Below are 72,089 nucleotides of genomic sequence, written 5' to 3'. Positions count from 1 at the left end.
TCGTTAGGGGTGACCCCCTTTAGTCTCCAGTCCCTAGAGATCTTATAGGGCATTCCTTCTCCCACTTCCCTCTAGGCCTACGGTATCAGTGAGAGAGGAGCCGTCGGGGTCAGGCTTAGCCTGAGTACAGCCGACCCACACCCGTGAGGCAGGGATCGGGATAGCTAGTGGGAGTAGTGCAGGGCGAGATTTCCTACTGCTATTCCTTAGCCCCATTGCAGCTACCTGGACTGACATAACACTTTGTCTCTCTCAATGACTCCTTTTATTTGAGCCTTGTTCAGGGCATGTTGGGGGTTTTGGCTTGGCAGATGGCTGATGCTTGGTTGGGGGGTATCAGTTTTTCTCGGGGCTCTGTGGCTCAGCCAGGCTTGGTGGTGGACTATCTCTGTAGCACAGTCATACAGGAAAGGCTGTCAGTGACTGTGTAATACCGTCCAAATGACAACTAAGCCCTGGATGAGCAGAGGTTATATTATTAAATTGGAGCTTCACTCTCAATCTGTTCAGTTCACTCTGCTCTATAACATACTCCCTGCTGTGAGCGCTCTGCTTTAGGTTATGGTACGCGTCTGCCTCAAATTCAATTTTTAACTTTTATCTTTTAAATCTCCAGCTAAATTGCTTATAAAATAAATATGACGAATATAGTCAGACATACCTCTGTACTGTAACATTCAGTTCTCACTGTAGATAACTGCGACTAGAATATAGCTTCTCATATTATATCCATTACCTGATGTGACCCATTACAGTATCTTATAAGTGACTGTTCAGACACCACTTGCACCACATCTATTATTCAGTATGAAACCCTTGCAACAAGTTCAGTTATGCAAATCTGTACTCTGCCATACCAACATTATCTAATCTAATGGTATTACAGCAAAATGTAAAATGTTTTTGGAAAATTATCTCATTTGTAGATTTTGCAATAATTTACTGCACTTTCTGTAGCACCTTATTTCACTGAATAAAACAACTTGACTGCTAAGAAGTGAACACCTGAGGCTTTATTTGTACATCACCCTCGCAAAGTATTTTGTTTATTTGTATTCATGCTTGATAAAACGCATTTAATTCGCCTAATGTTTTCAGGTTTTCAGTACATAATTCTGTTTTTCTGTGTTTTATATTAGAAAAGTAAATATCCCCATGTGAAAGTCGGCAATAAATCCAGAAAACATCTTGGAATGTCCAAAACTTCAGCGACAAGTCATATGGAACCATTTTAAATAGAGCAGTAATCCCATAGCCAGTCCTGACATTAAAGGTTTCCTTAGGAGGAATGTAAAGGACTATGGCTTGTGACGGAGATGGTTAACCCTTGCAATACGGAATATAAAAATAAGATGTGTATATACTCTGCTCCGAATATAACATAATTCATTTATTATTGAAGGGGCTCTATCATTGGGAAAAGTCATTTTTAACTAAGCACATACAGTGTTGGCCAAAAGTATTGGCCCCCCTGCAATTCTGTCAGATAATACTCATTCTATTCCAGAAAATGATTGCAAGCACAAACTCTTTGGTATTAATATCTTCATTTATTTTGCTTGCAATGAAAAAACACAAAAGAAGAATGAAAAAAAAGTCAAATCATTGATCATTTTACACAAAACTCCAGAAATGGGCCAAAAAAAAGTATTGGTACCCTCAGCCTAATACTTGGTAGCACAACCTTTAGACAAAATAACTGCGAACAACCGCTTCCGGTAACCATCAATGAGTTTCTTACAATGCTCTGCTGGAATTTTAGACCATTCTTCTTTGGCAAACTGCTCCAGGTCCCTGAGATGTGAAGGGGGCCTTCTCCAAACTGCCATTTTGAGATGTCTCCACAGGTGTTCTATGGGATTCAGGTCTGGACTCATTGCTGGCCACTTTAGAAGTCTCCAGTGCTTTCTCTCAAACCATTTTCTAGTGCTTTTTGAAGTGTGTTTTGGGTCATTGTCCTGCTGGAAGACCCATGACCTCTGAGGGAGACCCAGTTTTCTCACACTGGGCCCTACATTATGCTGCAAAATGTGTTGGTAGTCTTCAGACTTCATAATGCCATGCACAACATCAAGCAGTCCAGTGCCAGAGGCAGCAAAGCAACCCCAAAACATCAGGGAACCTCTGCCATGTTTGACTGTAGGGACCGTGTTCTTTTCTTTGAAGGCCTCTTTTTTTTTTTCCTGTAAACTCTATGTTGATGCCTTTTCCCAAAAAGCTCTACTTTTGTCTCATCTGACCAGAGAACATTCTTCCAAAACGTTTTTGGCTTTCTCAGGTAAGTTTTGGCAAACTCCAGCCTGGCTTTTTATGTCTCTGGGTAAGAAGTGGGGTCTTCCTGGGTATACAGTCCCTTTTCATTCAGATGTCGACGGATAGTACGGGTTGACACTGTTGTACCCTTGGACTGCAGGGCAGCTTGAACTTTTTTGGATGTTAGTCGAGGTTCTTTCTCCACCATCCGCATAATCTTGCGTTGAAATCTCTCGTCAATTTTTCTTTTCCGGCCACATCTAGGGAGATTAGTCACAGTGCCATGGGCTTTAAACTTCTTGATGACACTGCGCACGGCAGACACAGGAACATTCAGGTCTTTGGAGATGGACTTGTAGCCTTGAGATTGCTCATGCTTCCTCACAATTTTGCTTCTCAAGTCCTCAGAGAGTTCTTTGGTCTTCTTTCTTTTCTCCATGCTCAATGTGGTACACACAAGGACACAGGACAGAGGTTGTCAACTTTAATCCATTTCAACTGGCTACAAGTGTGATTTAGTTATTGCCACCACCTGTTAGGTGCCTCAGGTAAGTAACAGGTGCTGTTAATTACACAAATTAGAGAAGCATCAAATGATTTTTCAAACAGTGCCAATACTTTTGTCCACCCTCTTTTTTATGTTTGGTGTGGAATTATACCCAATCTGGCTTTTTGACAATTCTTTTTGTGGTTTTCCATTGAAGACAAATTAAATGAAGATAATAATACCACAGAATTTTTTATTGCAATCATTTTCTGGAAGAATATACTTTTGGCCAACACTGTAGATGAAATTGTCATCTTCAGTCCTGATTGGGAAAGTCACTTACCAAAAGTTCAAGCTGTGCTGGATTCCCTCCGGGCAGCCGGGTTAACTGCTCACCCCAAGAAGTGCGTTTTGGGCTTTGAAGAAGTCCAGTATTTCGGGTACACAATAGGAAGGGGGATAATAAAACCCCAGGTTAACAAAGTGGAGGTCATTCAAAATTGTCCCTGACTCTTGAATAAAAAGCAAGTGGGAGATTTTCTGGGAATTGTCAGGTAGTATCACAGGTTCATTCCAAACTTTGCGACTATTGCAGCCCCACTGACATACCTGACAAAGGGAACGAGTTCTGTAATGATCAAGTGCAGTGAACAAGCTGAGGGGGTATTCCAGGAGTTGAAGTTAGTCCTCTGTAAACACCTGACTTCACAAAAGAATTTGTAGTACAGGTTGATGCCTCTGATGTAGGAATAGGTGCATTGTTGTCCCAAATGGTGGGTGGTGAAGAACACTCAGTAACCTACCAGAGTAGGAAGCAATAATTACAGCATTGTCAAGAGGGAGTGCTTAGCCATTAAGTGGTTCCTGGAATCCCTAAAGTACTACCTCAGGGCCGACACTTCTGGAAGAAAATGAGTATTATCTGACAGAATTGCAGGGGTGCCAATTCTTTTGGTCAACACTGTACATGCATAGCCTTTAGAAAGGCTATTTCACACCTACCTTTAGTATGTAAATTGCCTCTGTGGTTTTTGAATAAGTCTGTTTTTATTCATATGCTAATTATCTTCCAGCCAGCACAGGAAGTACCCAGCAACACTCGTCTCTTGTATTATCTCCTATGTGTGTGTGCAAACAGGAAGCAGGAGCCTGTGCTGTACATATGCATAGGCAACAATATCAGAGGGTGCACGATGAGACTTCCAGGGTGCACCAAGAGGCTAATTAGCATATGAATAAAAATGGGTTCATTCAAAAACCTCTGAGGCAATTTACATACGAAATGTACATGTGGAATAGCCTTTCTAAAGGCTATGGATGTATGTGCTAAGCTAAAAATGACTTTTTCCCAATGATAAGCAAAAAAGAAGAGAGGCACCGAGCCAACCTTGGTGTAGTATTTTTTGAATCAAAAAGTCAGGGTAAGCAGAAACAAATGGCCGCTCAACTGGTGGGGTTGTGTGAGACACAACCACCTCTGTAGTGTATCTTAGGAATGGATGGCACAGGTAAACGTGGGCGGCAGCTGGATATACGTCTGGGAGACGTCAAGGCAACGATATTGGGAGTGGACCTTTTCACTTGAGGGGAGAACAGAAGAACTGCGCTCGCCCGGGTAAATCAACAAACTGTATTTGCACAACGTGTTTCGAGCCTATCTTGCTCTTTCTCAAGTGCATACAAATAACCTTCCCACAGTGGATGATGGGTGATCCTCCATACACAGATGAGTTGAATACAGTATCAGAGGAAGCAGGAACTATCGGCAGATGCTGAGCTCCGCTCCGGGCACGATGTGATGACGTCATCATATCGTGCCCGAAGCTCAGCGCTGAAGCAGAACAGACTGAGACTGCAGACAGAACGGCAGGGGATCGAAGAAAGGTGAGTATCAGTGTTTTTATGTTAAACTGATGGATGGGGAACATAAAACTAGGGGCAGAGATGAAGGAGGGACATTATACTGGGGGCAGACAAAGTGGGGACTTTAAACTGAGGGCATCCATGGGGGGACATTAAACTGGGGGCAGACGAAGGGGGATATTAAGAAGGGGCAGATGAGGGGGGAAAATTAAATTGGGGAGAGATGAAGGTGGTAATTAAACTGGGGGGATTAAGAGGGACATTAAAATGGGGACAACTGGAGGGGAATATTAAACAATGGGGGTCACTGGAAGGGGACATTAAACAATGGGAGTAGCTAGAGAGGCACCTATTTGCCTCTAGTTGCCCTCATACTGTGGGGCAGTTGGAAGGGAACATTATAATGTGGGGCATATAATGTACAGGTGACTGTAGGAGGATTATACTGTGTTGGGGCACATGAAAAATGAATGAGAATGGGTGGGGTCAATGTAAAAGTGGGCAGAGCTAAATTTGCACATTTTGTCCTTCTGTTTTTCAAAAGTTGGGAGATATGCACAATGTATTGACTATGGAGCATCATGGAATTAATTGTATGCCATAAATGAACTAACCATTTAGTTACCACACCCAGTTGCCCCTCTTCCAATAGACCCTAGAGGACAAAAGGCTGTAAAAATAAAAAATAAAATCCAGAAATAAATCCTTAAGGCTTAGACCCCATGTAGCGAGCTGCAGCAAAAACGCATCGCTTTTTTTTTCTGCAACATTTTTCATAGAAAGTCCCCAGAGTTTTCCTCTTTGGACTTTCTGCCCCTATTATACCTATATTGAAAACGGCAGCATTTTCATAGGAAAAATTGACATGCTGAGATCTACAAAAAGATTTTTTTCTGCAATGTGACGATGGAATTAGCCAGAATCCCATTCACTTTTCAGGTACTCTAAAATATTGCGTTTTCTTCCATGGAGACTGCATTTTCACAATGTGGGACCCTGTCCTAAGGCTGAGGCGCTGCGGGAACTCTGGGAAAGTATCACAGTTCTTCCTGCAGTGCTTTGAACAGAAAGTTCAAGGAGTTTTCCTCCACTGACTGTCTGTTACCATTATATCTATGGGAAAGACACCAACGTTTCTGTAGATATAATTAACATGCTGTGATTTCTAAAACCGCTCCAGTTTGGAAATCGCAGTGTGTCCGTGCTGCGATTTTTTCCGCAAAGTGGGCATAGGATTCGCATGAATCCCATCCACTTTGCAAGTACTGTAAAATGCCGCGATTTTTCCTGCGGCGTTTCCGCCACGGACAAATGATGGCATTTCCTGTCCGTGGGGCCCCGGCCTAGAGAGGTTTTCCCATGAACAATATATATTTAAATTTGTAGCAATTAAATATTAAACATTTTGTAAACGAAAATAAATAACAAAATTAAAAATGTATTTATTTTTTGTTTCTTATATTTTAAGACCTTGACAAAAGTCAAAAAAAAAAAAAAAAAAAAGTCGCCATATTCTGACACCAGTAACTTTTTTATATTTCCATATACTTGGCTGAGTAAGATGTAATTTTTTGCAGAAAAAGTGGTAGAAATAAACCACTTGTTAAATAATGAACATAAGTAGATGGATAAAATCATGACATCAAAACAATCGTCATACTCATAACAATTAATGATGATTAATACTTATGATGATACTTTTACTTATAATGTAACGATTTTATCCCTTTACTTATGATCATTATTTAACAAGTGTTTTTGTATGATTAATAATATCATCTTTACTACCACATAAATATTTATTCACTTATTATTAGAGATGAGCGAGTAGTACTCGATCGAGTAGATATTCGATCGAATACTACGGTGTTCGAAATACTCATATTCGATCGAGTACCACTCGCTATTCGAATGGAAAAGTTCAATGCAGAACCAGCATTGATTTGCCGAATGCTATACAGTCGGCCAATCAACACTGGTTCTTCTCCTACCTTTAGAAGTCTTCTCCATGCAGCTTCCCCGCGGCGTCTTCCGGCTCTTCATTCACTCTGCCAGGCATCGGGCCTGGGCAGAGCCGACTGCGCATGCCCACGCTACAAGAAAATGGCTGCTTTGACTGTAAGCGGCCATTTTCTTGTAGTGCGGGCATGCGCAGTCGGCTCTGCCCAGGCCCGATGCCTGGCAGAGTGAATTCAGAGCCGGAAGATGCCGCGGGGAAGCTGCACGGAGAAGACTGCACGGAGGATCCAGCCCGACCCTCACTCGTGGACTTGGTAAGTATAATTTGATCGAATGTTGCCTACCCCTGAAACGAGCATTTTCCCCCCATAGACTATAATAGGGTTCGATATTCGATTCGAGTAGTCGAACACTGAGGGGCTACTCGAAACGAATATTGATTCTCGAACATTTTACTGTTCGCTCATCTCTAGTTACTATACTATTACACTTGGGTATCATTTTAATTGAATTTATTCAATTCAATTTACCATATATACTCGAGTATAAGCTGAGTTTTTCAGCACAGTTTTTGTGCTGAAAAAGCCCCCCTCGGCTTATACTCGAGTCAAGCAAAAACAAAACATAACATTTTTTTTTAAGGGGAGGGGGGGTGTCTATCACCAGCCACAATAGTAATGTATAGAATCTCCCATAAAATAGTGGAAAAAAAAGAAGCTTTTAAAAAATATAATAAAAAAATAAAATAAATAAAAGTTCTAAATTCCTCCTTTCCCTAGAATACATATAAAAGTAGAAAATTACTGTGACACACATACACATTAAGTATCCCTGTGTCTGAAAATGCCCGGTCTACTGAATATAGAGTATATGCAGTGCTCTTGTTCCGTTGGGAAGGGGTTAATAGGAGCATTGCAGATACCTTATATTCAGCCAGGCTGAATTCCAAGTGGGGGAAAAACAACCTCAACCTCAGTCCTCAAGCTCAGGGAAGGGGCAGACAGACAACCAAAACACCCCCTCCCCTTCCCCAGCACCTACAGCACCCCAAAACTCTGACCATTTTAATTTTTGAAATTTTCCAGTAGCTGCTGCATTTCCCTCCTAGACTTATACTCGAGTCAATAAGTTTTCCCAGTTTTTTGTGGAAAAATTAGGGGCCTCGACTTATATTCGGGTCGGCTTATACTCGAGTATATACGGTAATTTATTTAACTTACATCATTGAACTTTTTATTGATTATTGTTTTATAATATTTTTTGCAATTACTAAACCATTTGTGATTGTTTGATCTTAATAACATTTTTATGTTATATTATTAATTTTCAGTTGGCTTGACAAAGGCGCTGACACCACGCCACGCCACCAATGACAGAGGACATACTGGACAACGCTGATATGAGGAGACACTGCACCACCAATGCCAACTCCTCCTGATGTCATAAAGCGTCATCTTGCAGCTGACCCTGCATCCGCAACTATACAGCTACCTTGTGTAATACACTGTTTAAGTTCTGACTAGGGGCCATTATCCCTGCTCCTATCTAATTCTACTACCTGGTGTCCTCCCGAGAGGTGCAGTTTCAAGGGCTCATCCCTCTCATTTGGGCATCCCCTAATTTTCTACTCTTTTCATTATACCTGAAACGAGTCTGAAGAAGGCCATCCTGGCCGAAAACGTTTATATATCGTTTTCACCAAACCTTGTTCAAATCTTCAAATATTAAAGTACTCACGCAAAAGAAATTATTATTGGTGGGACTCTTTATTATAAAATCAGATATTGTAAGCCCGATGCCCACTTGATGTCACCAGTAATAGGACTTACTGTAGCCCCAGTCCGATACTCTGCCTGCATAAATATGAGAAATCACATACGTTCTGGTTTCCTCCTGTCATAGTATAGTATAAGTGCTGGATAACAGAGCGCCGCGGGAGTATGTACACGCCCACGGAAGGGGAGTTTCCCCTGTTTGGACACTCTGCAAGCTCATTGGTGGAGGTCCACATGACGCATGGTGGGCGTGCCCGTGAGAGTGCTAGGGCTCTATTTAAACCCCAGCATGAGAGCGGTCAGCGTCTGACACTAAGTACTGGCTCCCACCATCGGGGAACCGGGAAATGCGGTTATTACCGCAACATCTTCTTTATTATTTTTCCTTATCCTCTCCTGATGAGAATATGTAATCGAAACGCGTAGAGAGATTAATTATTTACAGCATATCTAGTGTGAACCCTATAGAATGGCATATTTATCAAATGGACAGGGACACTAGTTATATGTTTAGGTGTCAGGTTAACTTTGCTATTGAGTGGACGCTTTAGGGCAGTGTGAACAGCATCAAAACAGTAGGGGGGAAGAAGGTATTTACTGTATACAACATTGTTATCAGCTACAGCATCAGTGAGATTATCATCATCTAGGCACCTATTTAGTGCTAACTGTCACCTGTTAAGTTGTGATTATCACTCCCCTAAGCTGAACTACCCTGCAGTATCTAGGAACATTGCAAAAAGCTATATCTCTATAGTGTTCCCTACTTTTCTTATTGAGTTATGTATTCTAATCTTAGCCCTAGCTATACCGTTGAAAGATTTTAGCTGACCATATTTGACATTAAAAGTTATGTTTTATGCTAAGTGTTGTTTGTTATAAGAGAAAGTGTAGCAGTCAGTGCCCATTGAGATTAAGTATAAAACTTGAGCTTTATTCAGCACAGTTTATAGTCTGCAGTGATGCGAGTGGTTCACATTGTAGTTGTATACAATGTCTGCACATTTAAAGTGTACACAAAACCCTTAATGTGTTTGAAACGTGTAGGCGTTGTGCGCCACTGACAATGTATGCCACTCACATTGCTGTAGATTTTAAACTATGTTGAATAAATCTCAAAATTTTATACCTGTCTAGGTGTTGGATCCTTCATCTGACGCCGGATCCTATTGCACACTGTGGCTGAGTGCGGTTTATTTGTACTGGACAAGCGTATATCAGCCGGTTTCCTTACAAGCTCACTGCATTTTACCTATCCTGATATGTGATAAAATGTACAATTGTTTATCTGTTCTATGTTGTCTATGTGACCTATGGAATTCAGTGGCAGTATGAACTTTTGGTGAATAATTTATTTGTTTTTTTTAGAGTGCTTGTTCTCTGTTATGTTTCACTTCTTCTGGCCCCATTACTCACAATAGGAATGACGCAAAAAGGAATGCATTATGTTGTTGTCATCCATTATGTACTGCATATCCTCAATGTATAAAACAATAAGTGCTTGGCTTTTTGACAGGAAAAGAAAACAAACTTGCAGAACATATAATGCTAAATGTGTATTTTCTCAACCTCCTTCATGTTGAAAACAGGACATTGGGTTGTGTATCCGCTGTGCCATATAACCAGTTTGGTTTTGAGCCATTCCCAAGAGTGTTGTCTAAGTAACGTACCCGGCCAGCTAGAGGAATGGTCACTGGTAAAACACAAGCCAAAGGTCTGTGATAGGCAGCAAATGCGCAAAGTCGTTAGCAGGCCAAAAAGTCAGGATGGCCAGCTCGGATTCACAGATTGTGGACAGTAGAGGCGTTAGAAGATCAAGAGAACAGGATCAGAATCAGCTATAAAACAGGCCCAGGTCGATAAAGGAAGAATCAGACAGGAATAAAGTATCAGGGTATCCTTGCATGAAAACACAAACAGGACTCTGAAATTGGAATCAGTCAGTTGTACACCAATTGTGGGAAATAGACACTAACAGGGGACTAGTGTCTGACCACATCAGGAGGGTTCACCTTTCTGAAATGCAGCCATGGCCCCATAGGGTAGTGCACTTTGCATGTAGCCTCAGATCCCAACTGTCTAACTCAATATTTGATAAACTTTATTTAACCAATTTTTTTTATTGTAGGTAGGGGACTGACTAAGGGTTGGTTCACTCTAGCGCAGGGGTAGGGAACCTTCGGCTCTCCAGCTGCAGTGAAACTACAACTCCCAGCATGCTCCATTCACTTCCATGGGAGTTCCAAGAACAGCAGAGCAAGTATGCATGCTGGGAGTTGTAGTTTTGCAACAGCTAGAGTGTCGTACGTTCCCTATCCCTGCTCTAGCGCTTGTATTCCGTCCACAAGGAGTCCGCATGGAGACCCCCCCCGAACGGAATAACAATGCTAATGCAAGCGCTGTGCAGTTAAGCACAAGGAGCCCATAGACTATAATGGGCTCTGTGTGCTTGCCGCGCACTGCCCGCACAATTCATTTGTGCGGACAGTGCGCGGCAAGCACATGGAGCCCATTATAGTCTATGGGCTCCATGTGCTTTGCAAGCACATCACTTGCAATTGTGATTGCATTCTGTCCGGGGAGGGGGTGTCTCCATGTGGATTCCTTGTGGATGGAATACAAGCGCTAGTGTGAACCAAACCTCAGCCAGCGAAGAGGCATCATTAGTCTGGCTGTTTTGACTAATTGTGTGGTCAGGCCTTGTTTAGCTGGCTTCCAGCTGATGGCCCTGTGCATCAGTATCAGATGCAAATCCAAAGAGCAGCATCAAGAGTCAGACGCTACATAGTGTGAAGCAGAGGAAAGCTAGTAGTGGCTGAGGGAAATAGTATGCAGAATGTTGCCATTACAAAGACAAAGATGTTGTTCTGTTTGCATGAAATTATAGGGCTTGTCTGGAGAGATAATGGGGCAGATTTATTATGCCTTGTATGAGTTTTCTGGAGTACAAAGCATAAAAAGTCACATTTTTTAGTAAAGAACAACAATTTTTAACCCCTTCCCGATATCTGCTGTGCTAGTACGTTGAATGCCAGGTGTTTAACTATGGCGGACACTCGGGAGCCAAGCGGCCGCAATACAGCATTTTATACAGCAGACAACATGTGCTAATGCCTGCACTGATCGCAGGCATTAATACCTCGGACGCCTCGGTGAAAGCTGACCGAGGCGCCATTTTACCGGGCCTGCGTCTTGTTTCTATGGCAACTGGGAGCCTTGTGAAGGCTCTCCGGTTTGCCATTCAGTGTTTTCTATTGCAGGCTGTTCTATGTAGCCTGCAGTAGAAATGCTGGATTTTTGCAATGCATTACAATGCAATAGCATTGCAATTAGAGATGAGCGAACAGTAAGATATTCGATATTCAATATTCGTTTTGAATAGCCGCTCAATATTCGACTATTCGAACGAATATCAAACCCCATTATAGTCTATGGGGGAAAATGCTTTGTTTCAGAGGATCCCACGATTCGACTCAGGAGAGTCACCAAGTCCACTATGACACTCAAGGAAATGATGCCAACACCTCTGGAGTGCAACTGGGACAGCAGGGGAAGCATGTCTGGGGGCATGTAACATGCCCAAGTCACTGTATTACGTTGAGATCCCTGTCAGCTTGCGATATGCGCGAGGTGACTTTTTCCCATAGGAATGCATTGACCAGCGTTGTTTGGCTGAATGCCATACAGAGAACAGCATTCGGCCAATCAACGCTGGTTCTGCGGGAGGAGGCGGAGTCTTATATCGGACCAGAATGGAGACTGCTGTGGACTGATCTTCGACTCCGCCTCCACCCGCAGAACCAGCGTTGGGATTCGGCCAATCAACACTGGTCAATGCATTCCTATGCCGAGATGTAGCAGTGCTGGCGCTGAGCTAGACTACTCCGAAGATGCAGCCGAGCTCAGCGCACGGCCAGCACTGCTACATCAGAGATGAAGCAGTGCTGGCCACGCGCTCAGCTCGGCTACTCCGAAGATGCTACATCGGAGATCTACATCTGTGTCGGAAATCTGTTCGGGGGAGTCTCCATGCTCCCCCCCAAAAAAACATTCTACCGAACGCATTGGCAAGCAGTGTGCAGTGAAAGCACGTGGACCCCATAGACTATAATGGGGTCCGTGTGCTTTTTGCACGGTCTCCGCACGGAACATGCAGATAGAAAAGTAGTTTATGATCTAAATTCCTGTCCGCATGACTCGTATGGAGACCGTGCGGAAAGCAAATGGACCCTATTATAGTCTTTGGGGTCTGAGTGCTTTCACTGCACATCGCTTGCCAGTGCATTTGGCGGTCTGTTTGGGGGGGGGGTCTCCACGTGGACTCCTCCGAATGGATTACCATGACAGATATATATATATATATATATATATATATATATATTTTTTTTTATTTTTTTTTTCATTGTGATATATAATGCTAGTACTGTCAGCTCATATTTAGGCATGTCATAGTGGCTTCATTTACTTTTTAAATATGTATAAATATAATTTTCAACCTTAATTTTATATTTCTTACTGTAACCCTGGATTGAGGAATGACAGAGAAATAATTGCTACGGAGTTGAAAAAAAGTTTTAGAAAAAACCCACAAGAAGGAAGACAACATCTGCTTCAGTGATTTAGCAAAGCCAGCAATAACATTAACAATCTACAATTTTGGAATGTTCTCAAGAAAATGGGTGTACCTGAACATCACATTGTTCCTTTGAGGAACCTCTGTACCGATTAACAGAGCATGGATGTGAAGAAAAACAGGCTGCTTTCAGATTGGCGCTGGAGCTATAGAAAGCTGCAAACATATTTATGCCGTACGCTGAGCTTTTCAGAAAAGCAGGACTATTAAAATGATTGAATTGTTAAGAACCTTTCATAAGTTCATGACACTACACGCATATGATAGACCAATACACCCCGGTTAAGAGACTGAAGGAACAGAGTGAAAAGCTGGAATAGAATTAAATCATAAGACATATAATGCAGACTGGCATTTGGAAGAGCAAGGATCACAGACACAGAAAAGGTCTGTACTTGCAATGTTTTTCTCTGAGAATAGGAATTAAAGAGCACAAGCGATGGTATGTAACCCATCTCCACATGTCCAGGGCTTGTACAGGTTTAAAAAAAAAATTACCTTTTTTTTTCCCCAAAAGAAAGCACAGCTCCGTGCTATTGATTTCAATAGGCTAATCTGCAACCATTGGAGATGTGTGACACTGTCGCTTACACCAATGTTATTCTAATTCTGTACAATACCTTTAAGGATGTCATAAGAGATGCCATTTGCTCAGGAATTTTTTCTATGAATCAGTACAGAGAGGAGCTGAATAAGACTCAGTGTTAAAAGCCTCTGCAGAGGGTTCTATCATTTATGTTGCCAAGAATAACACAGTATGCAGCTAATAAGGAACACTTATTAGAACCTTGACAGACTCTATAAGGGTAAGTTCACACAGAGGTTTTTGGTCAGAATTTTGAGGCTGTATTCACCTCAAATTCCTGACCAAAAAGAAGTCTGCCATTGAAATCGACGGGAGCCCATCAAGGTGTTTTTTCAGGGAGCCGGAACAAGCTGGAGCAAGATGCTCATTCTTCAGGCCATTTTGCCTCGTGATTCATTCACCTCATGACATCTGCCTAAAGACACTCCCTCCCAACTAAGCCCATTAATTTTTTTATTTTTTATTTTTTTATTTATTTATTTATTTTTTATGTAGAGCCTCACAATGTACATTTTCTTTTCCTTTCAGTATGTCTTTGTAGAATGGAAGGAAATCCACGCAAACACAGGGAGAACATACAAACTCCTTGCACATGTTGTTCCTGGCAGGATTTAAACCCAGGACTCCAGTGCTGCAAGGCTTTAGTGCTAACCACTGAGCCACCATGTTGCCCCATGGCCCATTCATTTGGGCTTAATCCGGGGCAGAGCATGCAACTGGATGCCGGTGCACACAGCAGTTTGTCTCTTTTGATTTTTATCGAGAATGGGTTACCATATATACTCGAGTATAAGGCGACCTGAATATAAGCCGAGACCCCTAATTTTACCACAAAAACTGGGAAAACTTATTGACTTGAGTATAAGCCGAGGGGGGGGGGGGGGGGTTAAATGCAGCAGCTACTGGAAAATTTAAAAAATTAAAATGGCCGGAGTTTTGGGGTATAGTAGATACTGGGGAAGGGGAGGGGGTGTTTTGGTTGTCTGTCTGCCCCTTCCCTGAGCTTGAGGACTGTTTTTTTTTCCCCACTTAGAATTCAGTCTGGCTGAATATAGGGTATCTGCAGTGCTCCTATTAACCCCTCCCCAACAGAACAGGAGCACTGCAGATCCCCTATATTCATCCTGGCTGTAGTCAGGCTGAATTACAAGTGGGGAAAAAAAAAACTCAGTCTCAGGGAAGGGGCAGTTACACAACTTTTTTTCCCGCTACAGTGTTTACCGTAAAAATATTTTATAGGTATGTAGAGCTGACGTTTTCAGACACCTAGGGATACCTAATGTGTATGTGTTTCACTGTAGTGACAGTATTAGTTTTATACGTGTTCTGGGGAAAGGAGGGTGATTTGAATTTTTAATACTTTATTTTTTTTTTTTTACTTTTTTTATTTATTTTTATTATTTTTTTTTTTTGCATTTATTAGACCCCCTAGGGGTCTTGAACCCCATGGGGTCTGATCACTAATGCTAATGCATTGCAATACATTGCAAAAATCATCATTTCTTTTGCATAGAGCAGCCTGCAAAAGAAAAGCAATGCTGGCCGGGGAGCCTTTACAGAAGCGCTGAGAGGAATTCCCGGAAGGATCGCTGGGGGAATCCCCGGCAAGAGCACTGAGGGGCAGACCTGAAGGAGATCCTCAGCCGGCTGGACCTGAAGGGGAACTGTGTCCGGCCACTGGCAGAAACGATGAGAGGAATCCCCAGCTGCCAGGGACTCCCCTCAGCGCTCCTGCCGTTGGCTGGCTGCAGGTCCCCTTCAGGTCCGGTGGCCAAGGTCTTCCTTCAGGTCCATCCTCAGCACTCCTGCCGGCGGAATGTGATCTCCCTCAGAGCTTCAGGTTAGCACTTCAGAGAGCGGTCGCTCCTGCTCCCTCCTCTCTCCAGGGGCATGGTGGTGCATGCTGCTTCCCCGCAGAGGTTCCCCTCGGAGTTTGAGTTCCACCCGCGGAGGGTACCTTCACTGTAACGCAGACACAAGCCAGATGCAGGCCTGAGGTTATGTCATGTCTCCCTGAGTGTGATAAAGCAGTTGAGGGGGGGCGGGGTCTGTGTTCCGGGCCAGCTAGCAGAAGTACCGTAAGTACTTCTGCAGTTTGAAATAAATAGCATCGCCACTCTCCTTCCAGGAACGTGGAGATGCTGCGTCCCAGCACCCGCCCTGGTGTCTGTATGCCGGTCCGGATGCCGGGTCTGTAGCTATAATTTGCTCAAATGACTCGAGTATAAGCCGAGGCAGACTTTTTCAGCACAAAAACTGTGCTGAAAAACACGGCTTAAACTCGAGTATATATATATATATATATATATATATATATATATATATATATATATACAGTCCTATGAAAAAGTTTGGGCACCCCTATTAATCTTAATCATTTTTTGTTCTAAATATTTTGGTGTTTGCAACAGCCATTTCAGTTTGATATATCTAATAACTGATGGACACAGTAATATTTCAGGATTGAAATGAGGTTTATTGTACTAACAGAAAATGTGCAATATGCATTAAACCAAAATTTGACCGGTGCAAAAGTATGGGCACCCTTATCATTTTATTGATTTGAATTCCCCTAACTACTTTTTACTGACTTACTGAAGCACAAAATTGGTTTTGTAACCTCAGTGAGCTTTGAACTTCATAGCCAGATGTATCCAATCATAAGAAAAGGTATTTAAGGTGGCCAATTGCAAGTTGATCTCCTATTTGAATCTCCTCTGAAGAGTGGCATCATGGGCTACTCAAAACAACTCTCAAATGATCTGAAAACAAAGATTGTTCAACATAGTTGTTCAGGGGAAGGATACAAAAAGTTGTCTCAGAGATTTAACCTGTCAGTTTCCACTGTGAGGAACATAGTAAGGAAATGGAAGACCACAGGGACAGTTCTTGTTAAGCCCAGAAGTGGCAGGCCAAGAAAAATATCAGAAAGGCAGAGAAGAAGAATGGTGAGAACAGTCAAGGACAATCCACAGACCACCTCCAAAGAGCTGCAGCATCATCTTGCTGCAGATGGTGTCACTGTGCATCGGTCAACTATACAGCGCACTTTGCACAAATAGAAGCTGTATGGGAGAGTGATGAGAAAGAAGCCGTTTCTGCACGTACGTCACAAATAGAGTTGCCTGAGGTATGAAAAAGCACATTTGGACAAGGCAGCTTCATTTTGGAAACAAAAATTGAGTTGTTTGGTTATAAAAAAAGGCGTTATGCATGGCGTCCAAAAAGAAACAGCATTCCAAGAAAAACACATGCTACCCACTGTAAAATTTGGTGGAGGTTCCATCATGCTTTGGGGCTGTGTGGCCAATGCCGGCATCAGGAATCTTGTTAAAGTTGAGAGTCGCATGGATTCCACTCAGTATCAGCAGATTCTTGAGAATAATGTTCAAGAATCAGTGACGAAGTTGAAGTTACGCCGGGGATGGATATTTCAGCAAGACAATGATCCAAAACACCGCTCCAAATCCTCAGGCATTCATGCAGAGGAACAATTACAATGTTCTGGAATGGCCATCCCAGTCCCCAGACCTGAATATCATTGAACATCTGTGGGATGATTTGAAGCGGGCTGTCCATGCTCGGCGACCATCTAACTTAACTGAACTTGAATTGTTTGTCCAAAATACCTTTATCCAGGATCCAGGAACTGATTAAAAGCTACAGGAAGCGACTAGAGGCTGTTATCTTTGCAAAAGGAGGATCTACTAAATATTAATGTCACTTTTCTGTTGAGGTGCCCATACTTTTGCACCGGTCAAATTTTGGTTTAATGCATATTGCACATTTTCTGTTAGTACAATAAACCTCATTTCAATCCTGAAATATTACTGTGTCCATCAGTTATTAGATATATCAAACTGAAATGGCTGTTATAAACACCAAAATATTTAGAACTAAAAATGATTAAGATTAATAGGGGTGCCCAAACTTTTTCATAGGACTGTATATATATATATATATATATATATATATATATATATATATATATATATATATATAGTAAGTATAATTGAGACTAAGCTTCCACTCTGTGGAAAAATAGCTTTTTTTTGTGCCAAATTTTGCTGTATTTTATGAGCCAAACCTAAGAGTGGCTGTAACGTCTCTGCCTATTCGGGTCTCTGTGCCACCCTCCTCTCACACACTGCAGCGCAAGAGGCGTGTTCAGTTTGAATCCTTGCTTAGTGTTTTTTGTTGCTCTGTGTGAACACTGCTCTATCTCAGTAATTGAATTTCCACCACACCCATCTCCTGCACCTTGTTTCCCTCTGTTCAAGAAATTGTTAATTCTAGTCTTGCCCGTGTGATTCAGACTGTCTTCCAATCCAACCTAGTGTGGGTCTTTGGCTTACTATATACAGGCCATTGGCCTACACAACCTTGATGGCTATTGAGACTCCGTCCTGTGACTTTTTCCCTGCTAAGCTCCTCTTCTGCTTCTATTATTGCTTTCTTCTTACCTCTGGCTTACCCTTGTGACTATTCTTTTGGATTTTGATTCTGTACTGTGCTGCTCGACTGTTACCGGACCCTTGGCTAGTTGACCTCTCTTTGTTCTTGTTTGTCTTGTCTTTGTTCTGTGTTGCCACATATATAGGAAGGACCTGTTGACTAGCTGCCTCCTATTGCTTAGGATAGGACCAGCATGCAGGAAGGGACAGCAGGGAGGTTGAGCTTAGGGCTCACTTTATACTGTGTCCTCCCCTTGGGGTTCATCAGCAGCTACTGGGAAGTTGCTGCTCTAGCAATTCCCTTACAGTGGCTGCAAAAGGAATGGGAAATATAAAAGAAGCATGTATGCTTGTGCCTTTGCACATCTTCTGCTTGTTTGTCCTCTTTTTCAAAATGCAGCATACATTAATTTCATTTTGGAAAATAAAATGCCAAAAAAAAAAAAAGTACAACTGCTGTGTGAAAAAAAAAAAAAGGTGGAAAAATTCTCAAAATTTCCATTAAAAATGCATGTAATGCTGGTGTTTTTAGACCAATTCATGGGACTAGGTGATGTAACTTAGACTTAGAACTTGATGTAATTTAGACTTTGGTCACATAACATTTATCCACTTTATTCTACATATAATCTAGGATATGTATGCACAGAATGTAGCAATAGGGCCCCCTAGATGTATGGCAAAAGAATATGAGCATAGTGTAGCCCTAAAGTAATAAATTAATAATAATAAATAATAATTAATAATAAATATGAATACACTAAATAATATAAAAAACAAATATACAAAATATAATTTGCATGAGCCTGCAGATGCCATGTAGTTGAATAAATTATTAGATTTTTTTGCCGTTGGCATTCTACAAATTTAACGTTGTGACCTGGAAATTTTTTTTTTTTTTAATTTTGATTTCATTTTACATTTAAAGGAAACTAAAGTGAAGAGTAAAATGGAAGATATTACTTCTGGCTACTGCCAAATGCATTTTATCATAACAGCTATTTTCTGGTGTCGCAGCAAGTCTTATTCTACAAATGTATTAATATTTATAATCAATGAGAATTAACAGGGAGATAAAGCCTTTATTAGTGCTTAATTTTAGTGTAATTGCCAGAGCAATCTTCTTGATAACACATAATGAAATTATATACCAGACTGTAGTCATTTCAATAGGCAATCATTTCCTCTTACATAGTACAATATTTGCTATTATCTCTATAAATACTGGTGTGTAATCATTCTATTCTCTGTTAGCATTTTCATTTAATCAATTAATCATTAAGACACGCATATATGTCACATGCTCAGGAAAGACAAGATTGAAGACATTGGCATGACAGGTAATAACAAACCTTTACATTTTAAGTGGAACTGACAGCCACATATATATGATCTAGATCTCTGGGGTCTTCTTACTATGTGCCAGAAAAAATAAGCAGTTATTATATATGTTAGAATGATAAATGCAACTATATTCAGAGCTACAGGATTTTGAAGAATTTATTCATAAAACATACCTGTGGAACATGTTGCTGTGAATGAATTGTGACTCCAAGCTGCTCTGTAAGTGGGTGAATATCGCTAAGTAAGCCATGAGATCAGGTATACTTATACAGTGATATCTTAATAACATCCTGATGGTCTAGGGTAAAAAAAAACAATTTACTGTCCCCTACGTTGCTTACCTTCTTTTGCTTAAAGGGATCCAATAATTGGAATCCCGTTTTTTCTCAATAACATGTAGCAATAGCCTTAAGACAGGCTATTTTTCCCTTACCTTTAGATGTCTTCTCCGCGCTGCCATTTTAGAAATCCCAGTTTTCTTCTGTACACAAATGAGTTTTCTCGCAGCACTGTGGGCGGTCTCCAGCGATCAAACAGCACTGGGGGCATCCCCAATTCTGCGAGAGAACTCTCCAGTGATGCCTCCATCTTTATCTGGAACGTCTTTCTCTCCATCTTCTTCCGCCCTGGCTTTCAAACTTCTAAGCATGCTCATTCAGCTTTTCCATTGGGCCTCGGGCAGAGCTGACTTTCTTGTGGCCGCTTACACAGTAAGCTGGTTGTAAGTGACCACAAGAAAATGGCCATACAATGGCCATTTGATCTGCCATATACCATATAGGAACTAGTGATGGGGGCCATTATATCACGTAAGGGAAGTGATGGGGCGAATATCTTTGTGGGTGAGGACATTAGAGTGCGGAGCATTGGAGGGAATAGTAAAGCGATTGTACAAGCTTAATTTTTTTATGGCCTAAATATAATACAGACATGTTGTTACCTGTAGCCATGTTGTCTTGGTACAGCTGATCTGCAGAAGTCCTGGCTGTGAGCAGTGGGCAACTAAAATCTATTCCACTGGTGGGCCCTAGACATCAAAGTCCCAACACCATACACAATCCACTGCTTAGGCTGCTTAGGCCAGCAATTGGCTTCAGCAATCACATGATCATAAATAGGATATCATCATTAATATTATTGTTTATTATTGTTATTGGTGCTTTACATCATCACTTCTTGTTCTGGAAGGAATTATTGACTGTACTGGCAACTGTGTTGCCAGTACTGGAACATGGGAACATGTGAGTAATGCAATTTTTATTGTATTACACCAGTATAAGCATTCTTTCACATGTGCACAGTTCATAGGTCACAAGTAGGTCAGTGCTTGTTTATAGGGTGTTTCATGCAGTCCTATTCAAATAGAATGGAGATGAAGGATAGTTAAAACAGTCAGTCCCCATACAGTTTTCATATTGTTGGCAGCCATTCCCCTTTGCTCATGCTGATGTACTGACAAAAACAATAATTTTTTTGGCCTGCATACAAGCAATCAGCTCCAAAATGAATGTTTGCTAATCGCAGTGTTATCACCTGATTGCAGAGGCATTTACATAGATCGGTGATCAGAAACAAGACAACAGACTCTGTTTTATAAATATATGTCTGTAATCATCTTAACATAGTCTTGGGTTACAATACCAGGGTCACATCTGCCCTGAGGTGAGATGAGCAGCTTGTCTCCTCTTGGCCCCCGACACCACCACAGTTTTAGACACCTTTGAGGGCTCCCCCCAATCAGAATTCTAATTATATTGCATTTACAGTTCTATTATGCAGCACCCAAGATCTTTTATCGCACACACAACGTCCGCATCTTATATTCTTCTCCTTGATCCCAACGGTATCATAGAGCTGGAGTTGTGGCTGTGAACAGAAGATGCACACATCCTGTGTGCCAGAACAGGTCCTAAGCGCATAATAATAATAATAATAATAATAATAATAATAATAATAATAATAATAATCGATTCACACAATGGGACTGAGGGCCCTGTTCCCAAGAACTTACAATCTATGAGGTAGAGGGCATAATAGGTAGCAGGGGCAGCATCGGAGGTGGCATTACTTATACAGTAGTCAGTACATTTTTTGTGATAGAGGTTACTTTCACTATATATATAAATCTGTATGAGCCATCACCAGTCGTGTCCTTTAATGTGCAGATGATGCCTGGACATATAAAGTTATTCTGAAAGGACATCATATTGTGTGGGGTAATGTGGGAGCCTGAAGAGAGGAGTATTCATTTTAGGCATTCTAACTGTGAAAGGCTTTACATTAGGAATTGTGATAGGACTGTCTAAAAAGATGTCTTTAGTTTACACTTCAACTTGTAGAAATTGGAAGTTAATTGATTGTTCAGGATAGAGCATTCCATAAAAACGGAGCAACTAGGGAAAAGTCTTGGATACGCGAGCGTGAGGTTCTGATAGTAGGGGATGTAAGTCTTAGATCACTGAGTGAACGGAGAGCACGGGTTGGGCGATAGACAGAGATGAGGAAGGAAATGTAGGGAGGTGAAGTATTACGGAGAGCCTAGTAGATGAGGGTGATAAGTTTATATTGTATTCTGTAATGAATAGGCAGCCAATGTATTGACTGACACTGACCAGAGGCATCGCTGTAGCGTCTAGCCTGATAGATGAGCCTGGCCGCTGCATTCAGAATAGATTGTAGAGGGGAGAGTTTAGTAATGGGAAGACCGTGTAGAAGGGAGTTACAGTAGTCAAGGCGAGAGTGGATCGGGGCAACAATAAATGTCTTTAATGAATTACCCTCATCCACAAGGCTCTCTATAATACTGCACCTCCCTACATTTCCTCCCTCATCTCTTTCTACCGCCCAACCCGTGTTCTCCGCTCACTCAATGACCTAACACTTACATCCTCTATTAACAGAACCTCCCACGCTCATATACAAGACTTCTCCCAAGCTGCACCACTTCTCTGGAATGCTCTATCTCGGACAATCAGATTAACTTCCAATTTCTACAGCTTCAAGCACAAACTAAAGACGCATCTTTTCAGACAGGCCTATGACAATTCCTAATGTAAACTCTTCTGTACTGTAATTAGAAACCCTAAAATGTAGCCCTCCTCTGTTCCAGCTCCCACATTACCCCAAATGATATGATGCTATTTCAGTCTAACTTTATATCTCCAAGCACCCTCCACATGTGTAAGGACACGAATGGTGACGGCTCATAAAGTTTTATGTTTGTGTAATGACAGTAACCTCTATTACAAAATTGTCTGACCACTGTATAAGCAATGTTATCTCTAATGCCGCCCCTGCTACCTCTTGTGTCACCCCCTCTACCTCATAGATTGTAATATTTTGCGAGCAGGGCCCTCAGTCCCATTGTGTGAAATGACTATTTCTTTGTAATGTATCTTTTTGCCTGTATTTGAACCCTACAAATTGTACAGCGCTGCGGAATATGTTGGCGCTATATAAATAAAATGTATTATTATTATTATTATTATTATTATTAATCTGTGGTAAGGAATGGATGGAAATTACATGAGCATGTGAGTGATTGAATATGGGGGATGAAGGAAAGTTCTGAATTAAACACAACCCCGAGGCAGCAGGCCTACTGCCTAAGAGTTATAGTAAGGCCAGAGACTGCAATGGATATTTCAGGGACAGATCTATTAGTTGGTGGAAAGAGCAGTAGTTCAGAGAGATTCAGTTTCAGAGCGAAGAAATGATATTTGAGATAGCATAGAGATGGTCACTGGTGTTCTGTGGTGGTGGAGGGGTGATATTACTGGATGACATATATAATTGGGTGTCATCAGCATAAAGATGTACCAGAAACCAAATCTGCTAATGGTAAGTGACGATAAATGAACATTAAGTATGTAATTGTATGTGAGGAAGGGGGACATTATTACCTGTTGGGGCAATATTACTGTATTAGCGCCCGCCAGTTAATACCATTTCTTACCTGTGGAGGGTGCTATTAGGGTACTATTACAGTAATATTGCCCCCACAGGTAATAGCATTACTTATATAGGAGCTTTGTTACTGTAGTATTGCCACCACAGATAGAATTATTTATGAAAGGTTGGGACTGTTACCTGTGGGGGGTAATATTACATATAGGGTTGCTACTAAAGCGCTATAACAATAATAGTGTCCCCGACAGGTAATAGTCTTACCACATAATGCTATTTGTCCTTGAGTCAAATCCTATACCTAATACTGCCCCCTTTTTGACAAAAGCAACCTCCAACTGGCATAGCTTTTAACTTTTAACTTTCTGCCAGGCCGGACATTAGTGGAGAGAATTTTTCCCACCATGGAAAATCTTTTTCAGCTGTACAATGTTTGTAAAGTTAGAGGGGGGATAAGTCCACAAGTGTGAAATAATGTACATTGTTATATATATATATATATATATATATATATATATATATATATATATATATATATATTCTTTATTGCAGAGCCGATATGTTTTACTTCTTGCAGCTATAAAATAGCATATACAGTACTGAAGCAGAAGCCCATTTACGGGTTGTCTGACATGAAAATCTATAAATGCAAAACTAATTTAGCTTTAGCTAGGCTGCGAACTCTAGACTATACACCTTACATATATAAATTCTAGCTCACATGACCCACAACCAATCCTGAACTGTAAGCTAAAAGAATTACTCCAGCTCCAGTATTTCATGTTAAGTGTTAATTTTATAGCACTTTAAAAGATAAATCTGTCACTTTTCTTTTTGGTTTTTCATTGTTATTTTTACACTTTGACTATATTTGGATCTTGGCTGTCTGTGATCAGACATACATCTGGTTTAGATTTTCTATTGTTACTGCTCGGCCAGTTTTCTGATTAAATTAATTCAAAATGAACATATGTTTTCTTGGATAAAATTCAGGAGACTGGTGTGGTCTTGAAACTTAAAACTACTGCCATTTCTTCACTTTTCATATGACATTAATTACTACTTAAAATTATTTCAATATTAATACTGTAAAAATAGTCAAATACGATTGTTAGTTATTTAGCATTTAAATAATTAGAGAAAATAATTCCACAGGTTTTATTTATATTAAAATTACACGTGACCTTTATTCTGGGGGTCAGCATGATGTAATGCCAAATTAGTAGCAATTTTTGATAGGGTTTAATAGATTTAAAAATACAAATCTTTGGATTGTTGGTATATTTCCATATTCTGACCTATCGTAACTTTTTCATATTTCCATGTGTAGAGGTGTAGAAGGAGTCTTTTCTAGTAGGGTGATAATAGAATAATGTTTCATTTTACCAATTTGGAGAATCAAATCAAATTTATTTTTATTCAAATTTTTTTTTAACACACTGAATAACAGCGCTGTTTTTGGGTGGGGGGTTACTGGCAGAAGCTTCTGTTCTGTAATGGTGTATTTTAAAAAACAGAATCAGATGATTTTGTGGTTATTAGTCTTCATTCCCCTAGGTGAATAACTGCTACTGTATCTATCTCCAGGGCAGGGACGCATCTGCTGCTGACTACAAGTAATCCTTATACTAAAACTATAAAATGCTCCAATGCCTCCTCAAGTATAATATCCCCCAAATATCTATATTGTACTTCCCTCAAGCCCCCTAAAGTATAAAGCCCCCTTCTATACCCTGGGATCAAACATTGTGCATGTATTCTTTATTACTCACTTCCTGTGCCTCCTGCAATTAATACTTCCATAAAACCACCTGCTGAAACTGCTTTTTTTAAAAAAAAATAATAAATGCAACTAGCGGCATCTGTATTTTATAGGATAGAATAATTATTTTTTCTGACTTTCCCCTTACCACTGACCTTGGTCCTTTTTAGATTGTTCCTCTCTTCCTTAAAGGGATTGTCCCATCTGAAGGATCCTATCTATACTGCTAGCTTATGTGGATTTAAAACTTTTCCTAAATGCATTGCTTTAGGAAAAATGGTTTGTTTGGGTACTATCTGAGATCATTCATTTCATTGTTTACACTACTGTTTCCATAACCACGGACCTGGGGATGACCATATCTCTCCTCCAAGGACAAGCTCCCTGCTCTCAGGAGGGAGGGGGAGATGAGTGCTTGGGACAGCTTGTATTTCTGAGTTGTTTATCTCCCAGTTATCAGTCTGCTAAATGAATTTTGCTGATAAGGGCTGAGACAGGGATTCTGTTACCTATGTATGTAAACACAGACATAAAAGTGAGTTTATTGCAAGCTGACTCTTGGTCCTGTAGCATGTAAGTTTGGGATTCTCATCACCTATCAAATCAAGCTCTGCTACATCAGCTTCATATTGTGCATTTTCCAGTGATACTGTGCTAATTTATTTACAACCATCCCTCATTACTGGCTGCAAACATGTACTGCTATGAAGAGAGATAGCAGAGCTGGCTTTGCCTGTGAGACATCAAGTAAAACCCCACCCACCAATGTACCAATAAAACCAGGAAGTGAACAGAGCATACAGCCTGCAAGTTGGTGGACAGGCGAGTTGGGAATACTCCTTTAAGGAGTCTCTGGCTCCTCACAAATTAAACCGTCTCTCCCTACATAGTTCCTGAATCTCAAGCTGGAGAGAGCTTGGCTCCTGATAGGCCCCTTTACTCCACAGAAACCAACATAAGGACATTCTGTCTTGAGCCTGATGTTCTGTGGTGTGTCTGGTTAGCAGTGAGGCTGGAGCCTCCGCAATGGTTTGCAGAGGTTTCCAGCCCTCTCCTCTTTACTGCTCCCGGCCCTCTTATTCCAGGCCTCAGGAGGCAGAACAGAACCTCTAACTTGGTGTGTGGTGGTTGCTGGTCCCCTCCCGAGCTGGACCATGAACTTACAGGGTTGGGGGTCAGACAGCGGGCCAAAGCCTATTTAAGACAGGCTCTCGCTCCGGCTCACTTCTGGCTGTACAGTTTACTGTGGAAGTTAGCTATATCTCTCTCTGTGTCCTGAGTGCCCTGCTGTGATCTCCTGGTTTCCCTTCTAAATCTGTCTCTTGCTCCTGATTTTGTACTGTGCCTTGTCCTGTTGATGATCCTGGCTTGCCTTTAGACCTCTGCTTCTTGAACCTGTTATTGTACCACTCTGCTCTCCTGTTACCGACTCGGCCTGTTTGATCTTTCCTCTGGATTAACCTCTGTACTGCGCTGACCTTATATTGATGACACAGATTGGATGACTACTCTTTGGTACTCTTCTGCCATCTACTGACTACTGCCCGCTGCTGTCTTCTGGTTCTTCAGACTGTCAACTCTATACTGGAAACCTGCTGGTAAGAGATTCCAGTTTCTGGTTCTGCTATGATTTGTGGAGCACTGTGTCCAGCCTTCCCTGACCTGTACCACTCTGTCCGACAGTAGCCTCCAAGTCCATCTTCACCATCAGGGGCTTTGGTGAACACCTCTGTGGTGGTGGGGTTGGTGCCGCCCGGGGACACTCAACGCCGTGTTTGCCATTTTGATCACTATGTCTGGTACTGGTTCTCGCTATTTGTTCACTGCTGCATCTTCAGTCCTAACAGACGTGGACACTGGGCTGGTCCAGGCACAGGCTGATTATCCCCTTAAATTCAGCAGTCAATAGTAACAGCGTCTTCTATGTGGCTATACTAAAGGAGGGCAAACTCTTTACTAGATATTCTCACGTTCCTCTAGATACATAATAGTTTTCTAATTTTCAAAAATTGCCTGGTGGAGACATGTTTTCAGAATTTTTTAAACTAATTTTTCTGACTGCTCATTATTTAAGGAACACAGATTGAAAAATTATAAAGTCAAATATTTATGTGACTGCCTTTACCGCATTAACACTAAAAATTCAATGAGAAAGTTAAATAACATAAATATTCAGCAGTGTTTACACAGGCTCTGAGCACTATTTAAGCTGTACTCCCTCTTCCATACTTTACTAGTTATGTTGATTTAACTGGGAGACAATAATGAAATTCCATATTTCACCTATTGAACTTTGTTAAGGGATGGATAAACAACCTGATACCACATAATCCGAGGTCTTGGAAAATAAACAGCTAATTTTGGAAATTGCAGATTGTATGTTCCATAGTGGTGAAATAAAAATGAACTTTATTCAGAGGTCTAAATACATGGGTTAATAACTGTAGAGCTTTCCATAATACACAATACAATATTTTAACAATTTAGGCTCCATATTTACAGTATGTTTTACTGGTTTATATCAATTGAAAGACAAAGCAATTAGGGAAATGGCAAGACTATACTGTGCAATGTCAAGTGGTTTGATATACTTTTGAATGCACAGTTCTGTCAATGATGGCAAGACATTTATGCTTTAAGGCAGCAATGATCCATCCATCATGCTTCATTGTTAGGATGAGGTTTTTGTGTTGGTGCACAGATTTATTTTTCCTCCAAAATGAACATTGTGCATTAGAGCTAAAAAGGTCAACTTGGTTCCAACAAATAATTCCATGTTGGAAGGAATCCCCATGCTTAAACTAACAGAGGGACTGTGTACTACTCTAAATGCCCCAATAACAGATGAGGAATTGCAGGAGACTGGTGCTGTTCTTCGGCAATCCAAACTTCAACATTTATCAGTAGTTGGGAAATATGTGAATTACATGGACATCAGGAAAGGTGGTAATTCTTAATCTGTATACCATCTCAACAACCCTCACTCTTCTCAAACCATACTCAAGGGTTATGACAATGGCTTAACATCCCTCTCTCTTTGCTGGGCAGGATTCACTTATTTAGAATAATGAATTTCCTGTAACTTTTATAATGCATGCACACTATCCTATTCGTATAAAATACTAGCAGGAGGACCCGGCTTTGCATGGGTATATTTAATTTTTTGTTTGCGTAGTGGCCCCATAACAATTGTCCAGTTTTGCAATTGTGTGTATTTGTATATCATTTGTGTGTGTGTCCATAAGCATCTCATTTCGGATATCAGTGAAAAACCTGCAATCGGTTGTTATGGAGACCTCGAGTAAAGCTGTGTGTATGTGACCTTGTGTAACAGTGTCATCCACAGCGCCCTGCCCCTTTAAAGCTGACATAAAGCAGTGAAGAAAAATGGCTGGATTGCTATGGAAACCTGGAGTAAAACTGTAATATGTGGTACTCTGTGCAGAGCCGTGTATCCAATTCTCCGGCGTGTGGATTTCTGTGCAGTGGTGCGTATCTATTCCTCTGGCGTGTGGTACTTTGTGTAGATGCACGTATCTAATCCTCTGGCATGTGTAACTGTGTGCAGACACACGTATCTAATCCATTGGCATGTGGAACAGTGTGCAGATGCGCGTATCTAATCCATTGGCATGTGGAACTGTATGCAGATGCGTGTATCTAATCTCTGGCATGTGGTGTGTGCTGACTTGTGTATTTAATCCACCAGCGTGTGGTATTGTGTGTAGATGTGTGTATCTAATCCTCTAGCGTGTGGAACTGTGTTTAGATGCACATATCTAATCTTCCGACATGCGGTACTGTGTGCTGACTTGTGTATCTAATCCTCCAGCATGTATTACTGTGTGCAGATGCGCGTATTTAATCATCCTACATGTGTACTGTGTGCTGACATGCATATCTAATCCTCTGGCATGTGGTACTGTGTGCAAACACATGCATGTAACCCTCCCCATGTGGTATTGTGTGCAGATGTGCATATCTAATCCTCCATCGGGTGGTATTGTGTGCAGACACGCGTGTCTAATCTTCTGGCATGTGGAACTGTGCGCAGATGCACGGATCTAATTTTGCGGCATGTGGAACTGTGTGCAGACGTGCGCGTATCTAATCCTCCAGTATGTAGTATTGTGTAAAGATGTGCGTATCTATTTCTGCAGCGTGGGTAACTGTATATAGATGCACGTATCTAATCTTCCGAAGTCTGGAACTGTGTGAATACGCGCGTATCTAATCCTTTGGTGTGTGGTACTATGTGTTGAGGTGCGTATCTAATCCTCCGGTGTGTGGAACTGTGTGCAGACTCACATATCTAATCCTCTGGCATGTGGAATTGTGTGTAGATGCACGTATCTAATCCAGTGGCATGTATAACTTTGTGCATTGGCGTGTATCCAATCCTCCAGTCTGTGGTATTGTGTGGAGTGGCGCATGTCTAATCCTGCTGTGCGTGGAAATGTGTGCAGATGTGCATATCTAATCCTCCTGCATGTGGTATTGTGTGAAGTGGCACATATCTAATCCTCTGGCGTGTGGTATTGTGTTCAGTGGCGCATATCTAATCCTCCCGCATCCTCTGATGCATGTATCTCAGTTTGGATATCAGTGTTGGATTGTGTATATGGAGTGACTGTGTGTATTACAGTTGGAATATGAGTGAAAGACTTGAAGGTTTGTTTTGGCTAATGGGGGGTCAGGGTTTTGGGAAAGCTGTATCTCCAGAACGGTACTTCTGAGTGAGTTGGGTTCTCATCTTAAACCTTCCCGGACACTTGAAGTATCCGTGTGCCAAATTTGGTGAAGATCGGTCCAGTCGTTTGGTCGCGCATAAAGGACAGACAGACAGGAATTCATTTTTATAATATAGATAGATGAAGATGTCTAGAGAAAAATATAGAATATCAGGGTACACAACTATAGCTCTATAGCTATGATTGGTTAAAGGGAACAAGCACTTACTCAGATTGTCTTTTGGAGAGGGAATTTGATTGTCCTTGAAGTTTGGGGGCATTGTTCAGTACATGCTCAGGGACACTATAATGTGAAGACTCAGGGATGTTCCCTCAAAGATGGTACTGAATCTGATTGCCAAAATCTTGTCCAGTCAACCAGTATGGCCAAACTTCTCAATGTTTAATTGGTGGCTAAGAAAATCTTGGCTCAGGGTCACAGAGGAGCATTTCATTAAGTCTTGGACAAAATAAATGCAGGAGTCCAATGTGGGAGACAAAACACTAAAAGGGTTGCATTCCTTATGTAGGGCAGTTCTAAATGAGGTGTGGCAGGACATGAATTTTCATAACATGTATAAAGCTATTCTTCAACTACCCCCCCCCCCCCTCCCCAACACTGTCAAACCAGAAAGGCTTATACATTGTCCAAAATGCCAGGGACACAAAACTAATCTACTCCACGGCCTGTGGATGTGTGACTAGGTCTAACAACTTTGGAGACATGTAAAACAAATAGTATTTTCCATATGAAGAATGAAAAATAAAGGGAAAATCAGCTACTGTAAATGGAAGTCTACACTATAGGCATTGACAAGCACTCAGGCAGGGCATATTAGGGAACATTTAATGATAACAGTGATAAGTGATGTGTAAAGGAATTTACACATGTCTATCTGACTGATTATGCTTATTGCATGACTGGGGAAACAAAGTTTTAATTCCCCCAGTAACTTCTATCCAGCCCATCTCTGATTTGAGTGACGAATTTACTGGTCTCCTGAAGTATGCTGTAGCAGTCATTCAAGAGAAGAGTAGAGAGATAGGTAGACAAACTGGGCAGCTGAGATGACATCTAGGTGCAGAGTTATGCCCACCTGTATACTGGGTCCCATCTTTTCCATCACACGGCAGGAGTCCAAGTCACCAGCCATCTTGCAGTATCTTTCTACTTCCTGAGGACTGATGCTGTGCAAATATATATTCCTGGCTCACAGAGCTAAAAGAGCCCTAGTCAAGGTAACATCCAGACAACAGCCTACTGAGAAAACCTCAGGGCAGAAACAATCAAAGGTAAAGGACAGACAGAAAATTCCTAGTAGAAAATCCATTTACGTTTGCCGCATAGGAATTTGTGAATGTGTGTTAGGTAACCCTTCCATGTAGCTGTATAGTGGACATCCAGAATGAATTTTACTAGTGGGCCCTCCAATTTGACATTGATAAGAAGTAAAAAGTGGCCAAAAATCCCTGGCAAAATAATGGTTAAAGAGGACCTTTCACCACTTTTGGGCACATGCAGTGTTATATACTGCCAGAAAGCTGACAGTGCGCTGAATTCAGCGCACTGTCGGCTTTCCCGATCTGTGCCCGGTGTGAAGAGCTTACGGTGCCGGTACCGTAGCTCTTCTATGGTCAGAAGGGCGTTTCTGACCATTAGCCAGGAAAGGAACGTCCTTCTGCCTCGCGGCGCCTATCGCGCTGTGCTGTGGAGCGGGGAGGAACGCCCCCTCCCTCTGCTCACACAGCTTGTCCGTAGACTGGCATTATCGGGAGAGGGAGGGGGCGTTCCTCCCGGCTCCACAGTACAGCGCGATTGGCGCCGTGAGGCAGAAGGACGTTCCTGGCTAATGGTCAGAAATGCCCTACTGACTGTAAAGCGCTACGGTACCGGGACCGTAAGCTCTTTACACCGGGCACGGATCGGGAAAGCCGACAGTGCGCTGAATTCAGCGCACTGTCAGCTTTCTGGCAGTATATAACACTGCCTGTGCCCAGATATGGTGAAAGGTCCTCTTTAAACTGTGTTCAGTGATGGCTATTCTTCCTTCCTTCATTGAGCTGTTTTCAACAGAGACCAACCTCCCTCCTATATAACACTCACCACACAAAGAAATGCTTGAGCGACAATGGAAAAATAATAAAATGTGCGCTACTGTTATTAGCATAACCCTTTGATGTGTATATTGTATTGTGCTTTGTTATTGTACATATGGAGACACATACCATCTACATTCTTTGTTTAGATCTCAGAGAATAAACTTTAAGTGTAACACAGGGAAACTTAGCTTTCTTGACATATGCAAGATATTATTTACTTTCTAGATTCATTACGGATACTATAAAAAGAGAGTACAGAACAGACCAATTAAGTGGCAACATTTGGAGTTTTCTTTCTTTGCAGCTTTTCATGTGTCACCGCATACCATATGTATTAGTTTGAATGGGGAATTCTAATATAATAACGTATAGAAATTGAGTATGCAGTAAATGTAGTGTTTTTAAAGATCAAAAACACGGCATGTGAAAATAGCCCTGCCTGCCCACATTAAAACTTACAACTATTCTTCAGTTTGCGTAAGAGTCCATTACAGGTAAAAACTAGATTAGTGCTAGGATTACAGGTTAACTGTGGTCATTGGACATGGAGTCATGGCACAAGAACTGGCTGTAATTTACTCTGTTGGAGCATAATTCCACGGTAATTGCTAGGTTGCAAAAACTGAAAAGGAACTCTTACCGAAGCTGCTTGTTTAGTGAGCCTACAGCTAAAGTGGAGTAAATATCCTGCCGATTGATCGCCATCATTATTTAGTCCCCATTATTATATATTAGCTTTAGTGGAAATGTAAAATAGAAATTATATTAGTCAAGAGAACTGACATTGACAGACTATGTAGGAGGAACAGCTATTGCAAGTCTCTTTCCTTTATGATGATTTTTATTTGGACAGACTTCTTAAAGTCTGGGAGAGTTGGGGGAAATACCATAAAAATTCATAAGACTAATTTGAGAGAACCCAAGAATTTAAAGGGGTTGCCCCATCACAAGGATCCTATCTATACTGCTAGATAATGTGAATGTAAGACTTTTCCTAAATACATTGCTTCAGCAAAACTGCTTTGTTTGTCCACTATCTTACTTTATTCATTTCTCTGTTGACACATCCCTTGACTTATCTAGTCAAAAGTCAATTGATGTATCTGCCTGCTCTCAGGGGGGGAGGGAGGAGGGGCTAAGTGCACGGGAGCGAGCCTGGAGGGGGGGGGGGGGGAGTTTACACTTTGGGGTGGGAAGGGGCCACCAATACAGACCCGGCATCTGCTGTAATACAGAGGCGGATGCCGGGGAGTGTTGGACGCCGGCACAGGTGCCTGCAACATTGCTACGCTCCTGCCCTGCATGAAGCCAGCAGCGGCAGGAGCGATGCTGCTATTCCGGAGGGGAGGAGGCGGCGGAGGAGCAGAATAGCAGCATCGCTCCTGCCGCTGCTGGCTTCATGCAGGGCAGGAGCGTAGCAATGTTGCAGGCACCTGTGTCGGCGTCTAACACTCCCCGGCATCCGCCTCTGTATTACAGCAGATGCCGGGTCTGTATTGCATTGTGAAGGCTGTACGTCTGATGCCTAACTGCATCGAGAGCGCACACGCAGGGCCATCGTCATAGAAGCGACAACCTCTCGCCGATGACTTTGCATATGTAACCCCGCCCACAAATGACGCAACAAAGCCGGAAGAAAGAAGAATTTACAGCAGCGAAGACTGGTGAGTATGCGACATGGGAATACCCCTTTAATAACTTGCAGAGACACCTTTAAAAGCAATTTCCCCACCATCACCACCATCAAATGTTTCCTGTAGCTGAAAATAATATATTTAAAAACATCAAGAATCAAGAGAATCAATTAAAGTAAGGTTGAAAAAGGCAGACATTTGTGTTTTGGAAAAAATAGGATAGAGACTTCACCTCAACCCCATTGAGATTCCAATGAATTACCTGAAACGGACTGTGCATACAAAACATCCCGGAAAAATAATTTATACATTATCAAAACTTCAAACAGTGCGCCTCCTCGCTCACTCAACCCGAATTCTCAGACAAACCTTTGACTAATTTCGAGAGGATGGTTACCCTGACCTCACCAAGACATAGGAGGCTAGCTAATTGTAAATCAGCTCTACTTGATACGCTCCCCAACTTTACACCAGCATACCTTACAGCTTGGGAAGAGGACCTTGAAATGGAATTCACCGCTGATGAGATCTCATCGATTTTACAAACATCACAGGAATTCTCTAATTGTGTAAGACTCCAAGAGTCGCATTTCAAACTACTGGCGAGATGGCACTGCATGCCGGTTTGGCTTCATGCGCACAACCTGGCAGAGGATGATTTGTGTTGGTGCTGTTACGACGACAAAGGAACCGCATTACATATATGGTGGTCATGCCCCAGAATAAAGCACTACTAGTCTCAAATAATGCAACAGATACAGAGAGTTACCTCAACTACCATAATCCTTCTACCTATCCCACATCCTACTATACTCCCAGTAAATCCAGCCTGATAACCCATCTACTAGAAGCTGCAAAAACCCTCATTCCTAAATACTGGTCATACAGCCAGATGTTCCTTCAATTCCTGAATGGAAAGAAAGAAGTCACACAGATCTTCAAATTTGAGGAGATGCTCAGTTGGTCAATTGGGGCACATGCCCGTTTTCTGAAGGTTTGTTCCCCTTGGTCAAGACACTGTCAAATTGACATCTATGTGGACTCTCCCTAAACCCCTAGCCCTGTTGCTGGGCCCCTACTCAGCACCCCCTCAAACCCTTGATTTCACTCTACTCCTACTCAGTCTTTTCTCTCTATTTCTCCTCTGTTCTTAGCCAGTGCTAACCTTTCCACATATAGGACAAGATTCTCAATGGACTTATTGGACTTGCTTAAACAGTTCCATGTATTGTTGAGCTATCAGCTCTCTTTACTTTTTGATATCATTCAAAAATACTAGTAATGTTAGGGAATAGCCAGATGATAATTCCCCAGAAGCCGCTGGTGAACCCTGGAGGAGGGGCACAAGGGACAGTGAGCCCTAAACTGAAGCCCCCCGCTTTCCCTTCCTATTGCCAGACCCTATCCTAGGTGATAGGCGACAACCACGAGGACAATCCCTCCCTGAATACGTGAAACACAAAACGCAGACAAGACGTACAACAACAAAGGGAGGTCAGCTAGCCAGGGTTCGGTAACAAGAGAGCGATGCAGTGCCAAATCGGAGTCAAGAGAATAGTCAGTAGGAAAGCCAGAGGTCAAGGATAAGCATACAAGTAAATAACAGCAAGCGATACCAGAAAGCAAGGGCAATAACCGGCACCAGTGTGACTGTGAGCCAAGACTAAATAGGGAAGGAGAACCCGCCCAGAACCTGACAGGAAGAAAAACTGTCAATCACAGGCAATACAGATTAACCACTTAATGAACAGAGGCAACCTTGGCAGAAGACGGGTGTGGTGCAAATCCAATTAAGGACTAGAGCCGTGTTCACACAGTGCAACTAAAAACCTTAAGCAGATTGTCAAACTGACACAGACTGTAAGGAGTGAACCGTTTGCAGAAAATAAGAAATATTACCTGTCCATTGAAGGAGAAAATTTCCAGCAGAGAAAGAGTTTAATATTCAGAAATAAAATATGAAGTCACTGAATGGCCTTGTAGTCTTCTTTGGAAAGTAGAAGTATTATAAGCAGTGTTTGGATACTTTTACCTGTTACTGACACTCAGCAATTTAATAAAAATGCTAATTACTAATATGTTCTGACAAGATGTGTGAAATGACACAAAAAAGATCTTTCAAATGTTAAATGTCATTTAATTACTTAGTTTTTAATGAATTAGTGTAAGAAAGTCCACTGTGCATGAAGTAAAGGTTATTTATACTCATCAGATAATATCAAACCTATAATATTCTGCAAGTGATAGAACGGAATTGTATATGGTTAAAGATTTTTTTATGATATTTTCTAAATATCAGTAAAAACGACTTTACAATTTTACCAGTCACAAGTAACAAATAGAGGTAGAAATGTAGAGGATTCAGCTGTGGATTCTGGATCGGGTGAGCGTAGGGCCCCAACCCAATATCAATAACGTAATGATGGACTTCACACCAGAACCCAGAACGTGCAAATTGTTCTGTGAACTGTTTATTCATCACAAGTGTAAACATAGTAGAGCAAAAAGTTTTTTGATCTATAGTCAAGACCTTCTTCAGACTCTCTGTGGATGTCCCAAAATGGGCCCGCAAATTGTGACAATTGTAATAGTAAATCCAAAAACAGGTAGCTTGCCAGGATTGTTTCCACCGCGCTAACAGAAACAGCTGATGCTGACAGGAAGAGTGTGTAGACCCCACAAGGATGGTTATTGCATGAAGTAAATCTAGGATGTCCAATACAAAAAAAGGAAATGATTTTACAAATGGTTGAAGCCACAAATCATTATATTTTTCAAGTCTATCCATTGGTCCACCTTTTCCTCAAGGATAGCTGAACCTAATTACAGGTTACCTAAGTCTATGTATAAAACCTAATGGACTTCACCCTATGAAAATAATAAAATAATAAAATGAATATACTTTATTAATGTTGCAAGTAATACATTAAATATACTGTGATATAAGGGTTGGTTCATGCTACCATTCAGGGAGTCCGTTTCCCATTCCACTTAAAATCGCTGGAAAGAAAAGTCCTTCAATCTCCACTGATTTCTGCCACAAACCTGGCAGAAACATGATGGACCCCACAGTCTATGGGGTCTGTGGGTTTCTGCAGGTAACCACTTTTTAAGTGGATAGGGTTTTCATTTGCTTCACCTTTTTTGCCTGATATGAAAAAGATACATTACCCTATTGACTTTCTTCTTTCTCTGACTACTCCTTGTAAATTGGGAAGAGGGCTCTGACTTGTTCAGCACTCTACTGCTGTGGTGCCACCACGGTTCACTTGTCCTGTAGTTATTACACAACATATATGGAGATGACTATTGCAGAAATTCACTAGCCTCAGTGGTCACAATGTACAAACTAGTGATGATTAGTGATGAGCGAACAGTAAAATGTTCGAGTTTCGATATTCGTTTCGAGTAGCCCCTCAATATTCGACTACTCGAATCGAATATCGAATCCTATTATAGTCTATGGGGGGAAAATGCTCGTTTCAGGGGTAGGCAACGTTTGATCAAATTATACTTACCAAGTCCACGAGTGAGGGTCGGGCTGGATCCTCCAAGAAGTCTTCTCCGTGCAGCGTCCCCACGGCGTCTTCCGGCTCTGAATTCACTCTGCCAAGCATCGGGCCTGGGCAGAACCGACTGCGCATGCCCGCACTACAAGCGGGCATGCGCAGTCGGCTCTGTCCAGGCCCGATGCCTGGCAGAGTGAATGAAGAGCTGGAAGACGCCGCGGGGAAGCTGCACGGAGAAGACTTCTAAAGGTAGGAGAAGAACCAGCGTTGATTGGCCGACTGTATAGCATTCAGCCAATCAATGCTGGTTCTGCATCGAACTTTTCCATTCGAATAGCGAGTGGTACTCGATCGAATACGAGTATTTTGAATACCGTAGTATTCAATCGAATACCTACTCGATCGAGTACTACTCGCTCATCTCTAGTGATGATGTCATACATGCATGTGACCAGCTGAGGTCAGTGACTTTATTTTAAATACAAAATAGCATTTTCAACATCATATAGATTTTGGCAAAAGTAATATTATTATTAACATTATTTATTTATAATGTATTTAATAATATTGATTTTAATTATAAAATTAGTAGTAGTTTTAGCAAATTAAACCATATTGACCTATATAAATGTCAATGTGTATTATTATGGATGGAGGGAACCAAAGCAAAGTAAAAATGAGTGGCCCTTATATCTTTGTACTGTGACCCCTAGCTACCATTTGCATAAACCACAAACACAATAGGACAGAATTACTATAAAACATACTAATCTGAATATGCCAGAATTATGGTCTAAGTTGTGCTAAAAACTTGCCTACATGTTATACACCACATTTACTATGGATTGTAGACATTTTTTTCAGCCTATCTAATGAAGGTGGGGCTTGCCAGAAAGAGGAATGGCTTTCCAGGAAAGGGGCAATACTCATGACGCGACAATATACACAATATGCAAAATTGTATCAAATTTCTGCTGCGAAATAAGTCAACTAATACTGTATGTAGTATAAATTTAGGGGGATGTAACACGATTGTTGTTTTGAGAGACCATTTTACTAGTACTACATTGGTATAATTTGCACTAAATTTAGGAAACATACATTTGGAGCATTTTAAGTCTAGTATTTATGTCCTGGAAGTTATTCCACTTTCTACTCCACGCTATGCCGCTACGTTTTTCCCACAGTGATTTTTTGCTGCGACCTGCTACGTGGGACCTTAGCCTAAAAAGGAAAATGTTGCGACATTTTTGCACAAATAAGTTCCAAACATAACAAATTCCTTCATTTGTGGCTTTTTAACTCCAGAATTCTCAAGTGCGGGTCTTGATATACTCCCCTATTAGGCTAGACGGTCTAAAGATGCTCCAGATTTATCAACAAGCATCGACCACTATGATAAATCTAGAGCACTTTAAGACCGTCTAGTCAAGTTTGTACTGTCTAGAAGTGACACAAATTTACTAAATCTACCTCGCTCTGTCTTCTTACATCAGTTTTCTGCTTTGTCACTTTCCTTGTTTGTTTCCTTAGTTTTCCTTTTCTAATTAAACAAGGGTAATATCTTATATTGACAATACAATGAATTGTATATTGAAACTGCTCGGAACATTTTCAATTTGTTCTGTCCTTCTCATTGGTATTCAGAACTGTATACCCTTGCACATGATATTATATGAACTAGATTTTGTAGGATTAACTCTAACAGTTCCTATTTAAAGCTGGCTTTCATGACAGCCTACAAGATTAACTGACTTTTGCCCCGATAGAATGGCGATGAGATCCCTCTGTGAAATATTTCTGAATGACTTGTGGGTATTTTCAATGACATTTTTTTATTTCTTCTTAATTATAGCACTGGCTTTTAGTACAGAGTGACTTTGAGGCAATTGTATTGTAAAGATCCAAGGATTAGATAATGCTAGGCCTTACAAAATTCAATCCACTGGAAATTGGAGTTTTATCTGTCACTTGCCATTGAGAATTTAAGTGTTACAATGATGTTAGCTAAAATGAAACACTGGATTTATCAGCGTTAGCATGGTTTATTGTACTTGCTGAATTTCATTGATTTGTATGGGTTACTAATTTAGATAGCTTTGCTGCTTTATTTTACTTATTCTGCTGCCATCATAAGATGGATTTAAGCATTTGTGGACTTGTGACAACATCCCGATAATATACTATCTACCAGCCAAACAAAGGGAAATTTGTACAAGCGAGATTTAAAACACAAGATAAATTTGGCAATTTACAAGACGAAAGGGAAATGTTTAAACAATGTGTTACCTAAAAAAGTGTTTAGAATGCTGCAGTACATACACCGCATGCTGTAGGTCGAAGCTAGAACATTAAAAAAGTACTATCAAATCACAACAGTGTGACAGGAAAGAGAAGGAGCATCCTGAAATCTTATTATATAATAATATTTTACAAATAAATTCTTTCCAAATTAGACAATGTGATTTTCTGGATTTGTTTTCTCATTTTCTATCTTATAGTTAAAGTCTACTTATGATGTCAATTACAGGCTGACCTCATCTTTGTAAGTAGCAGAACTTGCACAATTGGTGGCTGACTAAATGCCTTTTCCCTATCTATCTATCTATCTATCTATCTATCTATCTATCTATCTATCTATCTATCTACAGTCCTATGAAAAAGTTTGGGCACCCCTATTAATCTTAATCATTTTTTGTTCTAAATATTTTGGTGTTTGCAACAGCCATTTCAGTTTGATATATCTAATAACTGATGGACACAGTAATATTTCAGGATTGAAATGACTTTTATTGTACTAACAGAAAATGTGCAATATGCATTAAACCAAAATTTGACCGGTGCAAAAGTATGGGCACCCTTATAATTTTATTGATTTGAATTCCCCTAACTACTTTTTACTGACTTACTGAAGCACAAAATTGGTTTTGTAACCTCAGTGAGCTTTGAACTTCATAGCCAGATGTATCCAATCATAAGAAAAGGTATTTAAGGTGGCCAATTGCAAGTTGATCTCCTATTTGAATCTCCTCTGAAGAGTGGCATCATGGGCTACTCAAAACAACTCTCAAATGATCTGAAAACAAAGATTGTTCAACATAGTTGTTCAGGGGAAAGATACAAAAAGTTGTCTCAGAGATTTAACCTGTCAGTTTCCACTGTGAGGAACATAGTAAGGAAATGGAAGACCACAGGGACAGTTCTTGTTAAGCCCAGAAGTGGCAGGCCAAGAAAAATATCAGAAAGGCAGAGAAGAAGAATGGTGAGAACAGTCAAGGACAACCCACAGACCACCTCCAAAGAGCTGCAGCATCATCTTGCTGCAGATGGTGTCACTGTGCATCGGTCAACTATACAGCGCACTTTGCACAAATAGAAGCTGTATGGGAGAGTGATGAGAAAGAAGCCGTTTCTGCACGTACGCCACAAATAGAGTTGCCTGAGGTATGAAAAAGCACATTTGGACAAGGCAGCTTCATTTTGGAAACAAAAATTGAGTTGTTTGGTTATAAAAAAAGGCGTTATGCATGGCGTCCAAAAAGAAACAGCATTCCAAGAAAAACACATGCTACCCACTGTAAAATTTGGTGGAGGTTCCATCATGCTTTGGGGCTGTGTGGCCAATGCCGGCATCGGGAATCTTGTTAAAGTTGAGAGTCGCATGGATTCCACTCAGTATCAGCAGATTCTTGAGAATAATGTTCAAGAATCAGTGACGAAGTTGAAGTTACGCCGGGGATGGATATTTCAGCAAGACAATGATCCAAAACACCGCTCCAAATCCTCAGGCATTCATGCAGAGGAACAATTACAATGTTCTGGAATGGCCATCCCAGTCCCCAGACCTGAATATCATTGAACATCTGTGGGATGATTTGAAGTGGGCTGTCCATGCTCGGCGACCATCTAACTTAACTGAACTTGAATTGTTTGTCCAAAATACCTTTATCCAGGATCCAGGAACTGATTAAAAGCTACAGGAAGCGACTAGAGGCTGTTATCTTTGCAAAAGGAGGATCTACTAAATATTAATGTCACTTTTCTGTTGAGGTGCCCATACTTTTGCACCGGTCAAATTTTGGTTTAATGCATATTGCACATTTTCTGTTAGTACAATAAACCTCATTTCAATCCTGAAATATTACTGTGTCCATCAGTTATTAGATATATCAAACTGAAATGGCTGTTATAAACACCAAAATATTTAGAACTAAAAATGATTAAGATTAATAGGGGTGCCCAAACTTTTTCATAGGACTGTATCTATCTATCTATCTATCTATCTATCTATCTATCTATCTATCTATCTATCTATCGTTATTTATATATATCACAGTACCCCCAACTTGTTGTTTTCTCCGATAGTGCATCCTACCTGTTCATTCACCTTTCTCTACTAGGGTTGAGACAATCTTGAGATTTCAGGATTGGTTTTAAAATCTGATTTCCGATCATTTTCCAGCCAATACCTATCGCGAACGTGAAATTTGCTCGATCGCCGATCGGGATCTGAACCAGATTCCTCAACCCTAGTCAATGCTTCTCTATGGGAAAAGTCACTTTTCACTTTGAGCCAATCTTGAGATTTCAAAATCCGATTTCTGATAATTTTCCAGTCGATCCCGAGTGCAGTCGTGAAATTTGCATGATTGACGATCGGGATACAATCTTTTCCAAACCTGATCTCTCAACTCTATTCTCTACTGCTCCAATGTCCATTTATGAGGTTCATGAACCTATTGTAGATGATTAGTGTTGAGCGAATAGTATTCATCGAATACCTCGCTCCCATAGGAATGCGTGTTAGCAGCCGGCAAATATTCACTGTGCTGATCCCCTTGGTGTTCGGCCGCTTACACGCATTCCTATGGGAGCGAGGTATTTGACGAATAGTTTCGAATTCTATTCGCTCAACTCTATAGATGATATAATTGGAGGACAGGAGACAGAATGCAGAATGATCTGTGGCTATACATCCTTATATGCCAAAAGTTGTGATGCACTGTTCATTCTGAAACTTTTGTCTGGTAGCCAGCCTTAACATTTTGATCAATGTATGCTATAGTATGCTATAGTAGCTTTTGAGAGGGATTGGATCATATAATAATAATAATAATAATAATAATAATAATAATAATAATAATAATAATAATAATAATAATAATTATTATTATTATTATTATTATTATTATTATTATTACTTTATTTATATAGCACCAACATATTCTGCAGAACTTTACAAATCACAGGGTACATGAACAGATAATGTTTGACATTACAATGTGACAAAGAAATTAACATATCAAATAATAGAATTGAAGTCCCTGCTTGAGAGAGCTTACAATCTATGAGGAAATAGGGAGACAGAAGAGGTAAGAGGGCTTGTTTGGTGCAATGGACCAGACATCTTTTAATAAATAAAGTTCTTTTAATAAATAAAGTCATATAACTGAAGCTGTATGAGCCTGCCACCAGTAGGTATCTGTGAATATACAGATACTAAGTGCAGGGAACACAGGGTAACTTTTAGATGAAGGGTCGGTTTCTGAGGAATAGAAAAGAAAGTCTAGCATAGAATAAGAAATGTTAGTGTAGTGAGCGGAGGTGTAGAACAATGTGAGCAGGTCATGTGATAAGTTTGACTAATCAGATGTGACTTTAGGGCATGTTTGAAGTTGCTGTAGTTGGGGATTAATCAGATTCAGATTGTCCAGGTTAAAGCATTCCAGAGCATTGGTGCAGTTCAAGAAAAGTCCAGAAGATGGTAGTGGGATATTACAGGATGCAAGTCTTAGGTCATTGGCAGCACAGAGGGGCATTTAGGACAGTAGACATTGAAGAGGGATTAGATGTAAGAGGAATCTCAAATTAGAAGAGAATTGCAATAGTCAGAATGAGAAAGAATCTAAGCAACAATGAAGTTTTGTTCAGGTTTCCACAGTGAGAAAGGAGCAAATTCTTGAGATGTTTGAATGATGAGGTGCAGAAGACAACAGCATGCAAGTTTCTGAATATGTGTGGTGAACATGAGATCTGAGTCAAATACGACCCCAAGACCACAGACAGAAATAGAGAAATCAAGGCTTGGTCATTTAGTAGATGGAGAGAACCCAAAAAGTTCAGTTTTTAAATGATTCAGTGTCAAGACATGATGTTAGAGACAGCAGAGAGACAACCATTGGTGTTCTGTATTAGTTCAGGGATGATGTCATGAGATGAGGTATATAGCTGGGTGTCATCAGCATAAAGATGGAACTGAAAACCAAATCTGCTGATGGTTTGTTCAATAGGGGCATACCCTCAATCCTCATACGTATCAATGAGCCTTGAGCTCTCATAAAACTATAGCCAGATTACTGGTTGTCTTCCATTGGTTAACTTTAGGGAGGTATTAACAACTGCTTCCTTGGAACACCTATGAAGATCTGCCATTTTGGACACTCTCTGATCTAGTTTTATGGTAATCACAAGTTGGCAAATGTTATAATGGTCAGATCTTTACTCTTGTCCACTATTTCTGCTTTAAAAGGATTCTGCTTCTTAATCTAGCCATTACTTAAAAAGGGTAATAAGATAATGCTATTCACTTTATCTGCCAGTGCTTTAAATGTTATGATTGATCATATAAAATATCACGGTGTATATATGTTCAGGATAGCTCCTCTATGAGCGAGAGAATAGAGAGAACTGGCTGTCCATCTATTACATCCGTGTTTGACAACTGGTTATTCTCCGGTCCCCTAAATTCTGCACCCCGGCATCAGCAGATAGATATTACTGTGCATTAGTGGTTCCAAGGGGCACTTTATAGTAGCATAAAGGTCATATCACAGTCAGTTACCATTAAGCTAAGGGCATACAGTATAACCTGAGTTAGCAAAGTTAATAATCAAAAAGTTACTGTATGTACCCCAACACAGTGCCATTAAACATCACAACAGTTGTATAGGTGATAAAATAGGAAATGTTATGGTTCTTGCTGTATGATGACTGGAAAATGCAAACACCGATTTGGTCATTGAGGCCCACACAGGCCAGTCACTAAAGTGTTAACCTGTTGGTGAGCTCAGTTTTTATCATAGTTAATTTAAGGTATTATTGCTAGAAATGAGCGAACAGTAAAATGTTCGAGATTCGATATTCGTTTCGAGTAGCCCCTCAATATTTGACTACTCGAATCGAATATCGAACCCTATTATAGTCTATGGGGGGAAAATGCTCATTTCAGGGGTAGGCAACATTCGATCAAATTATACTTACCAAGTCCACGAGTGAGGGTTGGGCTGGATCCTATATGCTATACAGTCGGCCAATCAACGCTGGTTCTTCTCCTACCTTTAGAAGTCTTCTCCGTGCAGTGTCCCCGCGGCGTCTTCCGGCTCTGAATTCACTCTGCCAGGCATCGGGCCTGGGCATAGCCGACTGCGCATGTCCGCACTACAAGCGGGCATGCGCAGTCGGCTCTGCCCAGGCCCAATGCCTGGCAGAGTGAATTCAGAGCCTGAAGATGCCGCAGGGAAGCTGCACAGAGAAGACTTCTAAAGGTAGGAGAAGAACCAGCGTTGATTGGCCGACTGTATAGCATTCGGCCAATCAATGCTGGTTCTGCATCGAACTTTTCCATTCGAATAGCGAGTGGTACTCGATCGAGTACGAGTATTTCGAATACCGTAGTATTCGATCGAATACCTACTCGATCGAGTACTACTCGCTCATCTCTAATTATTGCAGCTTTGTCCCATTGAAAACTCCCTTAACAACACTAAAGTAGCCACCTTCTTAATATATTTGTACAGTACAGTGTATATATTTAGAGCATATCTGTATCTATATAGAGGTAAGTGAGTTAATAAATAGCGATCCCAAGGAGATAGCGGTGAAGACAAATGGGGGTATATTATAAATAAGAATGCTAGAGATTGATGGAAAAGAAGTAACAAGAGGCAATTAAATGAATGATTGTCTATCTGACAGCTATCACGCTGAAGTTCAGTAGGGCACAATCTCAAATCCTTATTTTCACATAAAAAAACCCTGGCTTGTTTAAAAGAAATCCTATTTTTATTTGTAGAACTGTAACTGTCTAATTTCCGTAAATACACTAAAATATGGAGAAAGCAATTTTGGCAATGCAAATTGCAAATGACTTAATTTAAATAACGCAATTAAGTAAAATTATTTAAAGTAGCTTATTCAAATTTGGCAAAATTAAACTCTTATCGAGTATCTCAGCTGTAATAGCAGAGCCTCACAACTACCATTTTAGCATTTGATGAAGAAAATACATGGAAATGTTCCAAACAGAATCCAATACAGAATCAACAATATATTGTTCATTTGGGTTTTATGATATTTCTCTTTTGTTTCAGGTTATTTCAGCCAATGCAAACATTACCTAATTATAAGAAACAACTAGTACAAGAATAAATCACCATGACAAGTGCTACAATGTGCAGAAAGAAAGTTCTACAAAACTAGCAGGAACTTTGTAAGTGAAATAAAAATATATCAGCTAATGCGATAGTATATAGAGATACAGTCTACAAGCTATATATAGCAACTGCACACAGACAGTAATATTTATTTTTTTGTTTGGCATCCATTGTCATGGGGTCAGTAAATAATGTCATTGACTTTTAGCTTGATGTGTTCTATTCCTCCTGAAAAAATAATTCTTTAAAATGATATTCTTGGTGGACATTACGCTCTTTGAATCCATAATAAGTCGTAATAATAGTATCTGTACTTTATTTGAATGTCAAAATCCGTATCTTGCTACCATTTCCTGACAGCTGATTTATTAAATGCAAAGTGGTGAAATTGATACCTTGAGTAAGTGGCTATTTCCTATGTTCTAGTGGCTAGTTGCTTTAGATAAACATGGGATGGGTGATGTCTGTGTTCAGACTGTCTTGTAATTGTGCTGTTGTATTATGCATTGTGAGTTATGTACATCGAACTATGTGTTGTATTGCAAGAGAGGTGTCATTTTGCATAGGGGCAGGTCATCACATGCTCTATTGTTCTGGTGTTTTCTGGAAACTGCATTTGCCAAGCAAACAACATGGTAGTTTCTACTATGATGGACAATGCATTCCCCATATCTGTAGAAGTTTGCTGTTGACTGCCAAAGCCTGGAATCTGGAGAAGGTAAGCCTAACATTCAACTGTTATCTGTCACCAGTCAACTGTAACTACACTGAAGAGTTCCATATCTTCAACATCTACTGCAGTAAAAAGAACCTTATTGCATAAACAAATGTCCCATTTGTACTTCATCACTGATAGATGGCTTTAGGTTATACAGATGAACGTCATCTGCTCAGCTCCGAGAGGGCAGTTGTGCCTATGAGGAATGTGGTGGGGTCAGAGTGGTGTTCTGAAAAAGTAGCCATATTACCACCCAGCCAGTATTGGCAGCTTCGAGACAAATTGGATTCCTTAAAGGGGCATTATCAACTGGCTTGTTCAGCTCTGTTCACTTCCTGTTTTTCTCGGTACATTGGTGGGCGGGGTTTCACTTGCTCTGTTAGGTCCCTCCATAGCAGTATGTTTGCAGTCCGTAATGAGTGATTGGTTGTAAATGCATTACCACAGTATGAAGCTGATGTAGAAGTTGATATAGTAGAGCTGGATTTGAGTCACTTTGCAATACATACAAACGTAACGCACTCCCTATCTCAGCCCTTATCAGCCAAATTCAATTAAACTGACTGATAACTGGAAGAGCAGGAAATAAAACAGCTCAGAAATATCAGAGTTCTTACCTCCCCCCTCCCCTATCTGAGGAGCTCCATTACTTGTTTGTGGCAGAGACACAAACAGCTCAGAAATACAGGCTCAGATCCCCCCTACCCCCTCAGCACCAGGCCTGTGGTCACGGAAACAGAGTGTAAACAATGAAGTGAATATATTAAGATAGCGGGCAAAGAAAGCAGTTTTGATGAAGCAATGTATTTAGGAAAAGTCTTAAATCCACATAAACTAGCAGTCTAGATAGGATTCTTGAGATGGGACAACCCGTTTAACCAATTGGAGATCAGTTAGGTGTGGACAAATCCTTGACTCTGTAATAGCTACAGACTCTTAGGTTGCAGGACACTGTGGAACATGTATTAAATCATATGGATACCTATTTATATTACAATTTATTAGCTAACACTTTGTTTTTGCTTTATCAGTTTGGAGCATATGGTAGATATGGTTTAATATACCAATGATAAAAAAAAAGTCTAATTTCTGTCCTATATAACAAAGTGTACCAATTAAAATTTCTAGAATTTTGCAACTCTATAAATATAACAGATGTTTTTGCATCTGAAATTAAGAAATTAAAACAAAGGGAAAAGTGGTGAAGTCATAAACAATGTATAATAACTTGTCATAGTAGTTACACTAATGGTTTAATTCACGTATTGCCTTCTGCCCATGTCTTAAGAAGAGAGTTTTACATTAGGTTCACACTAGTACTTCCCGATTGTTGTTCTGGTTCATCGGAGGACCAGAACGTCAAATGGGCGGACCGCAAAAAAAGCTTCTACTGTACATACAGAGTCTGACAGACCCCTTTGATTATAAGGGAGCTTGTTTTAAAACTGAAAGAGGAAAAAGTGAGTGGATATAGTCTGTGCCCAGCCTAAATTGTATCACTGCTTCTTTCACTAAGGATACAGCAGAAGCTGTACTGTACTTTACTGAGCATGTGATTGAGACGTTCTAAACTTGGGCAGTAAACAGCTTCCATATGTATTGCAAGCCATTAGTTGTCTATTGTAATTAATTAATATCCGGCAAAAAGATGTTCAAATATCGCAGTGGCATATCAAACATATTAGAGTGTATGGAGGTTTTAATGGAGGATTAGAGATGAGCAAGTTTCTCAAAAATTCAATTTAGCAGCTTTGCTGAATTTTCCAAAACAATTAATCCGAATTAATTTGCAGAGAATCACGTTAAAAAAAACAGTTATTTCCTGGCTTCAGAGAGCCTGTATAGTGGTGTAGAACACTGTACCTTGCAGTGGTTTTTAGTGATGTTCCACTAGGGAACCTGAACCAGCGATAAGTGCAATATAGACTATAGACTGCAATATATCTGTATTGCAATGCAGAGGCGTAGGCTGACTTCCTCACTTCTGCACAGAATCAACAAGGTACTGGGGGCTACTAGCAGCCAAGGGTCACTGGCCAGACCCCGGGCTGCAAAAGATGCATATCAGCACCGCCCAATCTCACTATGGGGGTGCCGAGGGGGACATGTAGCACAGCGGAACTCTTGTGCTCCGACCGGGGCTAACACCCGCTCCCAAAGCTGTGAGCAGTCGTGAAGGGGGTTAAAGGGCTGTGACATCAAAGGGCTGGCTGTTGATTAATTATACCTAGTATTGGGATGAATCATGCTAATTAGTGGAACACCAATAGCTGTCTCCTCAACCTCTCCCTCCACAAAACCAGGGTTCATGGTGTTCAACCGAACTTTCAATATCTTTCCCATTCAGCTAAAATCAGAAATTAATTAGCAAGATAGGCACGTTTTATTTCTTTCATCAGTTTATTAAAACCTAAAATTTCTACTGACAGGTAGAATATAGGTAATGTGTCATTTTTAATTAATAATGAAAACCATACAAATAATATCCAAAAGAAAGTAGCATGGTTGTGTTTTTTTTTTTTTTTCTTACTTCACTTCTGAATTTTTTCTCTTGCAACATACAGTACATTGAATTTAATATTAACCACTTCCGGACCACCCATAGAATTTATATGTCTGGACAGTGGTTGCCTTGTTCTGACAGGACGTGCCGGTATGTCCTGTCAGAACAAAGCAGCTGCACAAGATCGTGCAGCTGCTGATCCTGAGAGCTGGCTGTAACTTCAGCCAGAGCTCCCAGAGAGAAGACAGGGGGGGTTTATTACCTTCCCTGCCTTTTTGATCGCTGTGTATATAGTGTCAATGAGCGCTATATACACAGCTATGGGTGCCGCCATGATGGGGCCGCCCTCTGACTCGGCGGTCACATGATCCACCGGTGTCCTACAGGACCCAGATCAGCTCAGTATAATGTGTATACAGCGTGCAGGAGTCTGTATTCCTCCTGCAACTGGGGTTAATGTACCAGCCCTAGTTATAGGGGAAATCAGCCTACAATACAAAAAAAAAAAAGTGATCAGATGTCCCCAAAGGTCTCTTATGACCTTATGGGGACACCACCTGAAAAAAACAAAAAAAAAACAAAAAAAAACCACATTAATAAAAAAGTTCAATTTTTTTTAAAAAAATAATTAAAAAAATAAGTATAACAATACGCCAATAAAATGCCGTTATTAAAGGTTATAGCCCCACCCCTGACAACACCATACAAAATAAAAATTACCATAATGGAGAAGAAAAACTATTTTATAAAGGTTTTCAGTAGCACTTTGTGTTATTACATTAAAAAAAAAAAAGAAGTGAAAAACAGACACAATTTCCCTCCTATTTTGTTTATATTTTCCCAGATATAAAAAAAAATTAAAACACATTAGAAAATAAAAACAACATAAAAATAAAGCCCTATGTGTCCCTGAAAAAGATGCAAAAATTAGTTGAGACATATGAGAAAAATGTTTCAGCCCTCAAAACTGCACATACAAAATAAACCTAAAATGTGTCTGGTCCTGGACCACAAATTGGCCCGGTATTGAAGTGGTTAATTGGTTTAATTAGAAAGTACAAATCATCCTGCATAAAATAAGCCTTTATTTGACCTTGTGACTGCAAAGCTAAAAAACAACAAAGCTATGGTTTTTGGAAGGAAGTAAAAAACAAAAATACAAAAATTTCTTGGTCACTTCAATAATTCTACTATACGTGTCCAAAAAATGTGAATGGAAAATTGGTCCCAGTAGCATAAGAAAAATCCTGGAACTCAACTACTGCTTATTGAATGCTGCATTTTTATGGCTCATCACATTAACGAAACATTTTAATCCATGTACATACCTTTTTAAAACCAATCTGTTGGCCACATACATAAACATAAGCACAATCAATTTCACAATCTTTCGATTTTTCTAATTAATAATATATTTAAAAAATATTTATATTCATTAAAAAACATTGCAAAGCTACGTTAATAGCTCAAACAATATGGTTAGTTAAACTGTAATTTTCAATTACTGAATTTACTATTCCTATTAATCATGCAGAGAGTTCGATTTGGAAACCTGGTGCACTTGCCGTTACTAAGTCAAAGAAGCTTCATAATCCAATTTTAAGTTTAGTTTTAATTTACAACAAATCAGATTAACTCAAATACAGTATTTACAGGTTATAAATCTGCATATGTATGAGAAATGCAAAACTGAGCAAAGCCACGTATTGTCTTTTTTTAGGTATATGCTTATTGTTGCAGTTCAAATTAATGCATGTGGAATAGAATACTTATTACAAAATACAATCATTAATCCTATAATGCTAAGATCCTGAACTTTTTCTAGGTATTGAACAGCTGGTAAATTCAACAGCAGAAAATCTCTGCTCAATAAATGTTTATACTAATGAACAAATGCACATAAAATACTTAAAAAGGGATTAATACATGTTTTATCTAAAACTTCATTGTACTGTAAGCTGTGATAAATGTAAATTGGCACAGTCCAATGGCATGTGCAAGGCCTAGACTTTTTATTTTGCATGGTGGGTATGGCTGATATGGATATTTGGCAGAATTTTTTGAGTTTTGCTACATTTCAGACAGTCAAGCAAATTATGCAAAGCGCTATTCAAAGTTAGATACCATGTTGAGGTATAATTCTGTTGATCGATATTACTTAATCTATCTAGAATATTAAAAATTAGCTTTGTTCTATAGTTAGTGTCAGAAGTAGAGGAGGAATTCTTGCAATATGAGTAACCAGACACAAGGTGAGAGCAGGTAGCACAGACATAATGTAGTCTGTAGTCAAGTAGAGTTAATGGAATGAATGAATTAATTAATTAATTAACCAATTAGTAACTTTTCATGTTACAGGAACTAAATAAAGGTATGGTTCAGGCATGGAAGTGGAAATGACCATAGCTTAAAGGTTTTGCCCCAAGATAGACAACTTATTACTAGGGTTGAGCCGATCTTGAGATTTCAGGATCTTTTTTAAAATCTGATTTCCGATCATTTTCCATCCGAACCCAATCCCTATCCCAATTCCCGATCCTAATGCAAGTCAATGGAATTTTTTAATGATCGAAAATCGGATTTTAAAAACTATCCTATTTACTACACAGCGTGGAGTGCAAAAATTGAATGCTTCAATTTTTGGACTCCGCTCTGTGTAGTGATTAAAAAATTCGCCAGCTACATAGTCCCCCCGGCTGTCACCTTACCATCACAGAACCTCTGCCGCTCCTCATTCTTCTCGGTCTTCTCCTCTCTCATTCACACGCCTGCAGAGAGCCATGTGCCCCCCGCCTCCCTAGGCTAGTGTTACTGATGCTGGGAGTAGACGGAGCTTGTTGTGGCTTTGGAGAGTGTGGGCGGGTACAGGGCGGGGAGACATGAGTGCATCACTCACGTCTCCCCTCCCAGTACCAACCCACACTCTCCTAAGCCACAAGCCCGCCTTCCCACAGCATCTGTAACTAGCCTAGGGAGGCGGGGGTGCATTCGGCGCTCTGAAGGCGTGTGAATGAGAGAGGAGAGGACCGAGAACAATGGGGAGCGGCAGCAGTTCTGTGCAGGTAAGTTGAGCGATCGGGATCGGAATTCTGTTCCGAATCTTTTTTAGGCGGGATCGGAACCCAATTGCGATCGTGAAATTTACTCAATCAACAATTGGAATCTGATCTTTTCCAATCCCGGTCGCTCAACCCCACTTATTACTTAACCACAGTAAGTGGTAGATGATGTCTCTGATCAGTATGGAGTCTAACCACTGGGACCCCCACCAACCAAGATAACAGAGTTTTCTAGGTCCCCTTCTTTAAATGGAGCATCAGTCAAAAATATATGCTAGAGATGAACAGAATGACAGCGTACCATTCAGACCCAATGACATGCGATCATAGGAGCTCTACCGAAACATTCCCCATTAGGAACTTATCACCTATGGATATCCTTTTGTGGGTGAAGTTAATTAGAAGAAAATTTATTGATTAAAAAAAATCTTGGAGAAACCACTTTAAAGTAAATAGAGAATAATACTGCCCCTGCAATACTAGGATGGAATATTGAGCATACCATTGGGCATGTTAGGTATTAAATTTACTGGTACAAGCCAGGTTCACACATGTAGGCTCCATGCTGTTTTTTTGCAAACATTCAGATTTTAAGCTTTGCTTTCAGAGTATCATTGCTGATTCCTTTTATGAAATCTAGACATGGATAAAAACTGTCAGGACTTGTGCAGATGTAGAAAATTTTAACATGACTTAAACATTTTAAACAATTTCTAATCACTTTAACTTGACTTTTCTCACAGCAAGTTATCAAGTTGACTTTGACTACATCAGGCCATATAGAGCATACATATTTATATATCTACCACCAAATACTAAAATGTGCTTAGCAGAGTCACAATCATTGTCTGGAATGGCTTACATAAACTCACCTCAGTCATTTGCTCCCGTCCACGTCCATGCCCTTATTGCTTGTTCACAGTAGAAATCCGTGTCTGGAGGGTCACCAAGTCCACTATGACACCACAGGAAATGATGCCAACACCTCTGGAATGACACTGGGATAGCAGGGGAAGCATGTCTGGGGGCATCTAACACACCAAAGACCCTCTATTACCCCAACATCACAGCCTAACAACTACACACTTTACACACTCAATACCACCTCTCTGACAGTAGGAAAACACCTTGAAACATGTGTATTTGGCACTTGCAGTGAGGAGAGCTTGTCACCAGCAGTGAATTTGGTCCTTTTAGTAAGTTGAGGTTGGCACCAACATTTGTTTTGAAAATCAGGGTGGATTGAGCCTCTAACCAGCAGAGTTGGGGCAAATTCATGGTGGAGGGAGCCTCTAAAAACCCCAGTTTGGACCAATTCATGGTGGAGGGAGCCTCTAAAAACCCCAGTTTGGACCAATTCATGGTGGAGGGAGCCTCTAAAAAACCCAGTTTGGGCAAATTCATGGTGGAGGGAGCCTCTAAAAACCCCAGTTTGGACCAATTCATGGTGGAGGGAGCCTCTAAAAACCCCAGTTTGGACCAATTCATGGTGGAGGGAGCCTCTAACCAGCCCAGTTTGGGCAAATTCATGGTGGAGGGAGCCTCTAAAAACCCCAGTTTGGACCAATTCATGGTGGAGGGAGCCTCTAAAAACCCCAGTTTGGACCAATTCATGGTGGAGGGAGCCTCTAAAAACCCCAGTTTGGACCAATTCATGGTGGAGGGAGCCTCTAAACAGCCCAGTTTGGGCAAATTCATGGTGGAGGGAGCCTCTAAAAACCCCAGTTTGGACCAATTCATGGTGGAGGGAGCCTCTAACCAGCCCAGTTTGGGCAAATTCATGGTGGAGGGAGCCACTAACCAGCCCAGTTTGGGCAAATTCATGGTGGAGGGAGCCTCTAAAAACCCCAGTTTGGACCAATTCATGGTGGAGGGAGCCTCTAAAAACCCCAGTTTGGACCAATTCATGGTGGAGGGAGCCTCTAAAAACCCCAGTTTGGACCAATTCATGGTGGAGGGAGCCTCTAACCAGCCCAGTTTGGGCAAATTCATGGTGGAGGGAGCCTCTAAAAACCCCAGTTTGGACCAATTCATGGTGGAGGGAGCCTCTAAAAACCCCAGTTTGGACCAATTCATGGTGGAGGGAGCCTCAAAAAACCCCAGTTTGGACCAATTCATGGTGGAGGGAGCCTCTAACCAGCCCAGTTTGGGCAAATTCATGGTGGAGGGAGCCTCTAAAAACCCCAGTTTGGACCAATTCATGGTGGAGGGAGCCTCTAAAAACCCCAGTTTGGACCAATTCATGGTGGAGGGAGCCTCTAAAAAACCCAGTTTGGACCAATTCATGGTGGAGGGAGCCTCTAAAAACCCCAGTTTGGACCAATTCATGGTGGAGGGAGCCTCTAACCAGCCCAGTTTGGGCAAATTCATGGTGGAGGGAGCCTCTAAAAACCCCAGTTTGGACCAATTCATGGTGGAGGGAGCCTCTAAAAACCCCAGTTTGGACCAATTCATGGTGGAGGGAGCCTCTAAAAACCCCAGTTTGGACCAATTCATGGTGGAGGGAGCCTCTAAAAACCCCAGTTTGGACCAATTCATGGTGGAGGGAGCCTCTAAAAACCCCAGTTTGGACCAATTCATGGTGGAGGGAGCCTCTAAACAGCCCAGTTTGGGCAAATTCATGGTGGAGGGAGCCTCTAAAAACCCCAGTTTGGACCAATTCATGGTGGAGGGAGCCTCTAAAAAACCCAGTTTGGACCAATTCATGGTGGAGGGAGCCTCTAAACAGCCCAGTTTTGGCAAATTCATGGTGGAGGGAGCCTCTAAAAACCCCAGTTTGGACCAATTCATGGTGGAGGGAGCCTCTAAAAACCCCAGTTTGGACCAATTCATGGTGGAGGGAGCCTCTAAAAACCCCAGTTTGGACCAATTCATGGTGGAGGGAGCCTCTAAACAGCCCAGTTTGGGCAAATTCATGGTGGAGGGAGCCTCTAAAAACCCCAGTTTGGACCAATTAATGGTGGAGGGAGCCTCTAACCAGCCCAGTTTGGGCAAATTCATGGTGGAGGGAGCCTCTAAAAACCCCAGTTTGGACCAATTCATGGTGGAGGGAGCCTCTAACCAGCAGAGTTGGGGGAAATCAGGGTGGAGGGAGCCTCTAACCAGCAGAGTTGTGGGAAATCAGGGTGGAGGGAGCCTCTAATCAGCAGAGTTGTGGGAAATCAGGGTGGAGGGAGACTCTAACCAGCAGAGTTGTGGGAAAGCAGGGTGGAGGGAGCCTCCAACCAGCAGAGTTGGGGAAAATCAGGGTGGAGAGAGCCTCTAACCAGCAGAGTTGGGGGAAATCAGGGTGGAGGGAGCCTAGTATTAGCAGAATTGTGCAACGCTTATGGTGGATGAGTATGAGGATGCGGAGGAATTGGAGAGGTTGAGCACAGACATGGAGTTTCATGTTGGGGTGCTTTACACAGGTGGGCACAAAAATGAAGGCTCTATCCAGTGGTGGTTCATTTTTATCAAAGTGAGCCGGTCGGCATTCTCAGCTGACAGACGGGTGCGCTTGTCAGTGATGATGCCACCGGCTGCACTGAACACCCTCTCAGATAGGACGCTGGCGGCAGGACAGGACAGCACCTCCAAGGCATATAGGGCAAGTTCAAGCCACAGGTCCAACTTCGACACCCAATACGTGTAGGGCGCAGAGGGGTCGGAGAGGACAGGGCTGTGGTTGGAAAGGTATTCCCGCAACATGCGCCTATACTTCTCACGCCTGGTGACACTAGGACCCTCCGTGGCGGCACTTTGGCGAGGGGGTGCCATCAAGGTGTCCCAGACCTTAGACAGTGTGCCCCTTGTTTGTGTGGACCGGTGAGAACTTGGTCGCCTACTGGAGGAACTGCCCTCCCTGCCGCCAACGTCACATGCTGGAAACATCTCCATCATATTCTGCACCAATTGCTTAAGGCAAGCATTGATGCGATTGGCCCTCCCCTCTACCAGAATAAAAGAGGAGATGTTGTTTTTATACCGGGGGTCAAGGATAGCAAAGATCCAGTACTGGTTGTCCTCCATGATTTTGACAATACGCTTGTCGGTTGTAAAGCACCCCAACATGAACTCAGCCATGTCTGCCACAGTGTTAGTTGGCATGACTCCTCTGGCCCCACCGGAAAGTTCAATCTCCATTTCCTCCTCATCGTCCATGTCTACCCATCTGCGCTGCAACAATGGGACGATTCAAAGTTGCCCGGAAGCCTCCTGTATCACCATCACATCATTGGACAACTCTTCTTCCTCCTCCTCCTCCATTAAACGCGATGAAATGGACAGATGTGTGGATCTACTCTCCAGCTGTGACGGATCGGATGCTATCCCTGACTCCTCTGTGTGATCTGAGTTATCCCTGATGTCAATCAGGGATTCTCTCAGAACACACAAGAGCGGGATTGTAAGGCTCACCATCGCATCCTCAGAGCTCACCCTCCTTGTGGACTCCTCAAACACCCGTAGGATGTCACAAAGGTCTCTCATCCATGGCCACTCATGGATGAGAAACTGAGGCAGCTGACTTTGTGGCACCCTAGGGTTTTGTAGCTGGTATTCCATCAAAGATCTCTGCTGCTCAACCACTCTATTCAACATCTGAAACGTTGAGTTCCAGCGTGTGGGGACGTCGCACAAAAGCCGGTGTTGTGGCACATGCAGGTGTTGCTGGAGAGATTTTAAGCTAGCAGCGGCTACTGTCGACTTGTGAAAGTGGGCGCACATGCGCCGCACTTTCACCAGTAGCTCTGGAACATTGGGGTAGCTCTTTAGGAAACGTTGCACCACTAGGTTGAAGACGTGGGCCAGGCATGGAACATGTTGGAGTCCGGCAAGCTCCAGAGCTGCTACCAGGTTCCGGCCATTATCACAAACGACCATGCCTGGGCCCAGGTGCAGCGACTCAAACCATATTGCCGTCTCATCGAGGAGGGCATCCCTCACCTCGGAGGCAGTGTGCTGTCTGTCCCCCAAGCTGATCAGCTTCAGCACAGCCTGCTGACGTCTACCAACGCCAGTGCTGCAACGTTTCCAACTCGTAGCTGGGGTCAATCTAACAGTGGAGGAGGAGGCGGAGGAGGAGGCGGTGGAGGAGGAGGAGGAGGAGGGGGGTGTTCTTCTCGTGTCCCTGCCAGGAATGTTAGGCGGGGAGACGAGGTACACCGGGCCAGTTTGGGAAGCAGTCCCAGCCTCAACTACATTCACCCAGTGTGCCGTCAGTGAAATGTAGCGTCCCTGTTCGCATGCACTTGTCCACGCGTCGGTGGTCAAGTGGACCTTTGTGCAAAGCGCGGAACTAAGGGCCCGCCTGATGTTGAGTGACACGTGCTGGTGCAAGGCGGGGACGGCACACCGGGCGAAGTAGTGATGGCTAGGGATGGCATAGCGAGGTGCCGCAGTTGCCATCAGGTCCAGGAAGGCGGGAGTTTCAACAAGCCGGAACGCCAACATCTCCTGGTCCAGCAGTTTAGCGATGTTGGCGTTCAAGGCTTGTGCGTGTGGGTGGTTAGCAGTGTATTTCTGCTGCCGCTCCAATGTCTGAGAGATGGTGGGTTGTTGTAAAGAAGCGCCTGATGGTGCCTTTGATGGTGCAGGAGAAGGAGATAAGACAGGAACAGGGGAGGATGAGGAAGAAGTCAACAAAGTGGCGGAGGCAGATGAAGTGGTGTCCTGGCTCGTCCTCTGGAGTGCATCGCCAGCACAGTCAGCAGAGGCAGAGGCAGAGGCAGAGGCAGTGGCAGTGGCGTGAACGGCAGGCGGCCTTTGTCCTGCCGTTGCTGCCTGCCACTGATTCCAGTGCTTGGATTCCAAATGACGGCGCATTGAAGTGGTGGACAGGTTGCTCTTCTCAGAGCCCCTAATCAATTTCGAGAGGCAAATTGTGCAGACAACACTATATCTGTCCTCGGTGCATTCCTTGAAAAAACTCCACACCTTCGAGAAACGTGCCCTCGAGGTGGGAGTTTTTCGGGGCTGGGTACGAACTGGAACATCTTGGGAGATTCCGGGTGTGGCCTGGCTTCGCCTAAGCTGCTGACCTCTGCCTCTGCCTCTAGCTACCCTTTTTGGTGCTGCACCTGCCTCAACATCCACACTACTTTCCCCGCTTGACATCCCCCCTGTCCAGGTCGGGTCAGTGTCCTCATCATCCACCACTTCCTCTTCCAACTCCTGTCTCATCTCCTCCTCCCGCACAATGCGCAGGTTAACTGGATGCCCTGACGGCAACTGCGTCACATCATCGTCGATGAGGGTGGGTTGCTGGTCATCCACCACCAAATCGAACGGAGATGGAGGAGACTCTAGTGTTTGAGCATCTGGACACAGATGCTCCTCTGTTAGGTTCGTGGAATCGCGACGTGGAGGGGCAGGTTGAGGGACAATGAAAGGAGCGGAGAACAGCTCTGGGGAGCAGGGACAGTTGGGGTTATTGTTCTGTGAAGCTTGGGAATTTTGGGAGGAAGGAGGACAAGACTGTTGGGTAATAGGAGGAGAGGAGGCAGAGTCTGACTGGCTGCTGGACAATGTGCTGTAAGCGTTATCCGACAGCCATTGCAAGACCTGTTCCTGGTTCTCGGGCCTACTAAGGTTTGTACCCTGCAGTTTAGTTAATGTGGCAAGCAACCCTGGCACTGTGGAGTGGCGCAATGCTTGCTGCCCCACAGGAGTAGGCACGGGACGCCCTGTGGCTTCACTGCTACCTTGCTCCACAGAATTCCCCCGACCACGCCCACGGCCTCGTCCACGTCCCTTTCCGGGAGCCTTGCGCATTTTGAATTCCCAGTCAGAAACTGGCACTATATAGCAGTAGCAAGAAATGAGGGTATTTGTAAACCCAATATATTCTTTGAATTCCCAGTCAGACAATGGCACTATATACCAGTAGCAAAAATTGTGGGTGCACGTAACCCCAATATATTCTTTGAATTCCCAGTCAGAAACTAGCACTATATGGCAGTAGCAAGAAATGAGGGTATTTGTAACCCCAATATATTCTTTGAATTCCCAGTCAGACAATGGCACTATATGGCAGTAGCAAAAATTGTGGGTGCACGTAACCCCAATATATTCTTTGAATTCCCAGTCAGAAACTGGCACTATATGGCAGTAGCAAGAAATGAGGGTATTTGTAACCCCAATATATTCTTTGAATTCCCAGTCAGAAACTGGCACTATATACCAATAGCAAAAATTGTGGGTGCACGTAACCCCAATATATTCTTTGAATTCCCAGTCAGAAACTGGCACTATATGGCAGTAGCAAGAAATGAGGGTATTTGTAACCCCAATATATTCTTTGAATTCCCAGTCAGACAATGGCACTATATGGCAGTAGCAAAAATTGTGGGTGCACGTAACCCCAATATATTCTTTGAATTCCCAGTCAGAAACTGGCACTATATGGCAGTAGCAAGAAATGAGGGTATTTGTAAACCCAATATATTCTTTGAATTCCCAGTCAGACAATGGCACTATATACCAGTAGCAAAAATTGTGGGTGCACGTAACCCCAATATATTCTTTGAATTCCCAGTCAGACAATGGCACTATATAGCAGTAGCAAAAATTGTGGGTGCACGTAACCCCAATATATTCTTTGAATTCCCAGTCAGAAACTGGCACTATATGGCAGTAGCAAGAAATGAGGGTATTTGTAACCCCAATATATTCTTTGAATTCCCAGACAGACAATGGCACTATATACCAGTAGCAAAAATAGTGGGTGTACCGTATTTTTCGGACTATAAGACGCACTTTTTTTCCCAAAATTTTTTGGGGAAAAGAAGGGTGCGTCTTATAGTCTGAAGGCACCTCCGCTGTAATAGAGATGCGGAAGCCGGTAAGTGATAGACGCCATTACAGGTGCCGGGGCCTGCGACATCGCTGCGCTCCTCTGCCCCGCATGAAGCCAGCAGCGGCAGGGGCCCCCGCCGCTGGCTTCATGCAGGGGAGAGGGTCGTAGCGATGTCTCAGGCCCCGGCGTCTATCCTTCCCCGGCATCCGCCTCTCTAGTACAGCGGATGCCGGGTCAGTATCAGCGGCCCCTTCTCCCCTGGGGCCGGTCCCCACCGGCCCCGTACCTGTAAAGTTGCAGGCCGGCTCCTGCGCGGCGATATCGCAGGAGCCGACCTGTTCGGGTGACAGCCGGGAGCCTAATGAAGCTACCGGGCCTGTCACTGCTATATATTAGTATTGCGGCTGGGTCTATGACCAGCCGTAATACTAATACACAGACTGTCCCATAGACGGCAATACAGTTGTATTGCCGTCTATGGGACTTGCGATCAAGTGACCGCAGGTTCAAGCCCCCGGGGGGGAATAAAATAGTAAAAAAAAAAAAAAAAAAAAAGCTTTAAAAATATGAAATAAATAAAAGTTCTAAATCACCTCCTCTTTTTTTCAATACAAGGTGATCTAAGCAATAGATATCCCCCCAAAATGGTATAACTAAAAAGTACAGCTGTCCCCGCAAAAAAATACGCTCTATGCATCCCCGTACAGCTGCAGGGTCACCTGTCAATGTGGCCTTGCAGCTGTTGCAAAACTACAACTCCCATATATTAAATATTTTACCAGTTTTTGCTTCAAAATTTTTTTTCCCTATTTTCCTCCTCTAAAACCTAGGTGCGTCTTATAGTCCGAAAAATACAGTATATAGCCCCAATCCTATTGCTAGGGGACTTGCAGGGTATTTCTGAGGTGAAGGTGGGGGGGGGGCACACCGTTGGAACGGGGATTTGGGGTGTATATATGGGGTATACGGGAATACACTGTCAGTGTATTCCATTCAGGATCCTGGGAAAGCTGGGTTGCGGCGATTGAGCCTGTCAGTGCCACGTTACACTGACAAGCTTCTCCCTGGAATTTAGCTCTTATAAGAGCTGTTGTGGTTGTCTTCTCCTTCCTATCCTAGCCTGTCCCTGCCTACCCAGAATCTAAGCCCTAGCTAGCTGGACGGAAACCTCCGTCCCCGGTGAATTGCAAGCTCAGAATGACGCGAACCTGGGCGTCGCTGTTCTTTTAAATTAGAGGTCACATGTTTTCGGCAGCCAATGGGTTTTGCCTACTTTTTTCAACGTCACCGGTGTCGTAGTTCCTGTCCCACCTACCCTGCGCTGTTATTGGAGCAAAAAAGGCGCCAGGGAAGGTGGGAGGGGAATCGAGTAATGGCGCACTTTACCACGCGGTGTTCGATTCGATTCGAACATGCCGAACAGCCTAATATCCGATCGAACATGAGTTCGATAGAACACTGTTCGCTCATCTCTAGTTCACAGTTTTATACAAAATAATTCACTTCGCCAGTCAACTGACTGCTACCATACCATTCAACTCTTGCTTATTTATCCATCACAAAACAGATTAATTATCTCCAAAGTTTACGCAAAAGATTACATTTTTTAAATGCGTAACATATAGATATATTCAGCTCACCGATTGCTTTTCCAAACCTCATCTGGGAGTCTAGATACCGGAATGGACTTCCGACCATATAGTAGAAATAAAGTGTAAAAATCCGCTCCAACCAGAAGGAAGAAAATTCAAACGTCCAAGGTTGTTGAGTAAAAAAAATTCCAGCTTTATTAAATATCCATTTAAAAACTGGGTTTCGGTCACAAGAAGGCTACGCGTTTCAGTGCAGTTGCACCTTCATTACGGCATAAACAATTCAGTAACTTCCATCACTTTTAAAAGAAACACCCGACCTATAATCCCACCCCCTTAATTACATTTCCCGTTTTTTTAATATAAATCAACAACTTTATAGACAACCTCGGATAATATAAACATCAGACATACAAATTGACCACAATGCCATCATCAACATCAATATCGGAATTCATTTAAAACGAAATATAAATCCCTTACCTACAGCATTGTTTTCCCCCAAACTCCAACACATCGTTACATTGTAACTCCATCTGTTCCTCCATCTATATTCCTCGTGTCAAAACAAGTTTCCTTAGCCTACGGATCGCTATGTGGACCAAAAAAGAGGAATCAAGTCTACTACTACCATCCTACCCATCTCATTAGAAAGAGACCTTCTGAAACTACCCGTCCCATAGTACTAAGTTGTTAAGACTACAACTACGGATCGCTATAAGGACCAAAAAGGAATATTTATCGATCCCAAAGGATCGTAGCGGTACAATACCGTTTTTTTGCTTTTGTAACTCATCTTTATTTACCTTTGTTATAAAATTACAATAAATCTAGTGAAAGAGAAGCTAATTGTATAAGATGGTACTTTCATTTTCAAAAATAAATAAACGAGAGATCAGATCTAATGTTTAGACCTCCCGGACTACGTGTGCCTAGTCTCATGATCCAATAAGCTTCTCTTAGGAGAAGTTTTTTCCTCCAATCTCCCCCCCTTACTGGCTCCTTTACATGTTCTATGGTGTAAAAACATAAATTAGAAGTATCTCCACCATGTACCTGCCCAAAATGTCTAGATGCATTTGAGGTATTTTCAACTGATTTACAACAGTCTGAAATATGCTCAGAAATTCTATTCTTTAGTGGCCTGATGGAACAACCCACATATAATTTATTACATGCACTGCACTCAATTATATAGACTGTATGATCACTATTACAGTTCATGAATGACAATGTCAAAAACCTCCGAATTCTCTGCATCACTAAAAGTTTTTTTCTTCTTGGCATATTTGCACATTGTGCACCAATTTTGGCCACATTTAAAAAAACCTTTCAAGTCCAACCAATTCCTATTATTTGCATACTTCCTGTTTTTAAACATACTTGGAGACAATTGATCTCCCACAGTTTGACCTCGTTTTGCCACAAATCTAATGCCATTTTTCAAAATATCCCTTGTAGTGGCATCCTGACATAAAATAGTCATATTCCGTTTAAACGCTGATATAATGGCATTATATTGGCGACTAAAAGGAGTTGAAAAAACTAATTTATTGTTGTCTAACCTTTGATCTTGAGAGTGATCCTTTACATTTTCCAAAAGCGATTTTTGTGATTTAGTACCCACAATATTGATTGCTCTTTTAAGAGACCAATCTGGGTAACCCCGACATCGTAGTCTATCCACTGTTATTTTTTGTTGTTTTAAATATTCTACATTGGATGTACACGATCTCCGTGTTCTATGTAATTCTCCCACCGGGATTGCCTTTAGAATATGCTGTGTGTGATGACTTGAAGCTAGTAAAACCGAGTTTCCAGCTGTAGGCTTTCTATATAAACTTGTCTCTACTTTATTCGTCATCAGATTACCTCTGAGCAAAATGTCCAAAAAAGAGATCTCATCCTGTGTCTGAACAAACGTAAACTTCAAACCCAAACCATTTGAATTGAGATATTGGACAAACTCTGGTACGGCCGCTACTTTCCCCTGCCAAACGACAAGGATATCATCAATGTAGCGGCCGTACCAGAGTAAATTGTCACAGAAAGGGTTATCAGTTGAAAAAATAGTAAATTCCTCCCACCACGAAAGAAATATATTTGCGAGGGAGGGGGAAAAGGAAGCCCCCATAGGGGCTCCCTTTATCTGCAAATAGAAATCCCCTCCGAATTCAAAGAAGTTATGCTTCAGAAGAAACTCCGTGACTTCCAAAAGGTAATCACTCAAGATCTCTGAAAAGGAACCATAATGCAATAAATGATGTGCCAAAGCCCTTAATGCACCCTCATGTGGAATACTCGGATAAAGTTGTTCTATGTCACAGGATACCCATGAGAAATTGGACTTCCAGGTGAAATTTTTAAACACATTCAAAACCGCTTTCGAATCCTTCAAAAAACCTGGTGTTCTTTTGACAAAAGGCTGTAGTAAGCCATCCACCCATCCAGATAATTTCTCGTTAATTGAACCTATTCCCGCTACAATTGGCCTTAACGGTGGGGGGATAACACCTTTGTGGGTTTTTGGCAACCCGTGGAAGATCGCAAGGACCGGGTGCTCCGGTATTAAAAACTTTGATTGCGTTTCCGAAAAATTTCCTAAATTCACTCCCATTCCAACTAGTTGTTTTAATTTACTCAAAAAATCATTGGTAGGATTGGTATTTAATCCGTAGTTGTAGTCTTAACAACTTAGTACTATGGGACGGGTAGTTTCAGAAGGTCTCTTTCTAATGAGATGGGTAGGATGGTAGTAGTAGACTTGATTCCTCCTTTTTGGTCCACATAGCGATCCGTAGGCTAAGGAAACTTGTTTTGACATGAGGAATATAGATGGAGAAACAGATGGAGTTACAATGTAACGATGTGTTGGAGTTTTGGGGAAAACAATGCTGTAGCTAAGGGATTTATATTTCGTTTTAAATGAATTCCGATATTGATGTTGATGATGGCATTGTGGTCAATTTGTATGTCTGATGTTTATATTATCCGAGGTTGTCTATAAAGTTGTTGATTTATATAAAAAAAACGGGAAATGTAATTAAGGGGGTGGGATTATAGGTCTGGTGTTTCTTTTAAAAGTGATGGAAGTTACTGAATTGTTTATGCCGTGACGAAGGTGCAACTGCACCTAAACGCGTAGCCTTCTTGTGACCGAAACCCACAGTTTTTAAATGGATATTTAATAAAGCTGGAAATTTTTTTACTCAACAACCTTGGACGTTTGAATTTTCTTCCTTCTGGTTGGAGCGGATTTTTACACTTTATTTTTTAAATGCCTTCATACTGACTTGTACTCGTTTTCAAGAACTCTACAAATCACAATCCAAGACCACCATTTGGTTGGAACATACGCTCCTCAAATCCCAAGTTTGCTAACAGCCTATCCCTCATGTATAGTAAAGCAATATGTATCATCTGTTCTGAGAAACCTATCTTATAACTTACCATTCCTGAACCAGCGCAATAATTCATCCAGGTTTCACCCGCTGTTCCAGGGTACAAGAAAACTCTATTAAACTTTTTTTTTCTAGATGGGGCATATCAATTTCTATGCTACACCACATGGAGAACTCAATCCCCAACCATTTCTGTAGATTTCTTTTTTTTTTTTTCTTTTTTTAAATGTAGATTGTGAGCCCTATATAGGGATCACAATGTATTTTTTTTTCTTAATTTCAGTATGTTTTTTGTACAATGGGGTAGCTAGACTTTTCACAAAATCACAATTTTTAATAATATGGACCCCTTGTCATGAGGTTTTTTTTTTAACACAATTCCCCTTGAAGAAACTATCTATTCTCCATTTGACACAATGTATTTATGTATCACTCCTGGACCTCTCACCGTACCCCCTCCATCCTACCCCCTGGGTTCCCCTACTTTCCCTTTCTTTCCCCTCCTCCAACATTTTGCTCACATCTTGTAAACCTTGCAAATTGCTTTTCCTCTCATTTGTACTTTACTGAATAAAACCAGATTTAACAGTGTATGGCTACATCTGTATATTCTCATCACTTCATGTATATTTAATCTTTTCAATTGGAATAACTGTGTTTCCTGTTAAAAATCAGCATCAGCAATGAGTGAAATTGTGAATTTCCTGTTATGTAACTTTGTTCCCCTTATGGAGGACAAAACAGTTGTAAATGTGTATAGATGTGTACAGTCCATATTTACCTTCTCTTGGCTAGGCATGATTGAAATGAAATTGTTATCTTTTTCAATATAGTAACATTCTGCAATATTGTATCACAATACTTTCTAGGGTTTTGTTACCTTGTTTGTTCTCTCCATCTATGTTGTCATACGTTCATGCATACTGTACAACTATATAGCTATACTGGACATACAAATGGGACAAGGAATTAGTACTGATATTAGGTTTGTACAGTAATTTTACATTTGTTCAATTTATTACATTTGTTTGAGACTTATATAATATATGATTTTCTTGTTGTAAAATTTATCAAGCAAGTAACTAGATCTCTTTGTTGTCGTAAAAACAATTTCAGAGTCAGGTACAGTATCATTGGATCTTACAGCTGATTTTTCTGCTGACAAGGAAACATTATTATCCCTTGAGCTTTTCTTTGATTTCCAAAAGAGCTTTTAAAATCTGTTCTGAAAATTCTGAATGGAAAGTCAAATGCGTCCTTTGCTTAACATGATGGATGAACTTAGAGCTAGCACAGTCTATTAAACATATATTTTTTCCCTTCTTCCCTGGGTCTTACTGCAACAGAAACTCTCAGTTCAAGTATATTTTTTAAAGTTGGTCTCTTCTTGACCTGTTTCTTATGCACCCTTTTATAATTTATTAAATATTGTCTTTATGAGTTTCTTTATTACATTACCATTAAAACATAACAAGATTGTAAGGGAGTTGCTAGGACAGCAATTCCCCAGTAGCTGCTGGTAAACCCTGGGGGGAGGGGCACAAGAGACAGTGAGTCCTTAGCTGAAACCCCACCGCTGTCCCTTCCTGCTTGCTGGTCCTATCCTAAGCAATGGGTGGCAACTGGCCGATGGGTCCTTCCTATATAAGTGACAACACAGAGTGAAGATAAGACAAGCTACAACAAAAGGAGGTCAGCTAGCCAAGGATCTGGTAACAGTCAAGCAACGCAGTACAAAATCAAAATCCAAGAGAATAGTCATAAGGATAAGCCAAAGTCAGAGGTAAGCAATACAATAGAAGCAGAAGAGGCGCTTAGCAGGGACAAATTCACAGGACAGAGTCTCAATAGCTAGTGAGTCTGTGTGGGTGGATGGCATGTATATAGAAAGCCTAGCCTTGATTGTAAGACAGGCTGTCAATCACAAAGGCAAGGCTAGAATTAAGTGCAGGAGATGGGTGTGGTGGAAATTAAATTACAGAGGAGAGGAAATAGAGTAGTGTTCACACAGTGCAATGAAAAACTCTAAGCAAAGAATCAAAATGAGACCACCTCCTGCGCAACAGTGTGTGGCGCATAGACCCAAACATGCAGAAATGTTCATGCAGCATCGGCTACAATTTTTACACTTGTTACTCTTGCATAATGAACCTGAAGCTCGAAAATGGAAACCTATAAGATTTAGTGAATGACCAGTAGGAACAAATAGTATGCTATCGGGATCAAAAGTCTCACATGGCATCAAAGCTTTACTTACCATATAAAATATTTTCTGCTATCTTTTACTTACCATATCTCAACCCTGTGCTGATTCTGATGATATGACAAGATAGCAAGAACTACCTGGCAGACACTATAGGAAATACTCGATTTGACACCCATGGTAGTTGGCAGAAGCGACATTTCCTGTGTTTCTTGCAAAGTTGTTTATGCCAGTGTTGATTGTTTGTTCTGTTATGGCCAATACAGAATAATTTTAAGACAAATTTAAATATTTCAGAGAAATGTTGTAGTATATCGGTATATCCGTAACTTAATTTTCAGTTTTTGTTTTTTTTTAAATTTCTAGTGTTTTTTTTTTTTTTCTAGCATTTACTCCTGAATCTAAAGCAACCATCTGATAGTGGTACAACATTAATTTATTCTGATCTATTTTCTATAGGATGTACGTACATTTAGTCTGTATTTTATGGTAATGGATTTTATTGACTATTAAATAGGTAATTGAACATTGTCAACCTTGTCATTTTTGGATTCTCTAGTTTTCTTCTTAGTTTTTTTCAACTCTGATACCTAGTCTAGTGATACACCTAGACTATAAATTTCTCAATATAAAAATTGTTGCGATATCTTTGGCCATAGGAATGCATTAAGCAGCTTGACAATCTCTTTAAAATCATTGCAGACTAGCAAGTTGCTAGCAATTTCATTTTTTAATTGGTACATGCTGAGATTTATGAGTGATTTTAAAACGTAGTAGCTACATTTTTCCTCCATGTAGTTGAATTAAATTGCTTGGAAACCTCTTAAATAATGCTCATTAAAGGGTTATTTCCATTTTAGCAAATTACTGCCAAAATGGGAATAACTGCTCCTAATTCCTGACCCCTAGGTGGGATATATGAGAACAAGCAAGTAGTGCTCCTCTGTGCTTTGTCCATAACTCCACTAAGGTGAATTGGAGCTACAGAAAAAGATTATTTCAATTGCTATACTACTTCTGTAACTGTGACACTACAAAAACAGGTTGAAGCAAGACTCAGCTGTTCCCATGTGTCTCTCTCAGGGCCTTCTCCAAATTTTTGTGTTGGCCCTTGGTCAACAGATCCTTTTGAAGCAACTCATGTGCTCTACAGCAAAAGAACAACCGAAGTTGAGTTTTTTTGTTTTTTTTTACAGTCCATATAGTCCATTCCACATACGTATATAGAACCTGTTCAGATGTCAGAAAGTAAAGAGGAATTTGATGTGGATATCTGCCTCAGATTCCTCTTTATTTTCTGCCCCTCAACTACACTGGAGGATGCAGAGCATTAGCATTCCAGCTTCCCACTGCTGATTAGGTCTAATGGATGGGCTTCATCATTGGGAAGTCTCATCACAGCTTCCGAATCAGCTGCAAAATCTTTCTCCATTTTTTTTCAATGGGAGACAGGATGAGGGAAGAAATTAATTTGAGGACAAAAATCTGCTGCTGATTTAGGCGCAAATAATGTCCCATAGCAGCCCCTCCACCACAGTGTCCTATTGTTACCCCTGCACACAGTATAATGTCCCATAGTGGCCCCTCAACACAGTATAATGTCCCATAGTGGCCCTTCTACACTGTATAATGTCCAACAGTGGCCCCTTCATACAGTATTATGTCCCATAGTGACCCCTGTGGTGTTCATTGCAAGTTTTAGTGGTTCACCACCCACAAACTATTATTATACTCTGTGTTCATTTTGGAGCCCCAAGTATAATGAACATTTTATAAATAAAATGTTACCTCTCCTGAGTTCTGGCACAACTCCCTGCTGCTCTCAATGACATTACAGACGTTGGTTACACTGGAGTCATTATGTGTTGTGACGCTGGCCTGACCCATGTGACAACTTTGACATCATTGAAGAGACCCAAAGACAGCATTACTTGTACACATGTGTATTGTTCATGTTAGAGTTAAGTCCTCCATCTTTGTATTTTGGCAGCCATCTTGTAATCTTTCACATATAAACTGTATAAGTATGTATTTTTCTTCTTAAGTCAAGGAGGCCCTTTGTTAGACTTTAAGGAATGTGATAATGAACGTTAATGCAGAGGTTGCTAATCATTATCTCTCAAGGGCCTCATTTTGAGAAGATGCAGCTGACTTTGTATATTTCTTACCTCCTTTACATGATGTATGGACACATAACCAACAAAAGTATTAATCTTATGGTATCTGGGCACTCTGTCATATTTTATGGTTTATGAAGGTCACTTAGAGTTTGTATAGACAGAATCTATGTAGCTAATTGTTAATTAAGTTGCAACATGTCATCTTATCTCTTTTGCCATGATATATACATATAGACATAGTCTGGGATGTTAGCTTACACATAAGTATTTTGAATCCTTCTTTGTTTCATGGGAAAGTCCATCCCAGTTTGGAAAAATATAATGAGATGCAGATCATATCAGGCCTCAGCCAATAGCCATGTGCCAGGCTTATCTTATATCTCTATGACCAATCATGGTATACTAATTAGAATAAGCCAAGCCAGCTCTTTGTCTGTAATGTATTTAAACTACCTTTTTCTTATAATGAAATCAGAACTCTTTTGATACACTACCATCTTGTGTCTTCAATCAGTTCTCCAGGCTTAAAAGAAAGATGGCTGTAGTCCATCTAGGCCTGTTAATTAATTATCTAATTAGGACCTCTACAACATACGGAGGGATCCATTGCTGTCCCTATCATTCATAACTATGTTAGTTTTGGCAACCAGTTACTTGTATAAATAGCAAAATTATGTATATGCCAGGTGGCTCAGTGGTTATCACTGCAGCACTGGAGTTCTGGGTTTGAATCCCACCAGGAACAACATCTGCAAGGAGTTTGTATGTTCTCCCCATGATTGGATGGATTTCTTCCCATTCTACAAAGACACATTGATAAGGGAAAAAAAATGTACATTGTGATCCCTATATGGGGCTCACAATCTACATAAAAAAGATGTATATGCCAGTATTTCATTTACAGGCAGTGGCTAACCTAAAACTGTTTGCAAAAGATAAGTTTGCTGTTCCCCAGCTCCCCTTTTTATGCTCATTTTCATATTATTTTTTTTAATTTTTTTTTTTATAACAAACATAGAAACAATAGAAGACAATCTACAAAAAGCTTTTTGTAATGTCCTGTCCAACTATGCAGAATATGGCATTAGACAGACTAAGTATAATAAAGAGCTAGTGAATGAAAATAGAATACTAAAGTTAAATACAGATCATAACTAGAAATCAAGACTTCTAAGATTACTATAATAACTATGATACCAGTAACAGGATAAAAGTTTGCATCTAAAAAAAGCAATGACTTTTTTTCCTTCTGGCACTACCCCTTATAAACCTTCTTTTTTAAGAAGTAGGATAAAAGAACAGCCCTTTATTTCTATGCTAAAATATACAGTTTTGGAACTGAACAAGTCACACAAATAGAGGACTCTTCTGTTAATGCTAAAGTATGCATGTCCTATAACAGAGCTGAGATCTTAAAGGGGCTGGCCACTTTTAAACCAATACTGAGAGACCAATGTTATTGTTTGTATAATAAAAAGTTGTACAATTTCCCAATATGCTTTATGCATAAGTTCCACATTGTTTTCTAGATCTCTGCTTGCTCTCATTCATTCTTCTTACTCCCAGTGAATAAAAATCAGTCCATGGTCATGTTATAAACGGTCCATGGTCATGGGATATACGGTCCATGGTCATGCGATGAACACACAGGTGCATGGCTTGTTAGGCCGGGTTCACACAATGTATTTTGGCACGTAATGTGGCACGTAGACGCTGCGGGAGCTTTTGTGGGAAGTATACACTCCCATTGATTTCAATGGGAGCCGGGACAGTATACGCGGCGCTATTTTGCAGCCGCTGCAAAATCATGGCCGCAAAATAGCGCCGCGTATACGGTCCCGGCTCCCATTGAAATCAATGGGAGCGTATACGGCCCGCAAAAGCTCCTGCAGCGTCTACGTGCCACATTACGTGCCAAAATGCATTGTGTGAACTCGGCCTAACAGTCACAGCAGCGTAATCAGCCAGGTAATGAGCAGTGCACTTGTTTGTTCAGCACCTAAACATGGACTGTACATCACATGACCATGGATCTACTGGAAGTAAGCAGAATAACTGATAGTAAGCAGAGATCTAGAAAACCGTGAGGAATTGATACAGAAAGTATCAAATTGTACAACTTTTTATCATACAAATAATGACATTGGTCTCTCACTATTGGTATGAAAGTGGACAACCCCTTTAATGGTCAATCATTTTTGAGAGTAACAAAAGGATGCAAAATCCAATTTGTTTTTCTAACCTTTTCAACATTAAGTTTAGTTTTCTTATGATATTGTTTATGCTCAGTCAATGAATAATAAAGCTCCAGGTAAACTCCATTTAGGAGTTCAACTTCCTGGATGAAGGGATCTCACATATTAGATGTTTGCTCACAGTGTGACTTCTTTATTTCTTCACATCACAAGTAACTTCTAAAATGACAGTGATAAAGTAACCAGTTCCCTGGCTAAGGTGTCGCTACCTGCTGTGTCATATGCAATGACTTTACTGTTTGATTGCATAAAGCCCAAATATGTTATTTTCAACAGATGGGTAATGGCTTTCTTAAAAGTATGTAGAAACATTTTACTAATATTTGATACATTATTTTTGCTTGTTCACAAATAATTCTAAATTCCCTTGCATTTAGTCTAGACTTTGTGCCCTTAACCCACTAACAGGCACATTAAAATTGCATACACCCTCCCGAAAATGTCACTTTTTTATTGCAGATTTTGAATTTATGGCTCAAATAAATACTACTATTATTCCTAACACATAACACTGGCCTTATGTCTATTTTAATGTTTTAGTGATCTGATGTATTTTAGCCTTACACCATTAACCCTTTATATCACTTTGTATTCCTGCTTTCATAGTTTTTTACATTTTATTTCAATGCTTTACATGACCTTGTATTTTGTTGGTATATTGGACTTATAGGATCAGTTTTTATCATTTATTTTGTTTTTTGAAAGGTATAATCAATTGTATGGTTTATTTCAAGAGAATAAAAAAGATCATTTGCCTTCTCCCTGGCATCTGCATGTTCTCTCCTATATACTGGTTAAGTATGATACTTTAACCAATTATATCTGAAGACCCCTCTGCAGTCCCCCCTGAATGTGCCCTGCTCGGGGTAAACTGTAATGTACTTTGCACAAATAGGAATAGATCAGAGTTATGGGGGATAAAGGGATTTTTCCAGTATACATCTTGAGTAAAGGCTGGAGGTGCTTTAAAATAATAAAATACTCCACACTCAACTGTATCTGCTCTCTGCCATTTATGGTTCACTTCTGAGCAA

Source organism: Leptodactylus fuscus, chromosome 1, assembly GCF_031893055.1.
Source record: "Leptodactylus fuscus isolate aLepFus1 chromosome 1, aLepFus1.hap2, whole genome shotgun sequence".
NCBI lineage: Eukaryota > Metazoa > Chordata > Amphibia > Anura > Leptodactylidae > Leptodactylus > Leptodactylus fuscus.
Note: the sequence above shows the minus strand (reverse complement) of the source record.